The 60,948-nt window shown below is 48.5% G+C and overlaps 2 protein-coding genes and 1 pseudogene across 2 annotated transcripts; 2 read left to right on the forward strand and 1 right to left on the reverse strand.

Moving 5' to 3' along the window:
* The first annotated feature begins 21,453 nt into the window (after window positions 1–21,453).
* On the forward strand, window positions 21,454–22,392 carry LOC141161270 (olfactory receptor 5AN6-like). The gene has a single exon (XM_073646066.1). It carries the CDS (start codon window positions 21,454–21,456, stop codon window positions 22,390–22,392), a length of 939 nt encoding a protein of 312 aa, XP_073502167.1.
* Window positions 22,393–35,793: 13,401 nt separating this feature from the next.
* On the reverse strand, window positions 35,794–60,690 carry LOC141162648 (uncharacterized). Its single transcript, XM_073648977.1, has 11 exons — window positions 60,554–60,690; window positions 58,636–58,934; window positions 48,985–49,257; window positions 48,647–48,697; window positions 48,498–48,545; window positions 43,828–43,866; window positions 42,806–42,825; window positions 39,391–39,441; window positions 39,282–39,308; window positions 38,738–38,764; window positions 35,794–36,844 (listed from the first exon to the last, which is right to left on the reverse strand). Exons 2-11 carry the CDS (start codon window positions 58,913–58,915, stop codon window positions 36,770–36,772), a joined length of 891 nt encoding a protein of 296 aa, XP_073505078.1. The 5' UTR covers window positions 58,916–58,934; window positions 60,554–60,690; the 3' UTR covers window positions 35,794–36,769.
* Window positions 37,289–37,378, forward strand: LOC141162731 (U2 spliceosomal RNA; annotated as a pseudogene).
* Window positions 60,691–60,948: the final 258 nt, after the last annotated feature.

A 60,948-nucleotide genomic window follows, 5' to 3' on the forward strand; every position in this document is an offset into this window, starting at 1 on the left:
TTCATTATTATCGGCGGTGGAACGCATTTTGCGTTCCAACACACCATAACGCACAATGCGCATGCGCGTTGGTGCGTTCCACGCAACCGGAAGTTGCGTTCCACGGACCGGATGTTGTACCCCCGATAACCGGAAACAGGAAGTGTACTATGTCACATCGCTATTTAAGCGATATCACTGCACACAACACTACACCACCACCGCTACAGGACCCAGAAGACCAGTAGACCTTATCCAGGTATGTGCCCTGGACACTGACTCACCAATGTCCCTTTGATTAGTCTCTACATCCGCTACCACTACCCACATAAGACCTATCCTTTGGTCTCTTTTTTTCCCCTTTACAGGTACGCTTACCTTTACCCCGACTACTATCCACTGGTCCCCTGGTATACAGCCATCCCCAGGTCGGTACACCCTTCTAGTAGGGCACCAACTAGAATGTTTAGCCTGACACTAATACTTACCTCCTTCAATAGGACCAAGCACCATATTAGGTATACACCACTTTACTGTGTACCCCCATTTGAAGGGATAACCTTTTTTTGCCCGCAGGTATGTGCCGCTCTCTTTGATAGTCCACTTTCCTCTTCCTCCTAGACTCTATCCATACAGCTCCCTAAAACTTATTTACCCATGTATTTCCAGTACCACTTTTTAGTACATATGTGTGTGGACGTAGGGATATGTATATGTGTATGAATTTTTTTACATGTGTGTATATGTATATATGTACATGTATATGCTTCACAGGTGCACGGATCACATAAAGTTAGGACATTAACCCCATCTCTCCAAACCTCGGGAATTCTCCCATATCGTATTGCTGTAAGGTTAGCCGCTATTACTCCCATTATTTCAATTGTCTCCATCTTATGGCTGTCCTTGGGGTATGAAGTGGATTCTAACATTCCCCTTCTGTTCTAGCAAAGTGCACCTAAGAGGCCGGTTTACACCACGCTATTTTCCAGGATCCCACGGAAACGCTGTGGATTCTACCACATAGGTACTGCCATCACTATCTTAGTCCCGGTTCCCCTCCAGTTCTTTCCCTTTGTTGATTAAGTAGGGTCCAACCTGGTATTACGGTACATATTTCTCCCTTTTGTTCCTTCGTTGTTTCCTTTTTTCCCGACAGGGACACGCTACTTTTTGATATGTTTTCATGTGTATATTTTTTGTTTTACTAATACTCATGTATGTATTTATGTCTATGCTCCAATTTCAAGCTCCTTTGAAGCCCCTGATGAAAACCCCGGTGGGGTTGAAACGTTGGGCACCTGTTTGAGCTACCTCTAACTTGGAGAATCTAATAAAGCATCCACCTGTTTGAAACACATCAATTGACTCTCCATCATTATTCGAGTGCCAGAACCTTAGTTGATATTATTACAATTGCCAGAAAGTCAGGAGGAGGACCAGGGTGCGGAAGTGGAAGACGAGGTGGTGGATGATATAGTAACTGACCCAACCTGACAGGAGGACATGCAGAGTGAGGACAGCAGCACACAGGTGGAGGGAGGCAGAGCACCCCAACAGGCAGGAAGAAGCAGTGTGGTGGCCGCAGACAGAAGGCAGGCAACCATTCAACGTAACACCAGCACGAAGGAGTTGCCAGTATAACTGTAGGTCTTCCCGAGTCTGGTTGTTTTTTAAAGACTCTGCCAATAACCCCAAAAGGCCATCTGCACCACCTGCCAGGCCAGCATCAGCAGGGGTGGCAAAACGACCAGCCTGACCACCACCAACATGATCAGGCACATGGCAGCAAAGCACTCGACTTTGTGGGCCGAACGCCAGGGTCCAGGATCAGTGTCTGCAGGTGGCACCATTGCTTCTTCCGCTGTTGTGCATGCAAGCCAATCCCCTGTCCATGGTGCATGGAAGATGCCTCCTCCCCTGCACCTGTCGTTGCACACTCTCAAGTAGCAGCATCAGGAAGCACGTCCATGTCCTTGTCCCAGCGCAGCGTTCAGTTGTCCATACCCCAGTCCTTGGAACGCAAGTGCAAATATGCAGCCAACGCCCCACAGGCCACACTACTAAATTCTCACATTTCACGACTGCTTGCGCTCGAAATGTTGCCTTTTAGGCTCGTGGAGACGGAAGCATTCCGCAACCTGATGGCGGAGGCCGTCCCTCAGTACTCGGTCCCCAGCCACCACTATTTCTCCCGGTGTGCCGTCCCCGCATTGCACAAGCACGTGTCCCAAAACATTGACCGTGTCCTCAACAGCGCAGTTACCGGGAAAGTCCACCTAACCACGGACACGTGGACAAGTGCTTGTGGGCAGGGAGGGTACATCTCGCTGACGGCACACTGGGTTAACATAGTGGAAGCCGGGATCCAGTCGGACCTTGGGACGGAACACGTCCTCCCGATGCCAAGGATTGCGGGCATTAGGGCAATCAGGGTTGCCCCCACGGTCTACAGCTCCTGCACTTCATCCTCCTCAGCCTCTTCCTCCTCTTCAGCCTCCATCTCCGAAATGACCACATCAGTCACAAGCTGGAAGCACTGCAGCACTGCCTCAGCCAAGCGGCAACAGGATGTACTGAAGCTAATATGCTTAGGTGACAAACCGCACAATGCTGAAGAGATGTGGACAGCTCTGAAAGAGCAGGCAGATCTGTGGCTCACACCGCTGAACCTACAGCCAGGCATGGTTGTGTGTGACAATGGCCGGAACCTGGTGGTGGCTCTGAGGCGAGGCGAGCTCACACACGTACCATGCCTGGCCCATGTGCTTAACCTCGTGGTTCAGCAGTTTCTCAAATCCTACCCGGAGTTGCCGGATCTGCTTGTTAAAGTACGCCGCCTGTGTGCCCATTTTAGAAAGTCAGCTACAGCTTCCGCCGCCCTTGCGGTGTTTCAGCAGCGTTTGCAGCTTCCGGCTCACAGACTGGTGTGTGATATCCCCACGCGTTGGAACTCTACACTGCAGATGTTGGGAGGGATTTGTGAGCAGAAGAGAGCAGTTGTTGAGTACTAGCATCAACAAGGCCGTCGGTATTCAGTTCAGACTCCACACATAAGACCTCAGGAGTGGACATGGTTGTCAGACACATGTGACTCGCCCAGGGGGATATGGGGGACTCGATACCCGGGCCTTTACCTTCTTGGGATGTTACGGCGGTCGGCTCCCGGGCCCGTACCCTGGAGTCACTCTTAAAAGGGGTTGTTGCTTGAAGAGATGATAAAAGGCTTTATCTCGTGACGCCACCTGTGGTTCCTGGTAATGGGTACCAGCGCTGCTGCAGACCTCCGGGGGTGATGGGATGGCAGCTGAGATGTTTCTGCTCCCCACAGGTGGAGAGGGCCCCCGGGGCAGGGTTGATGGAAGGGATGCAGGTGAGAGGTGGCCCAGCCGGGTCAGGGGAGAATACCAGACATGCACACAGGGGATTCGCTTCAGTACCTTTACTGGTGTAGACGGCAGGTACGGTCCAGGGTACTTGGTAGGAAGGGTGCACTTCTGGACTCTCCCCAGTGAGCGGGTATAAGGCCTCCTTGTCTGTTTCTTCCTCTCTCTCTCTCTGAAGCTCCTGACCTGCTTGGAACTAGGCCTAGCTTCTGTACTCTTTCTCACTCTCTCACCTGTCTGCTTGGTGGTAAGAACTTTCCTCTGGCTACCACTATCCCTGGACGCTGGGGCCTTCGTGGTTCCTAGTTCTTTAGATGATTGCAGCTTCAGGTTGACCAGGGGTCTAGAATCCCCTTGGTATGCCGGTTATTCCTACTGGGCGTAGAGGACCCTGTAGGCGCGGACCCGGTGTCCGGCTTGTGTTCTGGGGTGAGCCTAAGATGCTCCTCTGCCCCCCAACACTTCTCTCTCCTCTCCTTGCCTCCGGTCACGCTCTAGGCCCTCAGGCTTCAGTACGTGCTTTAGGCCTTAACTTGCCCTCAGCACAGCAGCTAACATGTGCTGCTTCTTCGCTGCTCTAAAGTGTCAGCACACTCTGCCTACCTAACTCCACCCTCCAGTATATATATATCCCTAACAGGGCTCCCTCTGGTGGTATGAGGTGGAAGGGTGGAGGTGTCTGTGTGTACTGAGGGATCTTGTGGAGAAGTCCGTCCATGCACCCTTTTGGGTCCTGTGGTACCTGTGGGTAGCAGGGTGCCACATATGTACCATCCTCCAAAACTTTGAGGACTCCACCAAGATGGTGAGCAGCAATGACGCAATAATTAGTGTCACCATCCCGCTTCTCTGTCTTCTGAAACGCTCTCTGCTCACAATCAAAGAGGATGCACTGCAGGCGGAGCACGATGAGATGGAGCAAGGAACCATACAGGGTGATTACACACAGCCCAGCCTCATCTCATCCCAACGTGGGTTTGGTGACTATGAGGAAGAGGAGGAGGAAGGACGTACAGGAGCTAGTTTCATGCACTATAGACGGTACTACCTGCACAGCTGTCATACCGTCTGTTCAGCGTGGATGACCAGAGGACAGAGAGGAGGAGGAGGAGGAGAGCATGGTCAGTCATCCTCTTGGTGAGAATTGTGCAGTGTTGGGGAAGCGCTAGAACAACTAGACAGGAAATTAAGGTGATAAAACACAAAACTTTTATTGTTTAATACGCTCTCTAACACCACGACGCATTTCTATAGCAGAAGCTATCTTCTGCTATCGAAACGCCTCGTGGCGTTAGAGAGCATATTAAGCAATAAAAGTTTTGTGTTTTATAACCTTAATTCCCTGTCTAGTTGTTCTAGCACAACTCTCAGCAAAAAAAGCTGTGGACTGGCTCAGTACCGTCCTTGGCCACATTCACCTGTCCACGTGTTTGTGGTTAGGCGGAGACGATACTGGGAAAAATAGTGGCGGCTGGGGACCAAGTATGGACACCCGGCCGCCGCCGGCATGAGGTTGTGAAAAGCTTCCGCCTCCACGAGCCTAAAAGGCCACATTTCAAGTGAATGCAGCTTTAGAGGACTTCCTGGGAGAAATGACAGCTGGGTAGATATGGTTTCCCAAGTCGTTTCACCAAGCTAAAGAATATGGCTGTGGTGAAATACAACTCAGCAAAAAAAGCTGTGGACTGGTTCCGTACCGTCCCTGACCATATTCACCTGTCACTGGGGAGGGCATGGGTAATGTTGTGGGACCCGTGCTTGTGGAAGGCGGAGACGACACCGGGTGAAACAGTGGCGGCTGGGGACCGAGTATGGACACCCGACCGCCACCGACATAAGGTTGTGAAAAACTTCCGCCTCCAGGAGCCTAAAAGGCCACATTTCAAGTGCAAGCAGATGCTCAGAAATCTGGTAGTTTACTGTTGCGGCCTGTGTGTGGGTGGGTGGCTGGCTGCATACTTGCGCTTGCATTCCAAGTATCAGAAAACGAAGCAGATGATGGCCTCTATCATCAACATGGCCTCACCTCGGCACTATGAATGACTCGCCCCCTGGGCCGTGGGGCACTCGGATCCGGGCAATAGGGGAACGATGGGAGTAGTAGTGGCAACCCGGTTCCGTGGCTCAGGGTGGTCAGGCCAGTGGTAGTCCGTTATGTGCTGATGATTATGTCCGACTACGCCACCCGTGGATTTGCGGTCATTAGGAACCGCCGCTGCAAGGCAGACCGCTGGGGCTGATGATGTATGCAGCTGGGATGGTGTGACTCCCCACGGGAAGAGTGCGGCCCCAGGGCAGTGTAGTGGATGTTGGGAGTGATGGTAGTGAGAGTCCCAGTGCTGATAGTGCTGGAGGAGCAAGGAGCACGCAGACAACAGGTTGCAGTCCAGGGTCTTTACTAAAACAGGTAAATTGACCCACAAACAGTCCCAGCTAGGAGGGGACCTGGATGTCTGAGAGCAACGGGGAAATTGGCCCTGGTCAGGGTGAGGGTGTAGGCCTACCGTGCTTTCTGTGCTCCTTCTGGCTATCTCCTCGTTATAGGGTAACAGCCCACGTTTCCGAGCTTTCCGTGTATTCTCGCCTGTATGGCCTGCGACGTGGGTTCCTTTCTGCTCCCAGCCTTGTACGGCTTTGCTGGTCCCTTCTGTTGTGGTAGGGCCTCCAGGCTTCTTAGGCCAAGGAATATACAGTCCCGTGCGAACTGGTTATCTGCTGGGGGATGTGGAATCCTCCCAGCCTCATACACCAAAGTCTGGTAAATTAAGTCCGTGATCTGCCAAGACAGGCTCACTTCGCCTCTTGTCTCTGGCTTGTGGCTCTCCTCCTGCCACACTTCCTCTTAGGTGCAATACAACTTTCTGTCCCTACTCTGCTCCGGGACACGTCTCAGTGCTGAGACAGGCCTTCAAGTTCTCCCTAACCCTGCCCCCAGTACCAGCTTTTATAGGGGCAGCCTGCTCCCCCTACTGGCCTGAGACAGGAGGCATTGCATGCTAATGTTCCCCTGACCAGAGAACCTCCCCCTTGCTCTCAGACACAGCTTTAATTACACTTGTGGCATCCAGGCCAGGGTGACACATGAACACTCCTGAAGGAGAAGCCAGGGCCCACCGGAGGAGTCTCCGGTTCTCTGGTGGGCCCGTCCAACCCTGCCGAGAAGAAGCCCTGGCTAAAAAAAAGTGTGGGGGAAGGTTCCTGGATACTCTATGACTTCTTTTTTAATGTGGATCGGCCATGCTTATGCATGTTATTTCTTAAACCGCATTGCAGATCAGACTATTGTCCAACTCTGTATTCATGAAATTTAATGCGCAAAGAAAGATGTTTGTGTGTCAAAGCACCACCGACAAGTGCGAGTTGATGTTGAACGGGCTGCCATAGCTTCTGCAACAAGCTGCTTTAGAGGTCTTCCTGGGAGAAATGACACCCAGGGTAGATACGGTTTCCCTCTATGCCAGTCCTTTCACCGAGTTAAATACAACTCTCAGCAAAAAAAGCTGTGGACTGGCTCCGTACCGTCCCTTGCCACATTCACCTGTCCACATGTTTGTGGTTAGGCGGTTCTTCCCAGTAAGTGCACTGGGGAGGGCACGGGTAATGTTGTGGGACCCGTGCTTGTGGAAGGCGGAGGCGATACCAGGAAATATAGTGGCGGCTGGGGACCGAGTATGGACACCCGGCCTCCGCCGGCATGAAGTTTTGAAAAGCTTCCGCCTCCACGAGCTTAAAAGGCCACATTTCAAGAGAAAGCAGCTTTAGAGGACTTCCTGGGAGAAATGACAGCTGGGTAGATATGGTTTCCCAAGACCTTTCAACAAACTAAAGAATATGGCTGTGGTGAAATACAACTCAGCAAAAAAAGCTGTGGACTGGCTCCGTACCGTCCCTGGCCACATTCACCTGTCCACGTGTTTGTGGCTAGGCGGTCCTTCCCAGTAAGTGCACTGGGGAGGGCACGGGTAATGTTGTGGGACCCGTGCTTGTGGAAGGTGGAGACGATACCGTTAGAAACAGCGGCGGCTGGTGACCGAGTATGGACACCCGGCCGCTGCCGGCATGAGGTTTTGAAAAGCTTCCGCCTCCACTAGCCTAAAAGGCAACATTTCAAGTGCAACAGCTGTCAAAAATTTGGCAGTATAGTATTGCAGCCTGTGGGTGGGTGGGTGGGTGGTTGGCTGCATACTTGCGCTTGCATTCCAAGGAATGGGGTAGGGACAACTGAACGCTGCACTGGGACAAGGACGTGGACGGTGATTGTTGCAAGTCTGCAACGACAGGTGCATGGCGGAAGGCACCTTCGCATGCGCCAAGGATCACTTATGATGGGCACACTTTTAGGCAGTGACCTGGGAGTCAGAGATGCTTCCAGGGGTCTTCCCCATGCTATTCCCATGTCTTTTCAACACTGTATGCATGTGTCTGATGATGTGTCACACACCACATGGCCAGATAAGGTTGTAAAATGTTAAAATGACATTTCCCAGTGAATGCATTTGTCACGGTTGAAAGCAATGCAAAAGTGCAAAAACGCATCAAAAATGCTACGTGTGAACATAGCCCAAGGTGTGGAGGAGTATTTTTGGTTTTGGTTATTTATGTTGCCTTACTGTATATACAAGTCATTACCCTGGAAAGGATGTTCCTTAACATTTTTCCCAGGAAAATCCATTTTGGTTTAATTTTTGTATGTTTTATTGTGAATTCGTAAAAGTGGCGTAATACTCTGACAACTTTGTTAACAGCAGAGATCTGGGAGTCAGAAATCCTTCCAGGGGTCTTCCCCATGCTGTTCCCATGTCGTTTGAGCACTGTTCCCATCGATTTGGGCAATTTTTAGGCCCTCTGCAGACCGCCGGGTGGAGCCGCCTGAAAAATGCTTGAGTTTCCCATAGACTTACATGGGGCTCGTTGCTTGGGTCGAGCACCCGAGTATTCCAATGTGCTTTACCCGAGCATCGAGCACCCGAGCATTTTAGTGCTCGCTCATCACTAATGGCTATAAGAAAAGTTTGGAGGCTATCAGTAATGCCAAAGGGGGTGCCACAAAGTATTAATTAGGGGAGGCCTTTATTGCTGCACATTCTGTTAATTCTTTGAAATTGCTACATGGAAGTTGAAAACCAATGTTTTATTGTTGTATTACTTTGGACCACTAATGAAAAAATCCTGAGGATATAACTTTGGTACATTTCCATTTATTTCTGAAGATATTGTACAGTCTAGGAAAAAATGAAGGGGTGGCAATAATGATGAGCAGCACTGTATATTCTAGGCTTCTTCCATAACCCTCGTTATGGTGGCTTCAGCATCTCTTTACTGTGAGGTGGAGCACAACCTCCTTTTCGGCTTGGATTCTCTAGAATAAATTACAGTGGTGGAGACTAAAACCCTTTTATTGCATAGAGGCAGAAAAAAATCTAAGGAATATTGTACAGAATTTTGATGATTTTTGCCAGACTCTCAGGAAATGGCCTTGCGCTCCACAGTCAGTTTCATCTAGGACTGTCTGACACTACTACAGATATAATGGTTCATCATCAACCACCAAACTCTCTCGAGTCCTCCATGTCAGTGGCCATCAGCATAGACCAACATCTGTGTGAATGTAGGCAGGAATGTTCTATTCTCTGTTTTATTCCTTTTCAAGTACTGAAGAATTCAAGCAAAGCAGTGTTAGGGCGGTTTCACAAGTCCGTATATTTCCGATACCAGAAAAACCCGTACCAGAGATATACGTGCCCGTGTGTGGCAACCGTGTGCCGCCCGTGTGCTTCAAAATGTCTCACGCTGAACACACACGGATGACATCCGTGTGTCATCAGAGTGACATGTACCAGCGTCTGGGAATCAGTGTACAGTTAGCGCTGTTCCCAAGCGCCGGATGCTGAACACTGCCCTCATCATTGTTCCCTGCCGGTGCTGCAATCACCACGAGCAAAAGACAATGTTGGGAGTCGTAGTCTGCTCCCGCAGTGTCCCTGTATAAAAATAAGAATAAAATAATAAAATCCTTATACTCACCTGTCCAAAGATGTCCTCCAATGTAATTCTCTGACCGCTGACGCCAAGGAGCCGGAGAGAATGAGCCGCTCCAGCGAGCGGGGCCTGGAGCTGTGCTGAGCTCAGGGGCAGTGTCCTGTCACTCACTGAGCTCAGCTCGGGGGCTCGCTCGCTGCAGCAAGTCATTCTCCCCGGCTCCTTGGCGTCAGCGGATTACAGCGGGGTACATCTTCAGACTGCTGAGTATAAAGATTTTATTCTTTTAATTCTTATTTTTACACAGGAACACTGCAGGAGCAGAATACTAATCCCTACATTGTCCCTGCTGGTGCTGATCACAGAGAGAGCAACGAACAATGGTGAGGGCAGCGTTCAGCACCCGGCGCTTGAGAACAGCGCTTACTGTACACTGATTCCCAGGCGCCGGTACATGTCATCTGCGTGTGTTCAGCGTGAGTGCATCGTGTAAAAAAACGGACATGTCAGGGTGTGGTCCGTGGAAACACACTGACGTGTGAAGACCCATAGATTTGAATGGGTCTACGTGTGTCAGGGTAAAGGCATGTGTTGATCTTAATGCAGCAGTGAATTTTACCAATGCCATGGTGGCTTAACCACTTAATTTACCTTAATTCAGATGTTAGCTATGGATCACGCATTTCTGACTCTAGGATAGATAAATGCGAAACTTCTCAGGATTGTCTATGTCCGAGTCTGTTGCATTTTGAAACTCTAATTTTTTGCTCATTATTATTATTAGTATTTATTTTCATCTTTAAAGCACCTTTAATTCCATGGTGCTGTAGATGTGAAGTGGGCTTACATGCAGTACTTGTATTACATACTATATAATATACAAGAGCAGTAAAAGAACTAACAGTGACTGGTACAATGGGGAAGAGGGCCCTGCCCTCATGGGCTTACAAACCAAAGAGTATTGGGGACGGAGATAGGAGATTGGGGGCTGGCAGCAGCCATGGTTGTAGTGAGGTGGCAGTAGGGTCATTACAGGCTGTAGGCTTTCCTGTAGAGATGAGTTCCCCTTCAATGGATGTCTTCAGAGGCTGGACAGACATCTGTCTGAGATGGTTTAGTGAATCCTGCTTTGAGCGGGTAGTTGGACCAGATGACCTAGGAGGTCCCCTCCAACTCTACCATTCTATGATTCTATGAGTTATACGGTTGTGTCTAAAGGCTTGCATTGTGAGTGACAATCGGACGTTGAGACACTGAACTTTACAGGGTGGGTGAATCTCGTGAAAAATCTTGAAGGTGGTTGAACGCAGTGGAAAGCACCCTTAGGTCAAAAGGCCACAGAGGCCATTGGATTATTCGAGGTGGGAAATGATTAATGTGGCACTATCTTATTAGTAGATTCAATATTAAGGAAAAAAAATTGGCTTGGATGTGTGGTTTGAAGGACAGGGTAGGGTCTAGGCTTACCCCAAGGCAGCGGACTTGTGATACAGAGAAAAGCATGATGTAATTTATTGTGATAGATAGGTCTGATAGGGGTTGAGTGAGATGGAGGGAAGTTGATGAGTTTGGTTTTATCCACATTGAGTTTTAGAAAGTGATATGAGAAGAAGGAGGATATATATGGCTGATAGACACTCAGGGATTTTGACTAATAGAGAAGTGACTTCAGGGCCAGAGAGGTAGATCTCAGTGTCATCAGTGAATATGTGATACTAGAAGCCTTAGAACTTTATGAAATACCCAAAATCAAAGACATAAATGGAGAAGAGTGGGGGTCCCAGGACAGAGCCTTCAAAGACACCAACAAAGAGATGGCAGGATGAGGAGGTCAAATGGGAATAGGAGAAGCTAAATGTGAGTCATGAGGAGATCCAGGAGAGGTCTGTGATATCGAAGGAAAGAAGCATCTGTCGTAGGAAGAAGTGGTCAAGTGTGTCGAAAGCAGAGGACAGGTCTATAAGGAGGAACAATAAATATTGTTTGTTGGCTTTAGCAGTTAGTAGGTCATTAGTAACTTTGGTAAAGAAAGTTTTAGTACAGTGTTCGGAACTGAAACCAGATTGTAGGTTGGCAAAGATTGAGTTGGATAACAGGTGGGAAAAGAGTTCAATGAGGACAAGCGCTGTTCTAGGAATTTTTAAGTGAAAGGAAGTAGTGGTTTGGTGCGGTAGCGAAACATAGAGGTTGGGTCAAAGGATGGCTTCTTCAAAATGGGTGCTATCGTTGCTTGTTTGAGAGAGGAGATGAAAACACCAGAGGTTAGTGATAAATTGAAGAGATGAGATAGGGCTGGGATAAGCTTAGCCGTAAGGTTGCAGAGGAACTATGATGGGATAAGGTCAAGTGCACAAGTGGTAAGATCTACAGTAATTTAAGAGAAAATGAGCAAGGTTTTCTTCATTTATGGTGGAAGTGCAGGTTATGGGGAAACGGCATTGGTCTGTTGCGGTGGTTTAACATAAAAGTTTTTTTCTGATGTGGTTGGTTTTGTTTTTGAAATGTGAGACAAAGTCTGCTGAAATGATAGAGGTGGGAGGGGGAAAAGGTGGATGGAAGATGGAATTAAAAGTGTTTCAAAATTTTTTGGGGTTGTGGGATAGCAGAGATTGGTTACATCGGATCATTACACCATGCAGAAGTATCTTGCTTTCACATACATTAAAATAGCTGTCAAGTTCCGAAGGAGCGGGGGGGATGAGTCTGACTTTTGTCTCAGACACAATGAAGGCTGGAGATTGTTCTGGAGACCACATTGTAATGCTATGATAAAGGAACATCACACCAGTCCTACTCCCGGGAATATGATGTGTGGGGTGTAGTGCGGTGGTGTCCACACTGTACAGTAATGAGGCAGTGACCCAAGGAAAGTCCAACTTAAACTGCTTTATTTGGCAAAAACTCACAACTCAAAAGCAAAAGTTGTCCTCTGGATCGCAGCCGGGATATCCACACAGTCGGTGTAACCCTGTGGCAGTGGGAGACGCCCGCGCCATGTCACTTAGGGTGCGTCAGATACGATGCCTTCACAGTCCTGTGTTCAGCCTCACACAAGCTTCCTGGTCTGCTGCTAGCAATCCCAACACTGATGCACCAAAACCTTTGCTGCAGGTTTTTCAAAGGAATCTGTGGCCTTGAGCCACTTGTAAGACGCGGGCTGGAGGGAGTGGACTGCCCCACTGCCATCCTGTAGTCCACTCCAAGAATAATATCCCATTATTCTTAGGGACAGGAACCATCTGGTGACCCAAGTATTCCTCTCCTTTGCATTTCTCATCCAGACGAGGGGCGAATGTTCCGTTATCAAACGAAACTGTCACCCGAGCAAATAATAGCGTAGGGACTCGAAGGCCCACTTTATAGTCAAACACTCCTTCTCCACTACGCTATAATTTTTCTCTGCTGGGGTAAGTTTCCTGCTCAAGTAGGTGACTGGATGTTCCTCTCCGTTCACCTCTTGCGACAGTACTGCTCCTAGGCCTACCTCTGAGGCACCCGTTTGTACGACAAAGTTTTTCTTGAAGTTGGGGCTGATGAGGACTGGCTGTCCACACAACGTCTACTTCATGGACTGGAACGCTTCCTCCGCTTGAGTGTTCCACCTTACCATATCCAACTTCTTATCCTTTAACAGATCAGTTAGGGGTGCCGATCTCACACTTAAATTAGGTATGAACCGGCGGAAGTACCCATTGATGCCGAGGAACGCTCTCACCTGTTTTCTACTCAAAGGCAAGGGCAAGTTTTGAATGGCCTCAATCTTGTTTATTTGGGGTTTGATAACCCCACAGACAATCATGAACCCTAAGTACTGGGCTTACTAGAGATCTACAGCACATTTTTTTGGGTTCGCTGTTAACCTCGCGATTCTGAGTGAATCCAACCCCAATTCTGTCAGTGGCACCTGCCAGTAACCCTTGGTGAGATTGAGCGTGGTGAATTACTGGGCCTGCCCCAGTCTCTCAATTTGCTCGTCTACCCGAGGCATTGGATAAAGGTCAAACTTTGACACCTCATTCAATCTCCAGAAGTCATTACAGAATCGTAATGACCCGTCTGGCTTCGGAATCAGCACAATGGGGCTAGCCCACTCACTCCTGGATTCCTCGATGACCCCTACCTGGAGCATTTGCTTTACTTCAGCCGCTATGACTTGCCTCTGGGCTTCTGGCACACGGTACGTTTTCATTCGTACCCTTACCTGAGGCTCGGTGACAATGTCATGTTGGATCACCGAGGTCCGGCCGGGCAGTTCTGAGAATACATTGGTATTCTGCTGCACCAGATTCTGAGCCTCCCGTCGCTGCTATTTAGTGAGAGCATCACTTATTTTAACCTCACCCTCGGCCTCGTCCCTGGCTGGAGACAGAGGGTTCGCCAACTGTACGACCAGAGTGGCATCCGTAACCAAATATTCCCGGTCTTTCCAGGCTTTTAGCAGGTACATATGATACAGTTGTTCTGGTTGTCTCTTTCCGGGCTGGTACAGTCTGTAATTCACCTACCCCACATTTTCCCGGACTTCATATGGCCCTTGCCACTTGACCATGAGTTTACTCTCTGCTGTGGGCACTAGCACTAACACCCGATCCCCTTCTTTAAAGGACCTGACCGTGGCTCTTTTATTATATGTTCGACTTTGCACTGTCTGGGCATCCATTAGATGCTCTTTTACTATAGGCATGACCGCCGTGATCTTATCCTGCATGCTTGCCACGTGCTCAATTACACTCCTGCCATACAATAGTTCAAAGGGTGAGAAACCCGTGGAAGCCTGTGGTAACCCACGGACAGCGAATATCAAGTAGGGCAGTGACATGTCCCAATCCCTTCCGTCCTTGGAGACCACTTTTTTTTTAGCATAGATTTAAGTGTCTTATTAAATCTCTCCACCAACCCATCAATCTGTGGGTGGTACACCGATGTGCCTAACTGTTTAATCCGGAGCAGCTTACATAGCTCCCTTGTCACCTTTGACATAAAAGGAGTCCCCTGATGTGTAAGGATCTCCTTTGGCAGCCCAAGGCGGCAGAACATTGCAAACAGCTCGCGGGCGATAAGTTTTGCTGAAGTGTGGCCAAGTTGTATTGTCTCTGGGTAACGGGTGGCATAATCTACTACTACCAAAATATGTTGGTGGCCACGGACGGATTTTACTATGGGCCCCACCAGATCCATAGCAATCCGCTCAAATGGTACCTCTATAATGGGCAGAGGTACCAATGGACTCCGGAAATTTGCAGTGGGTGTGGTAAGTTGACATTCTAGACATGACTCACAATACCTCTGCACCTCGGCATAAATCCAAGGCCAAAAGAACCGCTGCAGAATACGTTCTTGTGTATTCCTTAAGCTTTAGTGTCCACTCAGCAGGTGTGTGTGGGCCGTCTCTAGCACCGCCCGACGATACGACTGGGGCACTACCAGCTGTTCCACTACTTCATCCCGGATTTTATCAACCCTATATAATAACTCCTGGTTGACAGCCATGCGGGCAAAAAACACTTCTGCACCCGGTTGCTGAGGCACCCCATTTATTTCTATCACCCTTTCTCATGCTCGGGCTAAAGTGGGATCCTGGAGCTGAACTGTCCTAAATGTACCAGGGGACATTTCCAGCTCTGGAATCGACGGGGTCTTCTCAATCTCTTCTGCCAACACCTCTAGGGGGAAACCTATTGGGGTTACACTCTGCCCCTAGGTTGGCGACCCCTATGGCAGGTATCCCTGACTCAGGATCTTCGGGTTCCGTGCCCGGAATGACATTTACCCTGGGAGGGTTAATTTTGTTCTCCCACAATGACCAGAACAGGGGCAAGTCTCTTCCCAACACAGTCCCATAGGAAAGGGTCTTCACCACTCCCACCACATGTTTCACCTCCCCACACGGAGCAGAAAAGGTAACCTCCACGGTCGAGTATTCTCGGAGGTCCCCATGTATGCAAACAACCCAGACTTTCCGACCATTGAGGCTGTCCTCAGCAACCAATAATGCATGGACAAGTGTCACCAGGCTCCCTAAGTCCAAGATGGCCTCCATCGGGTACCCGTTGACGCGTACCTGGCACAGTTGGGGTTCACTGCGCATCGTGTCTGCATTCGCAGTGCAGAATGTCTGGGCAGTTGGTAGCCACATGTTCTGGCCCTTGGCACCACCAGCACCTGATAGTGGTAGCACTGTTAGTCCATGAGACCGGTTTAGGGATAACTGGTCTCTGTCCTCCGTCACTACGGGGCAGCCCCTCAGTATGGGCTCTGCTCTGGCTGTCCCCAGCAGAGGGACGTGATCATTTTACAGGCTCCTAAGTTTGCAGGATCCGGCGTGACAGCCACAGTGGGGCAGAGTCCCGTATGAAGTCCTGGGTGGCCGTATACCCCTCAATCGGGCTAACCACCTGGTCCAGACTGCCCAGGTCCCCTTGCCCCACCCGACGCTGTATAGCAGCTGGCAGAGTTCTCACAAGCCGGTCGACCAACACTCTCTCTACCATCTGGGATGGAATCAAGGTCTCAGGCTGGAGCCACCTTTTAACTAGCTGCAGCAAGTCATGTACCTGAAACCTGGAGGGTCAGGCATCCACAAAAGTCTATGAAACACCTGTTGAGCTCTCACATATGTATTAACCCCCAGTCAGGCAAGGATCTCACCTTTCAGCTTTGCATAGTCCTGGGCATCCTCCCGACTGAGGTCAAAGTAGGCCTTCTGCGTGTCTCCCATCAGGAACGGAGAGACCATTTCAGCCCACTGGGAAGTTGGCAGGTTCTCCCGCTCCGCTGTGCGCTCATAGACAATGAAGAAGGCTTCCACGTCATCCTCAGGACTCAGCTTCCTTAATGCGGAATGGACCTTGTCCCGGGCCTCACGGCGTTCAAAGGTAGGTGATGGTGGCATCTCTCGCAGAGCCGCAATCTTCTGCACAATCAGTTCATTAGTGCGCTGCTGCTGCTGCTGGAACTACTCCTGCTGTTGCGCTGAGTGAGGACCAATTACCTTAGCAGTTCCTCCATTTTGTCTGCGGGCCTCGGCTGCAATGTGGCAGGCTTAATAAAAGACATGCAGCTGGCGTTGGGGTATGCCTCAGTTCACACTGCCCACATTCTCCACCATAATGTAGTGTGGCAGTGTTCACACTGTGCAGTAATGAGGCAGTGACCCAAGGAAAGTCCAACTTAAACGGCTTTATTTGGCAAAAACTCACAACTCAAAAGCAAAAGCTGTCCTCCGGATTGCAGCCGGGATACCCTGTTGCCGTTGGAGATGGCCACGCTGTGTCACTTAGGTTGCGTCAGATGTGGTGCCTTCACAGGCCTGTGTTCAGCCTCACACAAGCTTGCAGAGCTTTCCTGCTATGTTGCTAGCAATCCCAGCACTGACACACCAAATCCTTTGCTACAGGTTTTCAAAAGGAATCTGTGGCCATGAGCCACTTATAAGACCCGAGCTGGAGGGAGTGGGCCACCCCACTGCCTTCCTGTAGTCCACTCGAAGAATAAAAGCCCATGCCAGGTTTTCTTCATTCAAACTTAGTGAAATAGCTTGACCAAGTCCAAACTTACTTTTATTCTGCACTGCAATCCAGCGGGATCAATATGCCTCTATGCACATCCTAGGAGACACATATCATCCCTTGCATATGATCCCTCTCGCTGCCTTACAGGGGGTATAATACACTGTAGCCGAAGCCCCCCGGTCTTCATTCCAGGTAGTGTCCAGGAGCTATTTATCAACATGACAACACCAAGTTGCACGTTGTTAGTACTACTGTGAGTAGACTGTGTGGCCTATATATGTGCTCCCATGGCCTCCAGCGTCTCTGAACTTGTCTCCATTGGGCACATCGGGGACGTCATTGGTTGGTGATTACACAGGAGCTGCAGGCAGCATCTCCAGACTTGTCTCCATCTAGAAGTCATTGGTCGGTGATCACACAGGAGCTGCAGCGTCTCCGGACTTGTCTTCATTGGGCACATCGGGGACGTCATCGGTCGGTGATCACACAGGAGCTGCCGGCAGCGTCTCTGGACTTGTCTTCATTGGGCACATCTGGGACGTCATTGGTCGGTGATTACACAGGAGCTGCCGGCAGCGTCTCTGGACTTGTCTTCATTGGGCACATCGGGGACGTCATCTGTCGGTGATCACACAGGAGCTGCCGGCAGCGTCTCCGGACTTGTCTTCATTGGGCACATCTGGGACGTCATCGGTCGGTGATCACACAGGAGCTGCCGGCAGCGTCTCCGGACTTGTCTTCATTGGGCACATCTGGGACGTCATCGGTCGGTGATCACACAGGAGCTGCCGGCAGCGTCTCCGGACTTGTCTTCATTGGGCACATCTGGGACGTCATCGGTCGGTGATCACACAGGAGCTGCAGCGTCTCCGGACTTGTCTTCATTGGGCACATCGGGGACGTCATCGGTCGGTGATCACACAGGAGCTGCCGGCAGCGTCTCCGGACTTGTCTTCATTGGGCACATCGGGGACGTCATCGGTCGGTGATCACACAGGAGCTGCAGCGTCTCCGGACTTGTCTTCATTGGGCACATCTGGGACGTCATCGGTCGGTGATCACACAGGAGCTGCAGCGTCTCCGGACTTGTCTTCATTGGGCACATCGGGGACGTCATCGGTCGGTGATCACACAGGAGCTGCCGGCAGCGTCTCCGGACTTGTCTTCATTGGGCACATCTGGGACGTCATCGGTCGGTGATCACACAGGAGCTGCCGGCAGCGTCTCCGGACTTGTCTTCATTGGGCACATCTGGGACGTCATCGGTCGGTGATCACACAGGAGCTGCCGGCAGCGTCTCCGGACTTGTCTTCATTGGGCACATCGGGGACGTCATTGGTCGGTGATTACACAGGAGCTGCCGGTAGAGGATGCTGAAGATTTGTACATTCAGCGGCAGAACCTTAATGTGTAATTTGACCAGAAACAAAGTTATTGATTTCATTTTATACATTGATATAATTTTTTTTCTGCTTGATTCCAGAACAATATTTGTGTTTTTTCCTCGCGATTTCCCCAAAGGTCTACGAATTATTTGTACATTTGACGTTAGCAAAGAGCACGGGGCCTATTACTGATTTATGATCTCAGATCTCTAAGGATTAGTGAGACTTTATATTATCGCAGCACGTTATATCTCTGGAGCTCTAGTGAACATACACCGAGGTGAGTCACCATGCACCTGGAGCATATTACATCCTATAGACCAACTGTCTTCAACAGCCCATCACCGCAGGGTCAGGTAGCTCGGCCTCTCTGTGCTTTGGGTTCGGGTTGGGTCACGCTCTGCTTGATCAATAGATTAAAGGTTTATCCTACAACAGCCATTCATACCAGCAAAGATCTCATTTACTAAGATGATGATAATGTGTCCTGTGTTGGATTGAAGCTAGATATGAAATGTCTACAGTAGAAGTTCAATACCAGGGAACTCAGGCAAACTTCTGGAGATCTTGGAGAACTCTTGAAGTCTCAGCAGTGGACAGAGCCCCTAAAGTGCTCCATGCTGGAGTCATCCTAATAACCATGTATTATGACACACATCCATCCCTACTCCCTGATTTACCCTTTCATGAATGATTTCAGAAGCTTAATGAAGGCTTAGGAAGAGACGGCAGCCCGTGCAGGCAACATGAAATGAACGTGGAGCGCCGCCTGCTGTTAGAGAAATGAAAAAGCAAACACGAGATACAACAGCACCCAAACATATGGAGGCCGAGAATATATGAATTATTGTGAATGGCATTGCCTTCATGTTTACCAGGCTTATTAATGCACACGTTCATCAAACTGTGCAAGCCTGTCTGCCCATGTAGACTCCCATCCAAACCCTGCAACCCACCATTACCCTGCTCCGCACTGAGGAGAGGCACGACTTTGGTATCCGCACTCATAATTCAAGGCTCGTTAAAGGGTCGTACATAAAAAAAGGTCGGAGAAAAGAGAAGCCGTGGAGAGGAGCTAATCTTCATACATTTTTCCCCAGTAGCCCTCTACACCAGCTGGAGGTCCGCGATGAGTGTGTGAGATAGAGAAAAAATATTCTTTATACTACAGAGATTATCTGGTGGGCTGAGGATAGACTTACTAGAAAGGAATGATATTGGACATGTCAGACACAACAGGGATTAAGTACCATGCAGGAATGATAACAGTTGGTACCACCCCGGGTCTCATCAATGCAACATCCAGACTAACATAGCGACCAGCAGAAGGATAAAATGGGGTGCAAGTTCATTTACATGATGGCGTATGTGTATAATGGGCATTATATGGACATGTGGTAAGATCTTTTGTCACCCTATTGTGGCACCCCTGCGGGTTCAGTCGCCACAGAGGTACTGCATCTCATCCAGAGGTGTGGTATCTCACTCTCAGGTAAGGAAGGAGTACTGCCCGGGACCCTAACACCTGCATCCAACACTACACTACTCCAGACAGCAGGAGGGGCAAGATGCGTCGCTTCCCTGCTGAGCCCTGTCCCTGGCTGGAGTGGGGGGAACTAAAGTGAGGGGGAACCATGTAGTGGGTGTGGGTGGAGGAAGAAGTTCAGGGGAGCACTTGTTAGGGATAGTATATAGAGAGAAGCCATCTTGGGAGAGTGGGGAGTCTGAGAGGAGAAGTAGAGTGAGCAGGAGCTCTGTAGGAGCTCTGCTCAGGAGGAGGAGGGCCTAGCCAGAGAGGCCCAAGACTGAAGAAAGAGAGAGGAGCAAGAGAAGGGCTCCAGGAACGTGGAAGGGACCCCAGGGGTACGGGTAGTGCTGGAGGCCAACCGTACGCCCGAATCTACCAGGAGGTGGAGGGGTAAGGTCGCACAGAGGGGACCGGTCCCTAAACTAGCAGAGTTCTTTAAGCCTCAACTAGGAAACCAGAGGCTGCAGTATTTCAGGTACTGCAACCAAAGGCCACATCTAATCACCAGAAAGGTGGCCATAGAGGACCCAGGGGACAGAGAAGACGTCGCCCGGCAAGGTCCGCGGCCACTGGCCTGAGATACTGGGTGTGAGGTGCAGGGAGACGGCCAGAAGGAACACACAGAAGGGGGTCCTGATATGTACTCCGGAGAGACCTGGGAGTTTGCTGAACCCCTCCCTGAGTAAGCACAGGACACCGTGGGAAGTTACTCTAGTACTGGTAACTGGAAGTATAAGAAACCGTGAATAAACCCTGAGGACTGCACCTTACTGTCTCTGTGATCATTATCAGCGCCATCCTCTGCACTACACCATAGCAGCAACATCTACAACATTTACAACATCTACACTGCCCTGGAGCTAAGCTCTACCTGTGGAGAGCTAAACCAACTCTGCTGCATTCACACCAGCTCCAGAGGACCTGCTCCGCAGCAGCAGCTCTCCCTAGCCGCATACCACAGGTGGTGTCACGAACTGTATATAAGAACTTTAATTCCCCTGTAAATATCCCCTTTTTATTGACCGCCCTGAGCGTCGGACCGGGTCACCGCCACTGTGACATCTCCCCTAGCAACGACTGGCCCGGCACCGAGTACAACACGGCCCAGGAGGTGCGTCACTATCACTTGTCCAATCACAAACCTTATTTTCATTTTGCATCCATTAATTTCTATGTATACTGTGTGATATAACGTGAGCTTTAGAAAAGCTCATGTGATATCCGAAACCCTGTGATAAATTAACGTATGGACTTTTTACCAGCGTGGTGCTCCATCTCACTCTTCCGTGAGTCTCCATTGTATCTTGTCCATGGTAGTTCTGTAAACCATAATTCTTCACTGTATAGTGGAGATGCGGGATCACCCTGTCACCCCAATAAGTCCTCACAGATGGGGAAACACTTTACTTCCCTCTTCCACCATCTTCCATTTAATTGTCTTGCATATGATTAGGGGTTTGGAGATCTGAGGTTTCTTCTCCAGAAGTTTCCTGTCCCGACATCTGTACAATGTCTGTATCTCCAACCACACAACCGACTGTCCAATCACTGCAGTATATAAAGTGTCCCCAAGGAAGCTGAGAGGGATTTCTTTACAAATGACTTGTGTAGAGCCAACACCGAGAGGGTCATCCATATGAAAACTGTTGTTTCGTGCTTTGTAGAAAAGAGTCTCCTAAAAAAAGATGAAGAGAAGAGAAACCCTCAGTAATGGGACAACGTTTATTCTTCTCGGTTTCTCGGATTTGTCTCTTATGACCCAGATCTCACTCTTTATGTTCTTCCTTCTTTCTTATCTTCTCTCCTTGGTTGGTAATGGTCTCATTATCATGGCCGTCAATTTCAGTCCTCGGCTTCACTCTCCGATGTACTTTTTCCTGAAGGTTTTGTCCATTGTTGAGCTTGTGTCTATCACTTCTACAGTTCCCAAGGCTCTTCAGAGCTTTTTCTGGGTGGGAAGGACCATTTCCTTGGTGGGTTGCGCCTCTCAGTTCTTTGTTTTTATAGCAGCTGCAGCTTGTGAATGTGCCATACTCACAGTGATGGCGTTTGACCGGTACATGGCCATATGTCACCCCCTCAGATACATGTCTGTGATGACCGTCAGCTTTTGTTATCGGGTGATACTTTATATCTCTGCTTTGGCACTTGGGAATGCCCTCATCGAATCTTTCCTCATATACAGTTTGCCGTATTGTAGATCTCATGTTATTGCTCATTTCTTCTGTGATATTCCACCAATGATGACCATAGCCTGTGCCAACACATTCATAGTCGAGATCTATCAACTAGTCATAAGTGCAACTTCATCCGTGCTCCCAATTTTATTAATCTGCTCTTATATCAGGATCCTGACCGCCATGTTCCTCCTCCATTCTGCAGAGTCTCGTCATAAAGCTTTTGTTACCTGCGGCTCTCATCTGGTTTCTGTTACCATTTTCTTTGGGACCGCCATGTTTGTTCACCTTCGATTTGACAATAAGTTTTCTCCTTATGAGGACAGGATGGTGGCTCTGTCCTACTGTGTGATAATCCCGACCATCAACCCCCTGATCTACAGCCTGAAGAACAAAGAAATGAAGGACGCCATCAGGAAACTCAACCTGAGAATGACCTTACATTAATGTGTGACGACCAACCAAGAAGGAAATAACAAGAACTTTCTGAAGATAAAGTCCATGATTCCTCTCTTCATCTTCACTTCATTTTACAGATAAATTATTGATGGATCTTTTATAACAAGGTTTATAACCTGTTAGTGAACAAAAAAAAAGAATGTATTAAAAATAAATATCTAATACTTTGGGGGTATAAAGGTTCTATGACAACGTAAAACCAAATAAAAAAAAACAAATAAAGAGAAATATTCAGGAGAGGAGCAGGGGCCGAGGAGTCACATACTAGAAGCAGGCAGAGGGGCCGAGGAGTCACATACTAGAAGCAGGCAGAGGGGCCGAGGAATCACTGACCAGAGGCAGGTGGAGGGGCCGAGGAATCACATACCAGAAGCAGGCAGAGGGGCCGAGGGGTCACATGCCAGAAGCAGGCAGAGGGGCCGAGGGGTCACATGCCAGAAGCAGGCAGAGGGGCCGAGGAATCACATACCAGAAGCAGGCAGAGGGGCCGAGGGGTCACATGCCAGAAGCAGGCAGAGGGGCCGAGGGGTCACATGCCAGAAGCAGGCAGAGGGGCCGAGGGGTCACATGCCAGAAGCAGGTGGAGGGGCCGAGGAATCACTGACCAGAGGCAGGTGGAGGGGCCGAGGAATCACAGATCGGAGGCAGGTGGAGGGGCCGAGGAATCACAGATCGGAGGCAGGCGGAGGGGCCGGGGATCACAGACCGGAGGCAGGCGGAGGGGCCGGGGATCACAGACCGGAGGCAGGTGGAGGGGCCGGGGATCACAGACCGGAGGCAGGCGGAGGGGCCGGGGATCATAGACCGGGGGAAGGCGGAGGGGCCAAGGAATCACAGACCGTAGGCAGGTGGAGTGGACAGGGATCACTGATGGAAGTGGGCAAAGGGGGTCTGGAATCACTGGCCAGACGCAGGCAGAGGGGTTTGGGATCACAGACCGAAGGCAGACGGAGGGGCCGAGGAGTCATATAGCAGGTGGAGGGGTCGGGGATCACAGACTGGAGGCAGGTGGAGAAGCCATGGAATCACAGACTGGAGACAGACGGAGGTGTCAGTATCACATACCAGAGGAAAGTGGAAGGGCCAGGAAATCACAGACTGGAGGCAGGTGGAGGGGCTGGAAATCACAGACCAGAGGAAAATGGAAGGATTGGGGTACTCCTATTGCAGGAAGGTAGAGGGGTCAGGGAATCACAGACAGGGAGTAAAAGACCCTGTGTACAGTCTGGCCCCTGTGCACTGAAATCTAATTAGCAGGTAACTTTAAATGGTGATTAAAGAAGAACCACAAAGCAGATTTCTTCACCAAAGGTAACTATTTTGTATTACAGCCTCATTACACCCGCATCTTTACTTTACATCACAAAATCCTGCTGGTTCTCTTTAATGTCACAATCCAGAAAGTGAACCAATGGATGAAATGTCCACGAGGAAAAGGAGGGAAAGAATAGATCTAACTAAGACCTACCTGCTTCCTTTGTAAATTTACTTGGGCAGTGTGTGCATTTCTGGACTCGGGTCTACAGTTTGTTCTTCCAACTGTTATGGGGGAATAGACTGAACCTGGTCAAGAGGGAGGTTACATACCGTACAAGGAGACTAGGAGGGTTGGGTATGGTCAACCCTGTGGTATTCCTTGTGAATACCTTCATTAAGATCAATATTGCCAACTTCTGGAAAGAGAGGGCTCCTCCGTGGGTATTCTCCTGTAAGGGATGGTTTCAGCCTTTCTTCCAGGAATGGGAGACAGGAGGGCAAGTGAAGGATCTCTGCACACCGCATGGACATCTCCCGGCTTACGCTACCGTGGTTCTGAAGGTAATTCGCCGGTGGGGTCTGGGAATGTGGGAGGTCAGGACTCTACCAAGGAAGCTCCTTGACAAAAGGGTTCTGTTGACCCATTTTCAGAGGCCTCTGGCACTCAGGGATTGCCCAATTCGGGATCTTGGGGTGGGTCTGCATCTGTTGAATTCTATCTCAAAGGTTTGGGACTTGGCTTGGCGCTGCTTCCATGGGAAACTGTGTGTGAGGGACAATCTGAAGTGTAGGAGCCCTGAGGACAGGAACTGTCCTCGGGAGCAGCGTGGTACCATGCTGGAAAGCATGGACCACTTCCTGCTTCGTTGTCCCTTTAACACGAAGGTGTGGTGCCTGCGTGAAGTATGGGGGGAATGGTGTGAGCTGTGATTTACTGGTGACACTGTTGGTGATTTACTCTAAATTCAATGCACACTTACCCAGCACTGCGACCATAGCGTTCTGCAATGACATTAAATTTGGTTTGCACTTGGTGGGACTAGTATTTGTGTTACAGCAGGAAAATGACCTGCAACAGATCTATAGGTCATGTAAGGACGATGTGGCCAAGAAGTAGAGAAAAGGAGTGCTGCATCAGATAACATGACCTCCACAATCACCCAACCTCAACCCGTTTGAGAAGGTTTGGAATGAGCTAGATGACTTATTGAGATAAAGCAGCCGACAAGTGCTCAGCTGCACATCTGACAATACTGCAAGTGTGGCGCCCTGCTGCGCTTGGTGCCACAGAACCTAGAAGGATGCATGGCTGGATTTCTCCACAAGAGGCCCTCACTACATTCAAACACCTCCACCTTCCACCTCATACCAGCAGAGGGAGCCCTGATAGGGATATATAAAGGGAAGGTGGAGCCAGGCAGCTGAGTCAAGTTAAGTCAGTCAGAGAAGTTAAGTCAGTCTGAAGTTAGTGTGCAGAGCAGCGCACAGGCTGCTGTGAGAGGCAAGTTAGGCCTACAGCAGCTCTGAAGCCAGACACAGAGCGTGCCGACGCTCATAGATGGGTGAAGACACAGCACGCCAGCTGCCTTGTAGTGAAGGCCCCGAGCGTGGCCAATGGCGAGGAGAGAAGGAGTGATAAAAGGGGCAGAGGAGCATACCAGGCTCACCCCAGTATATTTACTGGACACTGGGTCCGAGCCTACAGGGACCCTTCACACCCAGTAGGGCTAACCGGAATCCCAGGAGGACTACAAGTCCCTGGCAGACCTGAAGCTAGACTCACAGGATCAGGTACCACGAAGGCCCCGACGTCCAGGGAAAGTGGTCACCAATCGGAGATCCTACCTCAGAGCAACAGACACATAAAAAAGCAAGACACATAAGCTAGGCACAGTTACAGGCTGGCCAGGAGCTTACACAGAGACAGACACGGAGCAGGAGGCCTTATACCCGCTCACTGGGGAGAAGTCCAAAAGTGCGCCCTTCACCTAGAGTACCCTGGACCGTACCAACAGCTGTACCAGTAAAGGTAACGAAGCAAAACCCGCTGTCTCTGTCTGTTACTCCGGCTGCGCCATCGTTCCCTACCTGCACCACAACGCCCAGCGCACCCACCTCTATTCATCCTACACTGCCCTGAGGCCTGCTCCACCTGAGGGGAGCCGTCCCATCAAAGCTGCCCCTAACATCGGCCTCAGTGGACTGTCGCAGCGCTGGTAGCCTCTTACCAGAATCCACAGGTGGCGTCACGACCTTTTGTTTTTCTACTTTCATTAAACCCCCTTTTTGGCACACTGTCCGCCCTGGGCAAGTCACCGTGATATACATATATACTGCCCCAGTCAGTAAGGCCCCACCGGGGGCGCGACAGCTTGCTTTTGGTATCACAAACAGGATCCGTGACCAACCCGTTACCACCGGGTACTGTGCACCTTAAGAAACTGTAAAACTCACTGTGGTGAAGCTTTTCCCGCCATTTTCCGGAGTTTCCCGCCACTGGCCGCCATTTTCCGGACGCCGCGCGGGAAGAAGAGGGGCGTAACCGCTGGAAGCGAGCGAAGTCGAGGACACGTCCCGCCCCTGACGTCGAATCAGGAAGCGTCAGGTCCTGGAAGGAGCCGGAGGACGCCCTGACGTCAGAAGTGAGCGACGCAAGGTCCTGAAAGAAGACCGTCGCCCGCGGAGCTGCGGCCTACCTCAAAGAAAAGTTCAGAAGGTAGGCTCCGGTTCACTAGGGGGGCGCAATGATGTCCGAAGCCCAGCAGGGCACCGGAGTACTGGTTAACGGCCCCGATGTCCCACTTGCGCTCGGGGCTGAGCAGGCTGAAGCGGCCTCTCCACCAGCAGGGCCTGTAACCTCTGTCATACCTATGGCCCTGCTGTATATCCCGGGGGCGAAGTGGTTCCCCCAGTATAGCGGTAAACCGGACACACTGTCCGGATTCAAGAGGAAGATATGCGGCATACTGGACATGTATTCTATGACTGGCAAGCAGAGAGCCACTGTAGTGTTAGGACAATTAACTGGTGCCGCTGAGCGAGAAGTTGAAACCTGGCCAGCCGCAGACCAAGAATCGGTGTCCACTATCTTTAAAAGACTGCAAACAGCGTTTGAAAACCGCACTGAGACATATCTCCGGATGAGGTTCTATCATTGTGTCCAGAAACCTGAGGACAGTATCCGGGACTATGCCTGGCGCTTACAGGAGGCCCTGCGGTCCCTGAAACAGGTTAGTCCAGCCAGCATCCATGATGAAAATAAAATGCTGATGGAACAGTTCATCCGGGGGTTGAAGTCTCAGTAGGAGAGCAGAACTGTACGGTGGTGGGCCTTAGACCATCCAGATGCCACCTTTGACACCCTTAAGGACATGGCTATAAAGGGCCTGCAGCCCCTGGAAACCACGGACACTGCTATCCAGCGTTACCAGGGTGGGGCCGCCCCAGTGCCTGCAGCCCCCACCACTCCTTTACTAACGGCCAAAACAAGGATGCAAACAGTGCCCCCTAGCGAGCTGGACAGCCTACGCTCTGAAGTGCGTCAGCTAAGTAAAACACTGGCCACTGTCCTGAGCACCCTGCAGCTACAGACGGAGCCCGAGCCAGAAGGAAGGATCCTGCTAGCCGACAGCTCTGAGGATGTCCCCTGGATGAGAAGAAGGAGAAGGACAACGCCACCCCGGAGGAGGACAACGCCACCCCGTGGGAGGACCAACGACCAACGCCGCCCTCCGGAAGACTTCATCTGCTACCGCTGCCAGAAGGCAGGCCACACCACACGGAGCAGTCCTTTAAATGAGAAAACCCTGGGGCCGAGGGCCGACACCCAGGAGTAGACCAACCAGGCCCATCAAACTGGTACCGTCGGTTCGTGGGAGGAATACCTTTCCTGTCCATTGTGCTGGACGGCATCGCGACCCCTGCCCTGCTGGACACAGGATCTCAGGTAACCATCATGCCTGATGTCCTCTACAAAAGGTTCTGGTCCATAGACGAACTAAGCCCACCAGCTCCAAACCTTTCCGTGTATGCCTCCAATGGCCTTCCCCTTAACCTAGTCGAGGTTAAGGATGTGGCAGTAAAGGTGGGAAGAGTGGAACTGAAGGACCAGGGACTAATTGTAGTAGAGACTAATACTGATGATACAGACTTGTATATGGTACTTGGCACTAATATTGTTGGTAACTGTTTGGGAGAAGTGTTGTTCTTGCTCCAACAGATGGCTGACACTGCCAGACCAGGACAGAGGAAGGTGCTCCAAAGAGAGATTCGAGCCCTCCTGTACCAGCAACAGGTAAAGCTATCAGGGGGTGAAATTGGTAATGTACGGGTGACAGACCCAATACCCATTGTGATTCCCCCGATGAGTGAAATGCTGATTTGGTGTAGGGCAGCAATAGGTCTCAAAGGACGGAGCTACCAGGCGGTGGTAGAGCCTCTTAGCTCGGAGCATAGACCTACACTCTTAACTACTAGAGGGGTAGTGGATGTACGCAATGGGAGGGTGCCCGTATGCCTCCTAAACTATGGGGAGGACGAGGTTAGATTACCACGCTATGCCACTGTTGCTAGACTGTACACAGTAGATAACAACTCCATACACACGGCGGAGTCCTTAACCTCACCAGATGAAGTGGAGGATAATGACCCGGGAACCCAGGTGGAGGATTGGTGTCAACAGCTCCATGTTCGGACAGACACCACTCCTGCCCATCAGAAACAGGGAGTACACTGGGTGATTCAGGAATACAAACAGGTGTTCAGTAAACACTCACTTGACTTTGGGAGGATTAAGGGGGTACAACACCATATCCCCACAGTTGACCATCCACCCATCAAAGAACGTTACAGGCCCATACCACCAGCACACTACCAGAAGGCGAAGGAGATGTTGCATGACATGAAGAAGGCAGGGGTAGTAAGGGATAGTTGTAGTCCCTGGGCAGCTCCTCTAGTTCTACTCAGGAAAAAGGACGGAAGCATGAGGATGTTTGTAGATTACATACAAGTAAATCGCATTAAACATAAAGATGCACACCCTTTATCATGTATAGAGGAATCCCTGGCTGCATTAAAGTCTGCAAATTACTTCTCCACCCTTGACCTCACTAGTGGGTAAAGGCAAGTAGCTGTTGCTGAGGAGGATTGGGAGAAGACGGCCTTTACTACCCCCATGGGACTCTGCGAGTTCAACAGTATGCCGTTTGGATTCTGCAATGCCCCCGGAACGTTCCAGAGATTGATGGAGTGCTGCCTGGGACACCACAACTTCGAAACTGTACTACTATACCTGGATGACGTGATAGTGTACTTCAAAACGTACGAGGACCACTTGAAGCACCTGGCAGAGGTATTTGAATCACTGTCGCGGTACGGAATGAAGTTGAAGCCCTCCAAGTGCCACCTGCTCAAGTGAAAGGTACTGTACCTGGGGCACATCGTCAGTCCAGAAGGAGTAACACCAGACCCGGAGAAGGTCACTGCCATCCAGAAATGGCCAGAGCCGAAGAGCCTCAAAGAGGTACGTCAGTTCCTGGGACTAGTCGGGTATTACCGGAGGTTTGTGAAGGACTACACCAAGAAGGCGGCGCCTTTGCAAGATCTCCTGGTAGGACAGTCCCCCAGAGGCAGAAATCCCCCGTTCCAGTGGGATAAGGAGCAAGCTGAATCCTTTAAGGTGATGAAGGAAATCCTGACCGGCAAAGAGATCCTAGCCTACCCTGACTACAGCCAACCGTTCCTGCTGTACACTGATGCCAGCAACGAGGAATTAGGAGCTGTGTTAAGTCAGATGCTGAATGGCCAAGAAAAGGTGATTGCCTATGCCAGCAGGAAGCTCCGCCCGACCGAGAGTAACCCGGAGAACTATAGCAGCTTCAAGTTGGAGTTCCTGGCCCTGATCTGGGCCATCACCGAGCTTTTCAAGCACTACCTAGCCTCCAGTAAGTTCACTGCCTACACAGACAATAACCCATTGACTCATCTAGAAACAACTAAGCTAGGGGCACTGGAACAACGATGGCTGGCTCGGCTGTCAAACTACCAATTCACTATTAAGTATCGTGCGGGCTGCAAGAACGCCAACGCCGATGCCCTGTCCAGGATGCCTCACCATTCGGACACTGAAGAAGAAGTGGATGACCTGGAAGAAATTGAACTACCTGCCTTTCATCGGAATGGGATGATCCATGAGCAACGAGCCTCCAGGAGGCATCGCGGTAAGACGCTAAACCCTTTGCCTCACCATAGCTGGAAGGAGACCCAGGACAGCGATCCCGTTGTCAGCCGTATTAAAGAACTGATAACTCAGAAAGGTTCCTCCCTGGAGAAGGAAGCACCTCTACAAGCCAAGCAGCTGTGGGGTGAAAGAAGCCGGCAGTTCAACTATAAAGAGAAGCTGTGCCGAAGGTACGTCAACCCGAGGACCCATGAGATGGTGTGGCAGATTGTAGTGCCTAGGACGGACATCCAGATGGTGTTGGAGACCTACCACGATCAAGCGGGGCACTTTGACTGGAAGAAGCTGGAGACCCTGCTGAAAGGTCGGTTTTACTGGGTTGGAATGCGGAGCTCTATAGAGAGATGATGCCGAGACTGTGGACCCTGTAGCCTCAGAAGAAAAGACTACAGCAGCCAGAAAGCACCCCTGCAACCCATCAAGACGACTCGGCCCCTAGAGATCGTGGCCCTGGATCATGTCAAGCTATCACCCAGCAGGTCAGGATACTCCTATGCCCTGACCATGATGGATCACTACTCCCGGTTCCTGGTGGTCGCCCCCGTCAAGGATCTGACGGCAGAAACTGCGGCAAAGACGTTTCAGGCGTACTTCTGCAGGCCCCATGGATACCCGGAGCAGGTGCTGACAGATCAAGGCTCAGCCTTTGAAGCCGAACTGTTCAAGGAGTTCTGCTTTCTGTACGGGTGTAAAAAGATCCGGACTACACCATACCACCCCCAAACCAATGGACTCTGCGAAAAGATGAATAACATCATCATCGATCTGCTGAAGACCTTACCACTAGAGGAGAGAAATCATTGGCCAGATCTACTACCTGACCTGGTAGATCTGTACAACCACATACCTGTGAGTTCCACCAGTTGTACTCCAGCGTGTCTCATGCGAGCAGGACCCGGAGGGTTGCCCATGGGCCTGGAGCTTGGTGTGGTGGAGCCAGAGGCAGATATGTCCACTGAGGACTGGAACACGACCAGACAGGAGCAGTACAGAAGAGTACAGGCCTGTGTCGAAGACAGTCTCACTCGGGTGAGGGACAAGCAGGAAGCCCACTACAATAAGAGTGCACCCGCAGAACCATTCACACCAGGAGAAGTGGTGTTAAAAAGAAAAAGAAGGAACCATAAACTTGATGACCAGTGGGAGATAGAACCCTACACTGTGTTACAGTCAAGATTCGATAACAGGAAGACCTGCCTAATTAGTAGACGGAGGAAGAACGACTGCAAAAGTATCCAGGGACCACCTAAAGTTGTGTCCAGGTCTGCTAAAACCCCAGGAGGAAGTGCCTCTCACCGTACCGGAGGAGCCTAAAGAAGCAGTAATACACACTGAACTAGGAGATTTCCCGGCAGATTGGCCCCAACTAGGAGGAGCAGTAATCATCCCTGTAATCACCTTCTACCCACAGCAAGAAAAACCTGTAGGTGCCCCCAGAAGAGCCTGCTCAAGAAGAGTCCCCGGCTGGAGGAGAGCAAGAAGGCCCAGCCAATGGTATGCTTGCTAGTCCCGCAGAGAGGCCAAGGCAGTCTTGTAGCCCCTCCACACCTAGTACTGACAGAATGGGAAGTAGTGCGAATACCAGTACCACACGCATTCCAGTACCACGCAGGTCCACACGTAGTACTAAAGGTCAGACCCCTGCCAGATATAGAGAATGAAGGAAGACATTCTGATAGTATAAATAGTTACCCCTGGGGTATGTTATTATTGTTGTAAAAATTGTCATATACTTAATTATTGATGTGTTTTTGTTTTGCAAATGGACAATTTAAGTGATGTGGACACTTAACCTTATCTCTAGTTACCCGTAAGGGTATATACATAAAGAACTCTGAGGCTGAGGTCTGTGAATAGCCCAAAAACTGTTCCATGTACATAATTGCACTCCCTGGAGTGCCCCTTTAGGTGACCTCAGAAGAAAAACCTGTCTGGTGTGGCACTAACGGAGGTCCAACTCAGGATCTCCATGCCCTGCAGCCACCCCAGGGCCTACATGGAGGGTTTGGGACAGGTCCCTCAAGCTACCAAGTACTCTACCCTGTGAGATGGACATCCTGTCTGGGAACCTCACTGTAAAAGACTTGGATCCTGGAGTTGCTTATTAAATTTATTTATTTATTTATTATTTATAATGTTTTCTTATGTAATGTTCAAGCAAAGTGCCTCCCGTAAAGGGAAGAGTTATTATTGTTAACCTGTTTTTGCAAAAATGCTTCAGGCCGGGAGTACAGTGTTTCACTAGGGGGGAATGTGGTGCCCTGCTGCGCTTGGTGCCACAGAACCTAGAAGGGTACATGGCTGGATTTCTCCACAAGAGGCCCTCACTACATTCAAACACCTCTACCTTCCACCTCATACCAGCAGAGGGAGCCCTGATAGGGATATATAAAGGGAAGGTGGAGCCAGGCAGCTGAGTCAAATTAAGTCAGTCAGAGAAGTTAAGTCAGTCTGCAGTTAGTGTGCAGAGCAGCGCACAGGCTGCTGTGAGAGGCAAGTTAGGCCTCCAGCAGCTCTGAAGCCAGACAGAGAGCGTGCCGACGCTCAGAGAGTGGTGAAGACACAGCACGCCAGCTGCCTTGTAGTGAAGGCCCTGAGCGTGGCCGACGGCGAGGAGAGAAGGAGTGATAAAGGGGGCAGAGGAGCATACCAGGCTCTCCCCAGTATATTTACCGGACACCGGGTCCGAGCCTACAGGGACCCTTCACACCCAGTAGGGCTAACCGGAATCCCAGGAGGACTACAAGTCCCTGGCAGACCTGAAGCTAGACTCACAGGATCAGGTACCATGGAGGCCCCGATGTCCAGGGAAAGTGGTTACCAACCGGAGGTCCTACCTCAGAGCAACAGACACATAAAAAAGCAAGACACATAAGCTACGCACAGTTGCAGGCTGGCCAGGAGCTTACACAGAGACAGACACGGAGCAGGAGGCCTTATACCCGCTCACTTGGGAGAAGTCCAAAAGTGCGCCCTTCACCTAGAGTACCCTGGACCATATCTACCAGCTGTACCAGTAAAGGTAACGAAGCAAAACCCGCTGTCTCTGTCCGTTACTCCGGCTGCGCCATCGTTCCCTACCTGCACCACAACGCCCAGCGCACCCACCTCTATTCATCCTACACTGCCCTGAGGCCTGCTCCACCTGTGGGGAGCCGTCCCATCAAAGCTGCCCCTAACATCGGCCTCAGTGGACTGTCGCAGCGCTGGTAGCCTCTTACCAGAATCCACAGGTGGCGTCACAAACTTTTATTTTTCTACTTTCATTAAACCCCCTTTTTGGCGCACTGTCCGCCCTGGGCCAGTCACCGTGATATACATATATACTGCCCCAGTCAGTAAGGCCCCACCGGGGGCGCCACACTAGTCTGTTGTAACGGTGGAGACAGAGGATGCCAAGGGAGTGTAAAGTTATCAGAATAAAACGGAGGTGTAAAACCTGACATTCAACATTGTTTCCATATGTGTCACTTCGTGTTTTGCTGCCTTCAGTCTGAATCTACAATGTGCACTTTCCAATGAGAATAAGAAACAAGAAAAAGCATTGCATGAACAGGGGTGTACAAACTTTTCAGCAGTACTGTATTTAAATAATTTCTTGTCTTTTGCTTTCCTTGGCTCCTGATATTTGTTTTCTACTTGCTGATTGGAATACTTTTTTATAAATTCTATTCCACTTTTTTGGGTTTTTTAATGCTGCAGCTGAACCCCTCATCCTTTTGCGATTCATTGAAGTCACTTTTCATCTTTACTTTTGGGGTACTTGTTCATGGTATTTGCCTTCGAAATTCTTCAAAATTGGTGCACACAGTTCATGAATATGGTGCAAATTCAAAGATATAGCATTTTGAGCTCTTTTTCTTGCATTTTTTGAGGCGTTGTGGTGACCAAAAAAAAACTGAATTCTGGTGTTTTGATTCTTTTTTTGCTTTACCACCTTTACAGATTGGGTTAATTAATATTATATTTTGATAGATCGGACTTTTATTGATGCAGCAATATCACATATGTGTATTTTTTTTATATATATTATTATATATTTTTTAAAATATTTTAGATCTTTATTTTAAATCTTTATTATTTGAAATCACTTTTATTGATTTTTTTATTTTTAATGTTTATTTTTCCACTTTTTACTGTGTTTGCTAGTCTCCTTAGGGGCCTGAACCTGAAATCGTCTGATCACTTGTGCTCTGTACTGCAATACTAGAGATAGGACCATCTCCATGGGGTGCACCTTGTCGTGGTGGGATGGCTTTTATGCTTTTTTGATCAAAATTGTGTCAACTAAGTCCCCTATGTTATTACATGCACTATTTCTCACTTACTTACTACAGAGTATTTGCTCATTTTGTTTTTTCTTGGGTTTTGTCTGTGAAATCGTCACAGTGTGAACGTGCTCTTATACGTTGTACGTATTCCAGCTTGTGCTCTGGCTCATTTCTTTGGTTTTGCTGTAGTTTCTTGATCTTTCTACAAACAGAGGTATGGCTCCCCCTTTATTGAGCTAAGCATTTCATCTATATAGCTTCCCACGACCATTTGGCTGAACAGACAGGCCTCTGTCCTGCTCTGACACAAGTGAGGCTTTAATGCTAGACATAGGACTGTCCCAGATGGGTGCACCTTGTCGTGGTGGGATGGCTCTTACACTTTTTTCATCAAAATGCTGTACTGTGATACCACACTACTGCTGTGTATAGCACAAAATCATGGTCTTCTAGGAACACCATTGAGAAGCTGACGTTCACAGGAGAGCCATCATGACATGCTCTCGGAGGTATTCAGCAAATATCCGGGCATCATGGCAACCCATCAGTGCGCCACGATCACACCATGGGGGTGCCGATGAGCGGTAAGAACAGATCACCCCCCGGGAATTTAACAGGTTAACAGTGATGGCCGTAGCTCTGCTCCACTTGTGGCTGTTGAAGGCAGATGATGGCTATACGACACAGTCATCATCTGCTCGGAATAAAACGCAAACTAAAACCACTACAAGTAAGGAAATTATTCCAGAAAACTGGAGAAAAAGCAATGATGAATGGAGGACTCAACGGAGGCCGAGTGGTGGTCACGTTTGTCGGCTATACCTGTTACCTGTAGGAGGACATTTTAGATTGGCCAGGGTAGATATAATACTACATGTATCATCTGTATCATATCACTGCCTGATAGGAGCTGCCGTCAATTGTCACGCAGCCGGGGGGAGTCACGTAGATCCCACCCCTGTTACTACTTTGTCACAGATGACACCAGAGAGATCACACAGATCCCACCGCTGCCACAAGTATGTCAAGGGATAAAAAAAAGAAGAAGCAAGAAGTGTGTATAGGAATAATCAGGATCACCAATAATACATAATATTACATTTTATTAATGAACAATCAAACTACATGATTTAAAAAAGAGTTAAAAAGCCAACATAGGCTAACAATTACCACCGGAGGGTCTTTCTTGTCACGGACACTCTGGTGGTTATTGTGTTTACCTACCAAGTGTGTGATCAGTGATCCCATTCAGTACTGGTTGTGTCCTCAGTGTCCTATGTATAAGTATGTCAAGGGAAAGCAACTCTGCTGCCTCCAATCGTCAGAACTATTACGCAATTGGCTGACAAGTGATGGACGAGGCCCAAGTGATGGACGAGGCCGCGGCTGCTTCCACTTCTAGGCCAGTTATTGGGGAATTCCCAGAGAGCATATAGTATATACACTTCCAATTCTGGCTCATGGAATATATACAGTATATACCCTGGTACGGTCAATACCAACTCCACAATACACAAGGAACTAGCTGCCACCACCAATCATTAATACAGGCCAATTGGACACCCGCTACAGGTAGCATAAGACTTCAGGGATGCGGTTTACTGAGCAAGAGGAACAGAGCTATTAAATTTTATGTATTTAATCCAGAAAGATAGGCAACGTTTATAAAAAATATACAAAGATGATACAAAATCGGAACAAAACAATGCAGTATATACCACTACATAGAAAAAAAAGGGATAACGAAAGAAAATTACTAATCCCGTGTTACAGAAATAGCTCAGAGCTTATCGGAGGGAGGTACTCCTTAGGAAAATGGACAGAACCACAGCAAGCTGTACCTTCCAGGACTGACAAATGACCCAAACCCTAATGCTGCTTTTTATTAGCTCAAGGTTACGCCCACATACCTCCCCTTCATGAGCTCATGTGGGAGCAAATTGTGGGATATGCTGTTAGAATTTTATAAGATCCCCTACTTACAGGATATCTTCGCCTCTGGTGGTCCCAGGCGGTAGATATTGTTTTCATATTTCTTATCGCGATTTTACCTTTACATAGATATGAAAGGGTTCTGCTGGCCTTACAGTGACATGAGTGAATGTGTTATGTCCATCCCTTTACTATGACACCTGAAAATGTATCGCCCTTGATTAATGAATCAATGTGAACCCCAATATTCTTATCTGGACCACTGGCCGGGCTGCAAGAGAGCCTTAGATCTAAGGAAGCTTCTATGCCTCTATGTTACTGAAATCCCATTTTGGTGTCTGGTTCCCAGAGTAGATCTTCCTATTTTAAGTACCTGGTCACTGCAGGGGGGCATTGCTTCAAAGGAGATGGAAGTGTTAGCTCTCTTGTTTGATTAGTTTCTCTCTCCCTAGGTTATTAGTCTCACTTCTAAGGAGGTAGAAGTGTCAGATCTTCTCTCTTCTGGAGCTGTTTTATGGATTTTAATTTTTCTCTATGACAATTATGATGACTCTTTAGTGATTACAATGATGACCCTTCGGTGGTGGTGATGATGATGATGATGATGATGATGATGATCACTCTTCAGGGATGATGATGACTTCTACATTTGCTGATTTCAGATTCTTCACAATGTCACGCACAGGACGATAATCAGCACAACGAATAACACGAGGATGAGACCTCCAATAATCCAGAGCACCTAAGAGACAAGCACAATTACTGAGACATTTTATCAGCCGTATGACAGCGTCTTGTCGCTGGGATCAGATCATCTTCTCATCATGGTTTGTTTACTAGGATTTCCGTATTTACAAAAGCATTGTCCAATTTCTAATTTTCTTAAAGGGTTTGTCCACTACTACATTACTTAGATAATCCCTTCTCAATCTGAATGTTTGCCCCCTTCAAAATGAAAACGATTATACTCACCTTTGGTGTCGGCACCGTTCCAGCGGTGTCACCACTCATTCTCTCGGGGCTCATGTGAGGTGCTTACGTCACGTGGTGAACCTTACACCCAATCAGCACCGGCTTCTCTTTCCCCTCTGTGGTTGGCCGTTCACTTCCTGTCAATTACTTAAGCCTCTGAAGGCAGCGAGACAGAAGCCGGAGCTGATTGCGTGCAGGGGCTCAAGTGATGTAAACACCTTCTCGGCCTTTTGGCTAAGATCAAGTGTAGTATCTTTCAAAAAGATGGACCTCGTCCACCCAACCTAGTACATTGATACACAATACACACTGGGTTGGTGCGCTTGTTAGTATCCCAGGTGGCTTATATAGTCATCTGATGGAAAGCATGGCTCTCCAGTAGGTTGGGTAAGTGTGAGGGCTTTGGAGCAATGTGCCCCAGGAGTAGCAGCCCTAGTGGAGGTCTGAGATTACTGGGATTGGGAACCCCAGAAAGACTTGGGCTCCGTAGCACGCCGCAGTTTAGCCATTCATACTTTCTGAGCAACCCCCCCTATTCCTTGCCTTCGGGCTAGGAAGGGGAATTTTTATAAACCCGGTCAGAGGTCCGGTCAGCTTTGGTCTGAAAAACTAACACCGGGCTCCCAGCTCCACTAGGGCTGGGGAGCAACGAAAACGGCTCTCCCCCGGCTTTGACTAGGGAGAGCATCGGAGATCCCCGACCCTCGCTGTGGCCTTCTGGCTCGGAGGGATGGGGATGGTTTATTAGGGACCCTCTCCTCCGGGAAGGGTCCACATGAATCCTCGCCTTGTGCGCTGTTTTGGTGTGACTTCGGTCACATTTTTCAGTGCCTTGGATGCTGCTTCAATCAAAAAAAAAAAACACCTCACTGGAGCCCTTGGAGATCGAGTGCCGAAACAGGAGGTGAGTATAAGAGTTTTTTATTTTGACGGCGGCAAACAACAGATTGACAAGGAGTTGTCTTAGTAGTGAACAAAACTGTTAATTCGTTCACATTTTACTTTTTTTTGTCTGGATCAACGCTTTACTGAGGTTTCCACCATGAGTTTCTTCTAAGGATCCTTCCATACATCTTTGCCGGTAACAATACAGCAGTTGATTCGCGCACAAAGTTTTTCAATCAGATTTTTGAGCCCCTGCCAGATGTGTTTTTTTCCGGGAGGATAAGTCTCCATCATTTTTTATGTTTCCCATTCCCTTCGAATCAACTTCTGGCTTTGGCTCAAGAAAACTGTTTTAAAAATCGCGTTTGTGATTCCAAAAAAAGAAACAGCCTTAGCCTGACGGGAGCAGATTCTGTTTTGGGCAGGGAATCTCTACAGAGGCGTCTACAGTGTGATGAAAGAAGTTGTCTATCTTAGGACAGGGGATTGAGAGAGAACCATTATACAAAGTCAAGCGGTTTAGAGAAGAGACTTGAGACAGCCAGAGGACTACCAGCATGGCTAGTGACAGAAGAGAAGCTGCAGTGCAAGCAAGAAGGTCAACTTATTCCTGTACTTGTCCAACTCAGACATCTGTCTGAGATGATCTAGTGAATCCTGCTTTGAGCAGGGGGTTAGACCAGATGACCCAGGAGGTCCCCTCCAACTCTACCATTTTATGATTCTATGAACTACTCAGTATAACGCGTGGCCAGTGCACCGAATGTCCAGCGATTACCTTGTCCTTTCTCCAATTTCTTTTGCCCTTTAATATAAAGAAAGAAGTAAAGTCAGCCTTGATATAGAAAAGTCCCATGTCTCCAGTCATTAACTGTCCAAATCCAGCAGGCCCCTCATTGTACCGGTCTGACACCATGCAGAAGGCCTCTATGATATCTAGATATGTTAAACATCACGCATCATATGACAGATGCTTCTGTGCTCCATGGAACCTGTCCTGGTTTTTGGCATTTTTTTTTAATCAAATTGCCAATGTAGGCTCCACAGGGTGTGTGCTGAAGGTGTGCATAGGTGTCAATCAGGACCCATTATACCTTGCATTGGACTTTATATATGGGCAGATGTCAAGGTCAACTGATATCTACAAACATTAGTTGCTCTAGAGAAGGTGATCCTCCCTCCTCCCTTTCTGGAAAGTCAGAGACCATATGCACCAGAAGGGTTCCTTCCCGACCGCATGGCCACTGGAAAATCCCCAGGATCTACATTCTACATGACCAGACCACATTTCTGGTCCCGAGGAGCTCAGACATAGAATTTACCTGCTCATTATCATTGTTCTGGGGGATCTATAAGGGAAAAATGAGAAATCAATGTGTGGAGAGGGATGTCTTATACAGAAAGTCCCATCACCCATCATGCCCTACTCACCGGGAAGCTGCCGACAGGGTTTCTGCTGCCACTATCACCCATGAGGATTCTCTATAGGAAATTGAAAGCATTTCATTATTATCCATGATTCCAGATACAAGAAGAATAGAGAGGCAAAAAGTAAATGACGCGCCCAGGGAATGCTGACGACTCGGTACCCAGGCCTTTGCATGGTTTTGGGGATGTCGCAGTAGTCGGCTCCCGGGCCCTTACCCTGGGGTCACTCTTGAAAAAGGGGATTTGAACTTGGATAGAAATAAAAATAAAATAGATAGTTTGGGACGCCACCTGTGGTGTCTGGTAAGGATTACCAGCGCTACGACAGTCCTCTGAGGCGGATGTTAAGGCAGCTGATGATGGAACGGCTCCCCACAGGTGGAGCAGGCCTCAGGGCAGTGTAGATGTAGAGGATGGTGGAAGCAGGAGAGAGACGGCGGGACAGTCCCGGAGGAAAGACGGGCACACACACTGGGGTAAACTTCAATACCTTTACTGGTGGTGATGCAAACACGGTCCAGGGTACTCAGGGTGAAGGGTGCATTTCTTGACTCTCCCCAGTGAGCGGGTATAGGGCCTCCTGATCCGTGTCTTTCCTCGCTTAGGTTCTGACCTTCCTGGAGCTAGGCCTAGCTTGGTTACTGTCTTTCTCTCTTGCACCTGCTGACCTGGTGGTAGGGCTTTCTGCTGGAGATCACTCTCACTGGTCGCTGGGGCCTCCGTGACTCAGCGTTTGGTGAACCTGGGACCTGTAGTCCTCCAGGGGTTCCGGTGGTCCCTACTGGGTATAGAGGGACCCTGTAGGCGCGGACCCGGTGTCCAGTGTATGATTCGGGGTGAGCCTGGTACGCTCCTCTGCCCCCTATGTGTCTCTCTTTCTCCACTTGCCTTCGGCCACACTCGGGGCCCTCACTAGGCTTCACTCGTGCTGTAGGCCCTGGCTCGCCTAAGCACTGCAGCAGCTTGCTGCTCTTCGCTGCTCTAAGCATCAGCACGCTCTCTGCTCACAGTCTGCAGACTCACTGCATCTCCGACTGCCTCCACAGACTCACTGACTGAGCTCTTTCTGTGTCTGAGCAGGAACTGGAACTCTAGCAGACTGACTGCCTAACTCCACCCTCCAGTATATATAGCCCTGACGGGCTCCCTCTGCTGGTCTGAGGTGGTAGGGTGGAGGTGTGTGAATGTGTTGAGGGCCTCTTGTGGAAAAGTCCATCCATGCTCACCTCTGGGATCTGTGGCACCAGTGCGCAGCAGGGCGCCACATAAAGATCGAAGTGAAACCCTCATAATGCTGGATGGGCCGGTTGGGAATCTGTTCACCCAGCCGTTCCATTCCTCCCACTTAATGACAATGTTCAGATATAGAGGAATGGTGGTGGACCATCCCGGTGAATTTCATCCATCACAAAAACACAGAGTCCGGGGCATTAGAAACAAAAAGGGCCAGAGTTACTAATCCCGTATAATAAATTGCCATTTTTGATGCAATTTGGATCATGTTGTTGCATTTTAAGCCATGTCCTCTTTCTCATTAAGCCACACCAGTGTCACAAAATCACACCTTTTCTCATTATACCACACCCCTGTCCACCGAAGCCATCCCCTTCCTCATGATGCCACACCCCTGTCCACAAATGCCATCTCCTTCCTCATGATGCCACACTCATGTCCACAAAAGCCATTCCCTTCCTCATGATGCCACACCCCTGTCCAGAGAAGCCATCCCCTTCCTCATGATTCCACACCAGTGTCCACAAAAGACATCCCCTTCCTCATGATGCCACACCCCTGTCCAGAAAAGCCATCCCCTTCCTCATGATGCCACACCAGTGTCCACAAAAGCCATCCCCTTCCTCATGATGCCACACCCCTGTCCAGAAAAGCCATCCCCTTCCTCATAATGCCACACCCCTGTCCAGAAAAGCCACCCCCTTCCTCATGATGCTACACCAGTGTCCAGAAAAGCCATCCCCTTCCTCATGGTGCCACACCCCTGTCCAGAAAAGCCATCCCCTTCCTCATGATGCCACACCAGTGTCCACAAAAGCCATCCCCTTCCTCATGATGCCACACCCCTGTCCAGAAAAGCCATCCCCTTCCTCATGATGCCACACCCCTGTCCAGAAAAGCCACCCCCTTCCTCATGGTGCCACACCCCTGTCCAGAAAAGCCACCCCCTTCCTCATGGTGCCACACCCCTGTCCAGAAAAGCCATCCCCTTCCTCATGATGCCACACCCCTGTCCAGAAAAGCCATCCCCTTCCTCATGATGCCACACCCCTGTCCAGAAAAGCCATCCCCTTCCTCATGATGCTACACCAGTGTCCACAAAAGCCATCCCCTTCCTCATGATGCCACACCCCTGTCCAGAAAAGCCATCCCCTTCCTCATGATGCCACACCCCTGTCCAGAAAAGCCACCCCCTTCCTCATGGTGCCACACCCCTGTCCAGAAAAGCCATCCCCTTCCTCATGATGCCACACCCCTGTCCAGAAAAGCCATCCCCTTCCTCATGGTGCCACACCCCTGTCCAGAAAAGCCATCCCCTTCCTCATGATGCCACACCCCTGTCCAGAAAAGCCATCCCCTTCCTCATGATGCAATAACCCTATCCACCAAAACCATCCCCTTCCTCATAATGCCGTACCCCCCATCCTCAAAGATAAACTCTTTCTCACCATGCTACTCTCACTTCTATAAAGTCAGAGCCTCTTTCCAAATGAGGTTTAGACAGTGTCTATAATCAAAATCTATGAACTCTTGGTGCTTTTCCCCCAAAAATTGAGGTGTAAATGATAGTAAATTCTGATGTACAGCATGTCGTATTAACCACCAGGCATTGGAGGTCCTGTACCTAGGGCGGCAACTTGCTGAAACTATTTTAACATTTAGGTATTTTAACAACTCTCTCACCTGCTTCCAAAAGATTTAGACAGGCAGTGACTGCAGAAGGAGAGAGAACAGTTCCTCCATCTCTCGGCAGAACACAGCCAGTGCTTTTGTGTGCAGCTCCACTTATCAGCATGACGCCCGCCTTGCACAGACATCCGTCAGTCCGTAAGTCACACCTCCGAGGAGTCAGGGTCATTCTTCTGCATTTTACCAGCAAAGTGAATGGGATTTGTGAAATCTCCTGCACTTTCGCTGCTTATTTATATTTTTTTGCAGATTTGAACCATCAAAGCGATTTTTCAACTCAATTCTTTCAAGGTCACAACATGTTTGTGCAACTACCGGATTTACATTAGAAAACTGTCGAAAACAACTTACTGAATCGGCCCATACTCTTTGTATTAGAAATGTTACTAAGTGGGGAGTATTCGGTCTCCGTGCATAAAACAGTATGAAGTGTGAATAAGCCCTGACGGTATGGCGACATTATTATTAGGATTGTCATAAACCCGGAGACTCGCACCTCTTCATCGTTCCTCATGTCTGAAATGAGACAGAAAGTATTCAGAATGTTTAGTGCTATCACAACAATAACTTCTACTACTATTATTACTACTATTACTACTATTACTACTATTACTACTACTATTATTACAACTACTATTATTACTGCTATTATTATTATTACTACTACTATTACTACTACTATTATTATTACCACTACTATTACTACTACCACTATTACTATTACTGCTCTTATTATTACTACTACTATTATTACAACTACTATTATTACTGCTACCACTATTACTATTACTTCTCTTATTATCTTCCACTATTATTTCCTCCGGTCACATGATGATAAAACCCGCGGACAGAACATGAACCGTGTACATTAATGTCCGGTGGTGACCGATAGAGACTGTGAGACTGTAGGGAGCAAATAGCCGGGGGAGATATGAGAGGAGAAAAGAGGAAAGGAGGAGAGAAGAGGAAAGGAGAGAAGGAGAGAGAAATGGAGAGAAGAGAAGAGAAGAGGAGAAGAGAGGAAGAGATAGAGTAGTGGAGCGGAGAGAAGTGGAGTGTAAAGGAGAGAGGAGAAAAGAGGAAAGGAGGAGAGAAGACAGGAGAGAATAAGGTGGGAAAGTAAAAGAAGAGAGGAGAACCGTAGCAAAGAGAAGAAGAGTTAAGAAAATAGGAGAGGAGAGGAGCGTGATGTCGTTTTCCGTCACTCACAAGTCATCTGATTAGTGGGGATCCCCGGTCACCCCCCTGAGGACACATCGAGTCTGTGTCACTCACTGACAGGTGAGCAGTTACATCCTATAGGTGGGTGATGGGTGGACCCCACGTACAGTGTTCAGCTGCCATTACTCCAATCCCAGCTCAGCCCAGACGTGACGCTGTAGGTAGGACGCCGCGGGCAGATCTCACTCTTTATTCATTTGTAGCAGATTTGCCCCATTTTCCCTCTATTCTGACTCCGTCCATGTCCATGGCCCTGAGGACACATAGTGATACAGGACGTAGCTCCTAACTCCTCACCTGAGCCGGGTCGCTGGGACGATCGGACGCTGCTGTCATCTGATGGAGACAAGACATAACAAGATACAAAATGATAACAGTTCTCTGCAATGACAATGACGTTACCCCCCGAGTATCACCGTGAGCTCCGCACCCCACAGAGACATCGCCAGGAATGATCAGGACTTATGTAGGTTCCTCTAAGCACTTGGAAATATTGGGGACATTTTGTACATTTCTGAGATGGTGGACACTATAAAAGTTGTGGACAAGCAAAGCAGCGCACACGCGGACGCCATTTTGCTAGAGGAAAAAGAAATTTGCCTGCAGCAATATGGCTCCCGCCGCCTGTGCTGTAGCATTTTGCGGCGCCATATTGCTGCACCCAAATTCTTTTTCCAAAAGCAAAATGGCGCCCGCACGTGCGCACTAGCATCTCTCAGCAAATGAGATGCTACTGCGCATGACCTGGCGGCCGCGACCATTTTGCAGAATGTAAATTTCACTTTGTGACACAAATTACACAGTCAGTATGTAAAATAGTAGTCAGGTGACTGAAAGCACAGTGACCTGTCAGAGGCCAGAGATATGAATACATAATGAGAGCACCAGAGCACATGCATATCATTGTGTCAGAAATTAAAGTAAGGCTGTGTGCCCACTATGCGTTTTTTAAGCGTTTCCGCAGCGGCAATTCCGCCGCTTAAAAAACGCTTGGTAGAAGGCCTGCCATGTTCCCCAATGATAATCCGCATCTGCTGTGCACATGCTGCGGAAATTTCCGCTGCGGATTATCATTGCGGAAAAAAACGCAGCACTACCAATTATTTTGCGTAATCGCGGCGTTTTCGCCTCCATTGACTTGCATTGGAACGCATGGAATCCCCATCACTATATGTGCACATGTGGATATTAAGCGATTCAATGTGCGAATGGTTTCGAGAAGAGGAGACTCTCCCCCGGACCCGGGTACCATAGAACCTGTAAAAAAGAATAAAATAAAAACTAAATATTATACTTACCTTCTGATGGCCCCCGGTCTCCTTATCTGATGCGTCCGGTCTCCCCGACAGCTCACGATGGTCTAAAAGGACCCTCCATGACGTCATTTAGTCATGTGATGGGTCACGCGACCACTGACGTCGGTGGACGCATCGGATAAGGAGACCAGGGGTCATCAGAAGGTAAGTATAATATTTAGTTTTTACCAGTCTTTCGGTCACACTATACAGTGGTGGCCAAAAGTATTGGCACCCCTGCAATTCTGTCAGATAATACTCAGTTTCTTCCTGAAAATGATTGCAATCACAAATTCTTTGGTCTTATTCTCTTCATTTAATTTGTCTTCAATGAAAAAACACAAAAATAATTGTCCTAAAGCCAAATTGGATATAATTCCACACCAAACCTAAAAAGGGGGTGGACAAAAGTATTGGCACTGTTTGAAAAATCATGTGATGCTTCTGTAATTGGTGTAATTAACAGCACCTGTAACTTACCTGTGGCACCTAACAGGTGTTGGCAATAACTAAATCACACTTGCAGCCAGTTAACATGGATTAAAGTTGACTCAACCTCTGTCCTGTGTCCTTGTGTGTACCACATTGAGCATGGAGAAAAGAAAGAAGACCAAAGAACTGTCTGAGGACTTGAGAAACCAAATTGTGAGGAGGCATGAGCAATCTCAAGGCTACAAGTCCATCTCCAAAGACCTGGATGTTCCTGTGTCTTCCGTGCGCAGTGTCACCAAGAAGTGTAAAGCCCATGGCACTGTGGCTAACCTCCCTAGATGTGGACGGAAAAGAAAAAATGACGAGAGATTTCAACGCAAGATTGTGCGGATGGTGGATAAAGAACCTCGACTAACATCCAAACAAGTTCAAGCTGCCCTGCAGTCCGAGGGTACAACAGTGTCAACCCGTACTATCCGTCGGCGTCTGAATGAAAAGGGACTGTATGGTAACATCATACCCAGGAAGACCCCACTTCTTACCCCGAGACAGAAAAAAGCCAGGCTGGAGTTTGCCAAAACTTACCTGAGAAAGCCTAAAACGTTTTGGAAGAATGTTCTCTGGTCAGATGAGACAAAAGTAGAGCTTTTTGGGAAAACGCATCAACATAGAATGTACAGGAAAAAAAAGAGGCATTCAAAGAAAAGAACACGGTCCCTACAGTCAAACATGGCGGAGGTTCCCTGATGTTTTGGGGTTGCTTTGCTGCCTCTGGCACTGGACTGCTTGACCGTGTGCATGGCATTATGAAGTCTGAAGACTACCAACAAATTTTGCCGCATAATGTAGGGCCCAGTGTGAGAAAGCTGGGTCTCCCTCAGAGGTCATGGGTCTTCCAGCAGGACAATGACCCAAAGCACACTTCCAAAAGCACTATAAAATGGTTTGAGAGAAAGCACTGGAGACTTCTAAGGTGGCCAGCAATGAGTCCAGACCTGAATCCCATAGAACACCTGTGGAGAGATCTCAAAATGGCAGTTTGGAGAAGGCACCCTTCAAATATCAGGGACCTGGAGCAGTTTGCCAAAGAAGAATGGTCTACAATTCCAGCAGAGCATTGTAAGAAACTCATTGATGGTTACCGGAAGCGGTTGTTCCCAGTTATTTTGGCTAAAGGTTGTGCAACCAAGTATTAGGCTGAGGGTGCCAATACTTTTCTCCGGCCCTTTTTTGGAGTTTTGTGTGAAATGATCAATGATTTGATTTTTGCTTCATTCTCTTTTGTGTTTTTTCATTGAAGACAAATTAAATGAAGAGAATAAGACCAAAGAATTTGTGATTGCAAGAAACTGAGTATTATCTGACAGAATTGCAGGGGTGCCAATACTTTTGGCCACCACTGTATATGCCGGTTGCATGGATTTATATAGTGTGACCAAGTTGTCAAGCAGTTTCCAAGTGATGCTAAAATCACAACCCGCATGCGGAAATGCAAGTGAAGAACGCTTCACATCCGCATGTCCCTGGCAGGAAACCGCATGTACAATCCGCATGCACAATCCGCATGTAAAATCCGCATGTACAATCCTCATGTACAATCCGCATGTACAATCCGCATGTACAATCCGCACGTACAATCCGCACGTACAATCCGCATGTACAATCCGCACGTACAATCCGCACGTACAATCCGCACGTACAATCCGCATGTACAATCCGCATGTACAATCCACATGTACAATCCGCATGTACAATTCGCACGGACAATCCGCATGTACAATCCGCATGTACAATCCGCATGTACAATCCACATGTACAATCCACATGTACAATCCGCATGTACAATTCGCACGGACAATCCGCATGTACAATCCGCATGTACAATCCGCATGTACAATCCGCATGTACAATCCGCATGTACAATTCGCACGGACAATCCGCATGTACAATCCGCATGTACAATCCGCATGTACAATTCGCACGGACAATCCGCATGTACAATCCGCATGTACAATCCGCATGTACAATCCGCATGTACAATCCTCATGTACAATCCGCACGTACAATCCGCACGTACAATCCGCATGTACAATCCGCATGTACAATCCGCATGTACAATCCGCATGTACAATTCGCACGGACAATCCGCATGTACAATCCGCATGTACAATCCGCATGTACAATTCGCACGTACAATCCGCATGTACAATCCGCATGTACAATCCGCATGTACAATTCGCACGGACAATCCGCATGTACAATCCGCATGTACAATCCGCATGTACAATCCGCATGTACAATCCTCATGTACAATCCGCACGTACAATCCGCACGTACAATCCGCATGTACAATCCGCATGTACAATCCGCATGTACAATCCGCATGTACAATTCGCACGGACAATCCGCATGTACAATCCGCATGTACAATCCTCATGTACAATCCGCATGTACAATTCGCACGGACAATCCGCATGTACAATCCGCATGTACAATCCGCATGTACAATTCGCACGGACAATCCGCATGTACAATCCGCATGCGTTTTTTTCTGCCAGGGAGATGCAGAAACGCTCAGGAAAAATCCGGAGCATGTCAGCATCGTGGGCACATGGCCTTAAGATTATAAAAGAACCACAGGACGTATTTCATCAACAAAGGTATCATTTTACTCAGTGTAACGGCGCTCACCTGACATTGTATGTGTTTTTCTAAGCACAATCCTGCTGACAGGTGCGCTTTAAAGAGGCTCTGTCTGCTCTTCTGACACTTCCGGTTTGCTAAAAACTTATATTTTTCATGGAAAAACAATTCTGGTGCCTCTTTTTTTTATAATTTTAGGTTGTCCTGTTCCTGTCTTATTTCTCCTGTAATTTGATGTATAAATGATAACTGGGTGTGTCCTATACTGTCCATTTAATACTTCACTCACATCCAGATGGTAACACCCATTTGTCAATTTATTAATACATTTCCAGGAACAATAGCAGAGCAACAACACGGCCAAGATCTTTAAGAGATAAACTTCTCCAAAATTGATGGTTTACAGATAATACAAGTATTTACTAAGAAAGGCGAGTCAGGAGAGCGGACAGATCCTCATTAAGGTCTCACTTTTCCATCTTTTCGAGCGGAGTTGATGCATAAACCATTCATGTAAGAAGAGAACATGAGATGGAGTGTAAATCTGAAGATCCGTATTTTATATCAGACCTTCTGGTTGTATCATCGGCATCTTACCGAAAGACCTGAAGCCACTGGTGGAAGTCACCACTGATGGGACTGGTCCTGAAATAGAAAAGACTCGTGAGAAGACGACGCTTCAGTCCAGTGGTCGTAGTTGATCTCCAGCAGCCTCTCTGCTTCTCGTCACGTCTTGTAGGGTTTACCTGTCCTCCTGCCGCCAGACGAGGATTCAGACAAGGTTGAATCACGACGAACTTGGAAATAGAGAAGAAATCTTGAATGTTATTCTGTTTACTATAAAGTTAGGAGGCTTCCCCCGGTGCGATCCACGTCAGTGCACCGAGCAGTGACAGAGACCACCGGCCGGAGGTATGCTGACCCTGACATGTGCATGCTACATACTGTATATACTAACCCACAATATTCAGTTCTATGTTCTGTCTACCACCGAGTAACACCGCTCAACCCCACCTCCCCTGTATAAGACAAGGTCAGTGAGACCACCTGGCCACTTTACCTTTCTTGGCCCCGTGGCTGTTACCTGTGTGTCTGTGTGCAGCGTTGTTGATGATGTCCTTCAGTTTAAGCAGCTTGTGATACAAGGAGTTGTAGGCGTCGTGCATCTGGACAGAGATCGGTGATTCACTAAAGCTCGGATCGGGTCCGGTCAGATTGGCCGATTCCTTCTCCCGCTCACTGATGAGGATCAGTTCGGTGGCGTAGGCGTCCAGCCGCTGCTCCTCTAATATCCACCTCCTGTTACTGTCACTGCTGTCCTCCACGTCATCCACCAGCACAACCACATTACTTCTCCCTGAACAAAGACAGAAGATACCAAAATATCAGTATATATACCGGCACTGGTGTCAGGACTCACATACACTGGCCCAAGTGTCAGAACCCATATACAACTTCCCTGGTGTCACACCTCACATACAACTTCCCTGGTGTCACACCTCACATTCAACTGCCCTGGTGTCACACCCCACATACAACTGCCCTGGTGTCACACCCCACATACAACTGCCCTGGTGTCACACCCCACATACAACTGCTCAGATACAAGACTCCACATATTCCGTCACTGGTGTCAGACACCATCGACCCTGGTATCAGGACCTACATACACTGGCCCTGGTGTCAGACCCCACATATCCCATCACTGGTCTCAGACCCCACATTCATTGACCCTGGTACCAGGACCTACATACACTGGCCCAGGTATCAGACCTCATTTACACCGGCCCTTGTGTTAGACCCCACATACACTGGCCCAGGAGTGACACCCCACAAACACAAGCCCTGGTATCAGACCCCACATAGATCATCTCTGGCGTAAAGACCCCATACAGACCAGCCTGGGTGTCAGACATAACATACCCTTGCGCTGGTGTCAGATCTCACATAAAATATCAATGGTGTCAGACCACATGTACACCAACCCCAGTGTCATATCCCCCATACATCAGCCCTGATGTCAGTCCCCATATATGCCAGTTCCTCATGTGACTCGGCCTAGCTCTGCTTCCTTCCCCAGTGGCTGCCATCCTTTGTTGTGCTCCAGGCTGGGTTTCACGAATGTCTCTTTGAGCATCATGATTTGTCATTTCTCTCATACATCATCTCATATAAAGGTATGGATCATCAGAAAGTTTCTTCTGTTTTTGATTGGCCACAACTCCTTGGTCTGGTCTCAAAGCCCTCTAAAGATCATTCAGTCTTCTATTGATTACTGCTTGATTTATTAAAAACTACTCTCAAGTGGTTGTTGCTCTTATGGTCCTAACCCTCAAGGTCATTATTTCCCGGAACAGGTCAGATTCCACTTTTCAAGCTTTCCAAGAACTTACATTTTGTTTCTCCATTGCTGCAGTCCTACACAATCTTCATGTCATCAGGCCATTCTTCCTTCAAGTAGATGCCTCTACTACTGGTGAAGGAGCAGTTCTGTCAAAAAATTCCTCTGAATGAAGAAATCATCCCTCTGGATGAAGTAACTACAATAAGTTCTTGTTGACCATCTATACTGACCATAAAAATCTGGCAGATCTTAAATTAGCCTATAAGACTGAATCCCGGTCATGACTAATGGTGCCTCTTCTTCTTAAGATTTGACTTCATTCTGACCTACCATCCTGGGGGGGGGGGGGACTGAAGATGTCATATCCTATCTAGGTTCTTTGCTCAATGTGATACCTCTAAAGATGGGCCCTCACATCTAATCGAACCTGAACGTATCCATGTTTGCATCTCTTCTTCCAATTCTCCACCAAAGGGACGTTCTCTGGTCTCAAAAGTACTCCACAAAAAATTCTTATCTTGAGCCCATTCTTCTTTTCTTTCCAGTCACCAAGGTGTTAAACGAACTGCTGAACTCCTTTTTTCGATTTTACTGGTGGCCCAAATAGAAACAAGATGTGAAAGAATTTGTGGCACCTTGTCCTCATTGTATGCAGCTCCAATTTTCACATCAGGTGCCTCTCAGTCCTCTTCAGACTCTTTCAATACCGTAAGAACTCTGGGCTGAGATTTATTTGGACATTACATGTGTGGCACCCTGCTACACACAGGTACCACAGGACCCAAAAGGGTGCATGGACGGACTTCTCCACAAGAAGTCCTCACTACACACAGACACCTCCACTTTCCACCTCATACCACCAGAGGGAGCCCTGTTAGGGATATATATACTGGAGGGTGGAGTTAGGTAGGCAGAGAGTGTGCTGTCACTAGAGATCAGTGAAGAAGCAGCACCTGTTAGCTGTTGTGCTCAGGGCAAGTGAAGGCCTTAAGCATGTGCTGAAGTCTGAGGGCCTAGAGTGTGGCCGGAGGCAAGGAGAGAAGAGAGAGGTGATAAGGGGGCAGAGGAGCATCTTAGGCTCACCCCAGAACACAAGCCGGACACCGGGTCCGCGCCTACAGGGTCCTCTACGCCCAGTAGGAATAACCGGTATACCAAGGGGATTCCAGACCCCTGGTCAACCTGAAGCTACAATCATCTAAAGAACTAGGAACCACGAAGGCCCCAGCGTTCAGGGATAGTGGTAGCCGGAGGAAAGTTCTTACTACCAAGCAGACAGGTGAGAGAGTGAAACAGTACAGAAGCTAGGCCTAGTTCCAGGCAGGTCAGGAGCTTCAGAGAGAGAGAGAGGAAGAAACGGACCAGGAGGCCGCTGACTGGGGAGAGTCCAGAAGTGCACCGTTCCTACCCAGCACCCTGGACTATACCTGCCGTTTACACCAGTAAAGGTACTGAAGCGAATTTCCTGTGTGCGTGTCCGTTATTCTCCCCTGACCCGACTGGGCCACCTCTCACCTGCATCCCTTCCATCAACCCTGTCCCGGGGGGTCCGCTCCACCTGTGGGGAGCAGAAACATCTCAGCTGCCATCCCATCACCCCCGGAGGTCTGCAGCAGCGCTGGTATCCATTACCAGGAACCACAGGTGGCGTCACGAGACAAAACCGTTATTCATCCCTCCAAGCAACCACCCCTTTTAAGAGCGACCCCAGAGTATGGGCCCGGGAGCCGACTGCCCTGACATCCCAGACAGAAGGTAAAGGCCTGGGTACTGAGTCCCCCATATTTCCCTGGGCGAGTCACATGTTCTTTCATTTGCTCCACATGTGACATGCAGAAGTAGTGCTGTTGCTGAGTGTGACATTCAGAAGTAGTGCTGTTGCTTTCAAAGCATTCAGCAACTATTAGAAATAACACAAGCACATGAGACAGGAAGTGTTGTGCTCCAGAAGCATCCAGCAACTAGAGGGGTTAACACAGTCACAGAAGAAGGGGGGTGTTTTAGCAGAGCCCCAGGGGGATTGTGGGGAAGTTGTTTACTGTCTGGCTGGAGCCGAAGAGAAAGGTGGTGTGTGTGTTCTGTATCTCACAGAAGAGCCCCTGCAAGTGAAAAGGATTCAAGTCAGGAGTGAAGGTAAGCACAGGTCAGGTACAGTTCCCGAACTAGCAGTGCAGAGTATTGTCAGGCAGAAAGATAAGCACTGGAAGAAATGGTGTCGCAGGGATTATCTCCCTCAGCAAACCCCACCCCCCCTCTTCCATCTCACTGTGCTGTAAAGAATGCTGTGTTCATTAATGTGCCTTTGCATTAGAACCGTGCTGTCCTGTACTACTGGGAAGACTGTCAACGGCTGTGCTGCTAAGGAAACTGTACTGTTTGTCACTGGAGCCTGTTGCTCATAAGACTTAACTTGCACTGGCTGTGCGGCTTCTCATTAAATGCTACTGTTCTACCGTTTATGAGGACTCTTGTCAAGTGTGTCTGGTCAGCAAGTGAAACAACCTATGTGTCTGTGCCTGAGGGTCAATACCCCTGTGTGCCTGAGAGGAGCTGCAGCACATGGTCTATGGTCGCCCTGAGTAACGGTTCCCCCAGGATTCCAAAGAATTCATGTAACCTGTCTCGCAAATATCTGAACCTAACGGCATGCGTGTAACACACACTTGACTCAAGCGTTTTTTTAAATAAACTTTCCAGGTCCATGGACTCACAGCTTGTATAGTTTCTGACTGTAGCATACAATTTGTCTTCAGGTTCTGGAGGGCGTTCGGCAAGAATGTAAAAATCTCTTTAGAATTCATCTCAGCCTATCATCCCCCAAATAATGGGCAAACTGAGAGAATTGACAAGTCCATTGAGCAAAATCTACACATTTTCTTCCCTCAAGCTAGTTTCCTGCAATTGCTTCTTTGGGCCCAGAACAATTCAGTTTCAGAATCACCTGGAAAATCGTTATTTTTGGACTGTCTTCTGCTAGTTGTATCTAAAAGCCTACATCCTGGTGTGAGCAGTCTCTATTAGTTATGAGCCAGCATGCTCATTACTCGAGATTTATGAGCATGTTCCGGTGTTTCCCGAGTATCTTCAGCGTGCTCGGGTGAAATGTTTGAGTCCCGCCATGTGCATGATTTGCGACTGTTTGACAGCTTTAATACATGTGAGGAATGCCTGTTTCTTAGGCATTTCTCACGTGTATTAAAGCAGTCAAACAGTCGGGCACAACTCAAACATTACACCCGAGCACGAGGAAGATACTCGGCGAGCACCCGAGCATGCTCGCCGAAAGGGTTAACAGCACATACTGTCTATCAAAATATACTTAACATTTGGACTGAGCTACAATCCAGTTTACCTGCAGCTGCTATCAAAGCGAAGAAGATTGCTGAGAAGAGAGACACCTTCCACCTTTTCTCAACATCCCGTCTGGACGTAAGGATTGGCTTTGCACCAAAACTATCCACTTAAAAACTCATTGCAGGAAGCTGGCTCCTCACCCTAAAAATTCCAAATACGTTTCATATCTTCTAGCTACATCCTTTGGTCCTCAGTAAATCCTCTCCTACTGTCAAGACATACAACTGCCCTGGTGTCAGACCCGACATACATTGACTCTGGTGTCAGACCTCACAAAAACCCACCAGGTTGTCAGACTCCACATACTTCTACCCAGAAGTCAGACCCCACATACACCGGCCCTGGGGTCATTCAGACTTCACATACAGTACCTCATTGCTGTGATATAAGAAACAATTACATAATCTACTGATATATTGCCATCTAGTAGCATATTATGTTATTGAATATATATATTGAGTAGGACCTTTGGGTCACAGGTACTCACACTGTGACAGTGTAGATCAGTGTTTCCCAAACCCCATCCTCACGGCCCCCCACAGGTCATGTTTTAGGATCTCCTTAGTATTACACAGGCGATTGAAGTATCATCAAGGCATCAGGAATTCTCTCACCTGTGCAATACTAAGGAGATCCTGAAAACATGACCTGTGGGGGGCCGTGAGGATGGGGTTTTGGAAACACTGGTGTAGATGAATGCTGGGCCTGTGGTGGTCCTTGGTGCTTTACAGTTCTGCCCTTCCCAAGATGGGGAAGAATGAAAACAGTAGCTGTGATAAATGTGGAGCTACATAGTCATTCACCCACAACCATCGTGAGGATGCAAGGATATGGCATGTACTCATCACTTTACTCACGTGTACCTGTAAGGAACCCCCATATCATCATTATAGGCTTGGCATGAATGCTATGTGGTTGGGACAATCCAGTACAAAATATGCGCAGTGCAGCACAACTATACTAGAAGCAACACCTTCCACATACCATTTATAATACTGGGATCTTCTTATGTGGTGGACCTCCAGGCCAAATATACACTCCTCAACATTGAAATTGTAGCACAACAATGAAAACTCATGGAATTACTGAAATCACAGGATCGGTAGACATGTTAATGACCTGCAAGCCATGCAAAGAAATCCTGGCACCTCCAGCCTTAGCTGCTATCACTAAGGTCATTAATGGTCGTCTGAAGAAGGTTCTGTCACTGAATGTACAAGTCATCAGGATCCACTGCCGGCAGCTCCTGGGTAATTACCAACCAATGATGTCCTCGATGGAGACAAGTCCGGAGACGCTGCCGGCAGCTCCTGGGTAATTCCCGACCAATGATGTCCTCGATGTGCTCGATGGAGACAAGTCATCAGGATCCACTGCCGGCAGCTCCTGGGTAATTACCGACCAATGAAGTCCTCGATGGAGACAAGTCCGGAGACGCTGCCGGCAGCTCCTGGGTAATTACCGACCAATGATGTCCTCGATGTGCTCGATGGAGACAAGTCATCAGGATCTGCTGCCAGCAGCTCCTGGGTAATCACCGACCAATGATGTCCCCAATGTGCTCGATGGAGACAAGTCATCAGGATCCGCTGCCGGCAGCTCCTGGGTAATCACCGACCGATAATGTCCTCGATGTGCTCGATGGAGACAAGTCATCAGGATCCGCTGCCGGCAGCTCCTGGGTAATCACCGAACAATGATGTCCTCGATGTGCTCGATGGAGACAAGTCCGGAGACGCTGCCGGCAGCTCCCGTGTGATCACCGACCAATGATGTCCTCGATGTGCTCGATGGAGACAAATCATCAGGATCCGCTGCCGGCAGCTCCTGGGTAATCACCGACCAATGATGTCCCCAATGTGCTCGATGGAGACAAGTCATCAGGATCCGCTGCCGGCAGCTCCTGGGTAATCACCGACCAATGATGTCCCCAATGTGCTCGATGGAGACAAGTCATCAGGATCCGCTGCCGGCAGCTCCTGGGTAATCACCAACCAATGATGTCCTCGATGTGCTCAATGGAGACAACTCCTGAGACGTTGCAGCCACGTGAGCAGGTTTACGTCACACAGGCTGCTCATAGTAGTATGAGGAACATGCAGCCTGGCATTGTTGTGTGGAAAAATGGCTCCTGAGACACTTTGGAGAAATGGCCGCACAATTACACTGGTTACATCATCAAATCAATGTGATGTCGAGCTGTTAGGGGACCTGGAATGTAAGCTAAAGTGGTCTGGCTACTGCACATTATGTCCCACCACACCATAATCCCGGAGTAGGACTGAAGTGAGACTCCCTGATGAAGGTCTCTTCATGACATTGCCCACATGCTCTGCAGTCCAATCTCTGACTATCATTGTGTGAAAGACAAAAGGGAGACTTGTTGCTCTTTTCCTTCCTCCATTGATCCTTTCCAGCCTCCAGTCTCTTTCTGGCGACCATGAGAACAACGACTCAAAGAAGAGTTTGTGAGTAATTGTCATATTGGTCTTACTCCTGGGACTAGGGGATGACGTGGAATAAGTAGGGTAGCCAGACCCTTCTAGTTTTCAACAGCTCAGCCTTACATTGATTTGATGATGGAATCAGTGGTGCAGCGATTTTTCATCATGTCAACTCCAGGTCGCATGTTCCTCACACTACTGTGAGCAGTCTGTGTGGCCTAAACATGCTCTCTAGGTTCTCGGGATTCATCTCCCATTGAGCACATTGGGATGTCATTGGTTGGTGATTAAACAGGAGCTGCCAGCAGTGGATGCTGATGATTTTCCCAAGTACATTCAGCAGCAGAACTTTCCTCAGACGACCATTAATAACCTCAGTGATAGCAACAGAGGGTGGAAGTGCTGGGATTTCTGCACGAGGCTCAGACTCCAGAATGAAGAAATTTAGATTTTTAAACATATTGTTTCCATATTTTTATCATTTCCATACCATTAACATGTCTCCATCCTGTGATTTCCATCATTCTACAACTTTTCCTTCTTGGTGTTATCACTTGCAGAAGTGTAGTTAAGCCCTCGATAAAACATATTTTAACACTGTACAACAATTAACATATTTTACAACCGTCCTGTCTAATTGTTGTGGAAAATGTAAAGAAGGTATTAATATGGAAAAGGATGGAAGGAGAAGGTATAATCTTCATACCTAACAGACAGGTCTTTCAGTGTCTCCCACTCACAGACCACCTCCTCATCTCGCCCCCTATCTGTCGGTGTCCCCCAAGGTTCAGTCCTAGGACCCTTGCTCTTCTCCATCTACACCTTTGGCCTGGGACAGCTCATAGAGTCTCATGGCTTTCAGTATCACCTCTATGCTGATGACACACAGATCTACCTCTCTAGACCCGATATCACCTCCTTACTAACCAGAATCCCACAATGTCTGTCCGCTATTTCATCTTTCTTCTCTGCTAGATTCCTAAAACTTAACATGGATAAAACTGAATTCATCATCTTTCCACCGTCTCATTCATCTCCCCCATCTGACCTATCTATCAATGTCAATGGCTGCCCACTCTCCCCCAGTAACACAAGCTCGCTGCCTCGGGGTAACCCTGGACTCTTGTCTCTCTTTCAAACCTCATATCCAAGCCCTTTCCACTTCCTGCCAACTCCAACTGAAAAATATCGCCCAGATCCGCACATTCCTCAACCATGAATCTGTAAAAACACTAGTGCACGCCCTCATCATCTCCCGCCTCGACTACTGCAACCTCCTGCTCTGTGACCTCACTTCTAATACTCTCTCACCCCTCCAATCTATCCTAAACTCTGCTGCCCGACTAATCCACCTGTCCTCCCGTGCTTCCCCGGCCTCTCCTCTCTGTCAATCCCTTCACTGGCTCCCCATTACTCAGAGACTAAAGTTCAAGATCCTAGCCTTGGCATACAAAGCCATCCACAACCTGTCTCCTCCATACATCTGTGACCTAGTCTCCCAGTACTTACCTACACGCAACTTCCGATCCTCACAAGATCTCCTTCTCTACTCACCTCTTATCTTCTTCTCCCACAATTGCATACAAGATTTCTCCCGTGCTTCCCCCCTACTCTGGAACTCTCAACCCCAACATATCAGACTCTCACCCACCGTGGAAACCTTCAAAAGGAACCTGAATACCCACCTCTTCTGACAAGCGTACAACCTGCAGTAACCACCTCTCCACCATACTGCTGCACAACCAGCTCTACCCTCACCTACTGTATCCTCACCCATCCCTCGTAGACTGTGAGCCCTCACGGGCAGGGTCCTCTCTCCTCCTGTACCAGTCACTGACTCATTTTGTTTAAGGTTATTGTAAGTGTTTTTGTATGTTTACACCCTTTTTCACATGTAAAGCGCCATTGAACAAATGGCGCTGTAATAATTATAATAATGGGAGGGAGAGGGACTGGGAGAAGAGGGAGGTAAGGGATGGAGGGAGAAGGACTAGTAGGATAGGAAGGGAAGTGGTGAAGGAAGAGGAGCCAGTGGCAGAGGAAGGAAAATAAAGGCAAGAGAGAGGCCGAGAGAAGATGAAGGGAAATTATGAAGGGAGAGGGTCCAGGAGAAGAAGAATGGAAGTGAGGTAGGAAGCGGGGCTGGGAGAAGAGGGAGGTAAGGGAGGGAGGGAGAGTGACTGGTAAGATAGGAAGTGAAGTAGAGAAGGAAGAGGGGCCAGTGGTAGAGGAAGGAAAATGAGGCAAGAGAGAAGCCAAGAGAAGATGAAGGGAAGTTATGAAGGGAGAGGGTCCAGGAGAAGAAGAATGGAAGTGAGGTAGGAAGCGGGGCTGGGAGAAGAGGGAGGTAAGGGAGGGAGGGAGAGGGACTGGTAGGATAAGAAGTGAAGTAGAGAAGGAAGAGGGGCCAGTGGTAGAGGAAGGAAAATGAAGGCAAGATAGAGGTCAAGAGAAGATGAAGGGAAGTGATAAAGGGAGAGCGGTCGGAAGGAGAGAAAGGGAAAGTCAGAGCAGTGGGGCCTGTGTTGGCTGATCCTGGGCCATCTCTTTCATGGAGTTCAGGTATGTGTTATGTGAGATTCTCTTTCCTTACCGAGGTGATCTGACAGATCCTTGAGTTCTTGATCATATAGAGAATCAGTCACATTTGTGATATTTAGGTGCCCTCTCTTCTTGGTGTGGTACACGATGGCAAATGAGCTCCGAGACAGACCGGAGATGACGCTCCTGGCATTATTGGATACATATATAGGAAGGATGGCCTCCACAACATTCTGAAACATCCCCATCCGGAGCTGGTTAATCAGCCACTTGTATTTGGCCTCTCTATCTCTTGAGAAGATCCCAATCGTGTGTCTTTGGTTTCGATTCATTTTCTCTTCTGTTCAGCTGCTGTGGAGAGATCAAGAATTTTTCCAGGTGAGATAGGTTTGTGTTTCTGAGTCAATGCCGTGTGATCAGAAGAAGGAATCATTACGTATTTCTAACATTTTGATCACAAATTGATCTCATTCTCACCAGTAACACGTATCTGCGTCCATCAGAATTCAGAGTCGTCTTTTAATAACGACGTTTCTGGAATCATTATTGATTATTACATGAAGCTAAATCTGAAACTCTGGCCCACATGTTGGCTCTAGGTTCATGTTGGAACTGGTCATAGAAAACTGCATGAAATTATTTCCATCCAGAAATATTGCTGGATGCCACATCCACTTGCCAGCTAAAAAAAGTTTGAGAAGCCCCAGTCTGTACGAAAGGCCATGGCTTATATTAATTTATACATGAGTCTAAGGAAAAGAGGAGTATCAATCTACATGTACATCTGGGGTCCTAAAATTTATTCTGTCACTCTACAAAGGAGACCACCGCTCTACAGAGAAGACCATCATTCTACAGAGGAGACCATCACTATACAAAGAAGACCTTCACTCTACAGAAAAGACCATCATTCTATAGAGGAGTCCGTCACTGTACAGAGAAGACCATCTCTCCACAAAGGAGACCATCACTATTCAAATAAGACCATCACTCTGCAGAGGAGACCTTCACTATACAAAAAAGACCATATGCTCTGCAGAGGAGAGCATCACTATACAAAGAAGACCATTACTCTATAGAGGAGACTATCTGACCACTGAGGAGACCATCACTCTACAAAGGAGACCATTACTCTATGGAGGAGATCATCTGACCACTGAGGAAACCATCACTCTACAAAGGAGACCATTACTCTATGGAGGAGATCATCTGACCACTGAGGAGACCATCACTCTACAAATAAGACCATCACTCTGCAGAGGAGACCATCACTATACAAAGAAGACCATTACTCTATAGAGGAGACTATCTGACCACTGAGGAGACCATCACTCTACAAAGGAGACCATTACTCTATGGAGGAGATCATCTGATCACTGAGGAGACCATCACTCTACAAATAAGACCATTACTCTGCAGAGGAGACCATCATTGTACAAAGAAGACCATTACTCTATAGAGGAGACTATCTGACCACTGAGGAGACCATCACTCTACAAAGGAGACCATTACCCTATAAAGGAGACTATCTGACCACTGAGGAGACCATCACTCTACAAAGGAGACCATTGCTTTACGGGTGAGACTTTGGACCTACGTATTATTCCTTTATTCTACAGCCAGGATGATAATTCTTTTGCGTTGACCATCAGTTTACTGGTGTCCCTGCAGTCCCACGGATCACACCGACATTCTATGGCCAAGACAATCACTCTATGTAGGAGATAATGATTCTTTGGAATGGAGACCACCACTATAGAAGAGATAATCACTCTTCAGAGGACACCATTGTTTTACTGGAGAGCCTGTGTTCCTACAGATTATTCCATTACTCTATAGAGAAGACCACTTTTAGACTGTTTCTCTACAGGTGAGACAACTTGTTTATAGTTAAAGTAACACCATTAACTATCAGTTGTCTGTTTGATCCCACCAGAGACCCCAGTCCTTGCCGTCTTCATTACATTTACCTGTACAGCCCGGTTTCTGTGCATCTGTAGAAACTTCAGAGCTCTGATCTTTGATCTCGCCCCACCTTGGCCCTACAAGTTAGAAAGCAGAGATAAGACACTAATTATGCTGCAGGGTGTGGTGTGAGAGACTATACCTGGAAGGTTGCAGTTTCTGCTTTATTGTAATCTATGCAAATGTGGTCATCAGCCCATCATAACCGGCTGAAGAAGGAAATGTAGTAAAATAGACATAACAGTGTGCACCAGCCCAAGAGACTGACGGCAGAGTCCAAGTCTGGACACAGAAGATTCTCACACATCATTATATCCAGTGACTGAATAAATGATAGAATGTGAATAGAACCATAAAATCATAAAAGTGGAAGTGACTAATACAGGAATGCCCCCATAAG

This window comes from Phyllobates terribilis, unplaced genomic scaffold, assembly GCF_046119375.1.
Source record: "Phyllobates terribilis strain yellow unplaced genomic scaffold, ASM4611937v1 Scaffold_9__5_contigs__length_417890890, whole genome shotgun sequence".
Classification (NCBI taxonomy): Eukaryota; Metazoa; Chordata; class Amphibia; order Anura; family Dendrobatidae; genus Phyllobates; species Phyllobates terribilis.

Coding starts and splice junctions, on each gene's coding strand:
- LOC141162648 (XM_073648977.1), bottom strand. CDS start 58,915: ATGAATCGAAACCAAAGACACACGATTGGGATCTTCTCAAGAGATAGA. Junction 39,442..42,805: donor ACATGAGGAACGATGAAGAG/GTGCGAGTCTCC, acceptor AATTTCCTATAG/AGAATCCTCATGGGTGATAG. Junction 36,845..38,737: donor GAAATTGGAGAAAGGACAAG/GTAATCGCTGGA, acceptor CTTGTCTCTTAG/GTGCTCTGGATTATTGGAGG.
- LOC141161270 (XM_073646066.1), top strand. CDS start 21,454: ATGAAGAGAAGAGAAACCCTCAGTAATGGGACAACGTTTATTCTTCTC.